The 72,089-nt window shown below is 44.3% G+C and overlaps 1 protein-coding gene across 4 annotated transcripts; it reads left to right on the forward strand.

The window, feature by feature from the left end:
• Positions 1–3,910: 3,910 nt before the first annotated feature.
• Positions 3,911–52,160, forward strand: LOC143805312 (uncharacterized). Of its 4 annotated transcripts, XM_077284498.1 has the most exons (6): positions 3,911–4,947; positions 5,437–5,556; positions 17,232–17,684; positions 21,025–21,080; positions 21,156–21,221; positions 21,606–28,618. In XM_077284498.1, the coding sequence occupies exons 1-6, from the start codon at positions 4,284–4,286 to the stop codon at positions 21,828–21,830; spliced, it is 1,584 nt and encodes a 527-aa protein (XP_077140613.1). In that variant the 5' UTR covers positions 3,911–4,283; the 3' UTR covers positions 21,831–28,618. The 4 variants fall into 4 exon arrangements, with proteins under 4 accessions (XP_077140613.1, XP_077140614.1, XP_077140615.1 ...); XM_077284499.1 differs by lacking the exons at positions 21,025–21,080; positions 21,156–21,221; positions 21,606–28,618 and adding exons at positions 43,762–43,784; positions 43,862–44,798 and having other exon boundaries at positions 3,917–4,947; XM_077284500.1 differs by lacking the exons at positions 21,025–21,080; positions 21,156–21,221; positions 21,606–28,618 and adding exons at positions 43,762–43,813; positions 51,604–52,160 and having other exon boundaries at positions 3,919–4,947.
• Positions 52,161–72,089: the final 19,929 nt, after the last annotated feature.

Consider the following 72,089-nt stretch of genomic DNA (forward strand, 5'->3'; position numbering starts at 1 on the left):
CGGTTTTCAGTCCTTTTTCTACTGCGGATTCCACTGCGGGTTTCCAACTGCACTTTCCTATTGGTGCTGTTGGAAAACAGGAGCGGAATCCGCAGAAAGAATAGACATGGTACTTCTTTTTTTCCGCAGAAAATCAGCGCGGATTTTCATGCCGAAAAAAGGATAGTGGGCACAGCGGTTTTTGTTTTCCATAGGGTAACATTGTACTGTACCCTGCATGGAAAAAGGATGCGGATCCGCAGCCTCAAAACCGCTGCGGATCCGTAGCAAAAACTGCAGCGTGTGAACATAGCCTAAGGCCGGCGTCACACTTGGCGTAAGACAATACGGAACGTATTATACGTCCGTACTAGGGCCGTAACACGGAGAAATGTTCCCAAAATATTGATCCGTAGTCAGGGTGTGTCAGCGTATTTTGCGCATGGCATCCTCCGTATGTAATCCGTATGGCATCCGTACTGCGAGATTTTCTCGCAGGCTTGCAAAACCGACATCTAATGGATTTATGTGCTCAAATGTTCGGGAAAACATATATACAGTATATATATATATATATATGTCATTGAGATACATATATATATATATATATTCTGTATTTATATTTACTTCAGCGCGATATCTGTGAAAAGCCGGTAATTCAATTGCCGGCTTTTAATTTCTCCTTCCCAAACCCGACAGGATATGAGACATGGTTTACATACAGTAAACCATCTCATATCCCCATTTTTTTTGCATATTCCACACTACTAATGTTAGTAGTGTGTGTATGCAAAATTTGGGCACTGTAGCTGCTAAAATAAAGGGTTAAATGGCGGAAAAAATTGGCGTGGGCTCCCGCGCAATTTTCTCCGCCAGAGTGGTAAAGCCAGTGACTGAGGGCAGATATTAATAGCCTAGAGAGGGTCCATGGTTATTGGCCCCCCCGTGGCTACAAACATCTGCCCCCAGCCACCCCAGAAAAGGCACATCTGGAAGATGCGCCTATTCTGGCACTTGGCCACTCTCTTCCCACTCCCTGTAGCGGTGGGATATGGGGTAATGAAGGGTTAATGCCACCTTGCTATTGTAAGGTGACATTAAGCCAGATTAATAATGGAGAGGCGTCAATTATGACACCTATCCATTATTAATCCAATTGTTTGAAAGGGTTAAAAAACACACACACGTGATTTAAAAGTATTTTAATGAAATAAACACAGCGGTTGTTTTAATATTTTATTGCTCTCTCAATCCATTTGCAGACCCTCGCTTGGCAAAATAATAAATGCACAAGATACATACCCTCTGTTGAACCGTCACGTCCCACGAAGTAATCCATCTGAAGGGGTTAAAATAATTTACAAGCAGGAGCCCTGCTAATGCAGCTGTGCTCGTGCTTGTAATTCCCCGGCGAATGAAGGAAAAATAGGTCATTGACCTACATTTCCTTCAGTCGCGGTGATGCGCCCCCTGGTGGATGTCCTCATATGACCTGGAGCGTGGGAAAAAGTTCCCAGGCTGCAGTTCATGAGAACATCCAGCAGGGGCGCATCACCGCGACTGAATGTAAGTATAGATCACTCCGCTTTCCTTTCAGCACCCGGGGATTACAGGCACGAGCGAGTGGTTTAGCACAGCTCATGCCTGTAATATTAGTTAACCCCTTCAGATGGATTACCTCGTGGGACGTGATAGGACATCAGAAGGTATGTATATTGTGTGTTTATTATTTTGCCAAGCGAGGGTGTTGCTGATGGATTGAGAGAGCAATAAATTATTAAAACAACCTGTTTGTTTCTTTCATTAAAATACTTTTTAATCATGTGTGTTTTTTTTAACCCTTTCAGACAAATGGATTAATAATGGATAGGTGTCATAATTGACGCCTCTCCTTTATTAATCTGGCTTAATGTCACCTTACAATAGCAAGGTGGCATTAACCCTTCATTACCCCATATCCCACCGCTACAGGGAGTGGGAAGAGAGTGGCCAAGTGCCAGAATAGGCGCATCTTCCAGATGTGCCTTTTCTGGGGTGGCTGGGGGCAGATGTTTTTAGCCACGGGGGGGCCAATAACCATGGACCCTCTCCTGGCTATTAATATCTGCCCTCAGTCACTGGCTTTACCACTCTGGCGGAGAAAATTGCGCGGGAACCCACGCCAATTGTTTCCGCCATTTAACCCTTTATTTTAGCAGCTACAGCGCCCAAATTTTGCATACACACACTACTAACATTAGTAGTGTGGAATATGCAAAAAAAATGGGGATATGAGATGGTTTACTGTATGTAAACCATGTCCCATATCCTGTTGGGTTTAGGCAGGAGAAATGAAAAGCCGGCAATTGAATTACCGACTTTTCACTAACACCGCTGCGTATTTCTCGCAAGTCACACTGCTGGTCCGTGTGTAATCCGTATTTTTCTCGCCCCCATAGACTTTCATTGGCGTATTATTTGCGCAATACGCTGACAAACGCAGCATGCTGCGATTTTGTACGGCCGTAGAACGCCGTATATTACGGATCCGTAATATACGGCTGATAGGACTAGACCCATTGAGAATCATTGTGCCGTATGTAATGCGAGTTTTACGGACGTAGTTTTTGCGCTCTTAATTCCGTAAAACACGCATGTGTGACGCCGGCCTAATGCTGCAGTCTAACAAGGTGGCTCTTTTAGTTTTTGATTCAGTTATTCCCTCAATAAAGCGTTTTAAAATTTGTACAAAATAACCTGTCCTTAGACCTGGAGGCGGTCCGAAGCTTCCTCGGTGAATCTCCCAACGGCTGTCACTCTTCTCTTCTGGGGATGTGGTCGCCGCCCCCTGCGCGCTGTTTCTTCTTAAATCCGGCGCCTGCGCTGTGCGTGCCTGCCTGGGGCAGGCACAGTCTTCATTGTCCGTCATAGGTCAGATGCAGGGTGCCTGACTGCGCCTGTGCCGGCAGTGCGGCCACCCTGTTGCTGAATCCCCGCCCCGCACTGTGTTATTCATTATGCACAGTGCGGGGCTGGGGTTCCTGGGCAAGGCAAAAGGGCCAACAAGTGCTAAGCATCTCTGGGAACTCCTTCAAGATTGTTGGAAGACCATTTCCGGTGACTACCTCTTGAAGCTCATCAAGAGAATGCCAAGAGTGTGCAAAGCAGTAATCAAAGCAAAAGGTGGCTACTTTGAAGAACCTAGAATATAAGACATATTTTCAGTTGTTTCACACTTTTTTGTTAAGTATATAATTCCACATGTGTTAATTCATAGTTTTGATGCCTTCAGTGTGAATTTACAAATTTCATAGTCAGGAAAATACAGAAAAATCTTTAAATGAGGTGTGTCCAAAGTTTTAGTCTGTACTGTACACGATCACACACGGTTTCGGGCGGGCGAGTGTGCCGTATGATTAAAAATGGGAACACGACTGATTTATACGCTCGTCTGCATGAGCCCTAAGGCTGTGTGCCCGCGTTGCGTTTTTTAAGCATTTCCGACGCGTTTTTCCGCTGTGGAAACGCTTAAAAAACCCCGCCAGCAAAACGCATCCCATTAATTTTAATTGCATTCTGCAATTGCTGTGCCCATGCTGCGTATTTTTTTTTCCCGCAGTGGAATCACATCGCGGTAAAATACAAAGCATGTTCATTTATTTTGCGGAATTGCGGCGATTCTGCCGCCATAGACTTGTATTGGAAAAAACGCATGAAAAACGTGTCAAAAACGCATGAAAATCCGCATGTGTTTTCCTTGGCAAGGGTGTGCGGTTTTGACGAGGAAAAGTCTGCTTCTATTCTGCAACATGGGCACTTAGCCTAAAGGGTACAGTGTGCACATAGCCATGGAGCAAAAATGCTCAAAATCTCAAAACCTTGCAAAAACATGGAGGTTCTGCTCCAAAAAACAATAGCGTCTGTCTATACATAACCATTTCCGCTCCAAAGACTCCTCAAAAAATAATTCCAGGACCTGTTTCTTTAAAAACAAAACAAAAAAAAAAACGCTGCATCTTTTCTTTTGTGATGGGCACAGGCTCCAGCTGCACGACGACGAGAGCTTCTTCTGGCCGTAGCACTGACTGTACAGGAGCCTGAGGAGCGGTGTGGGCGGCATTTACCACACACGATGACATTGTAATCAGCCTTCCCTCACCCTTCAGTCTACATTGCTGATCTCCCCCCCCAGCTTGTAGTGGTGACTGGTTTACTGGGGCATGCTGGGAGGTCGGAGAGGATGAGGAGGAGTCTGGCCTGCACGGAAATAAAATATACATAGAGAGAGAAATGTGTGCACGTTGCTGGGCTGCAGAGATCCAGCCATGTCTGAAGACCTGGAGGAACTGCTAGACAAGGTCCGGGCAGAAGCACTGATGAGGGGTAAGGAGTGGCAAAAAGTGGCAGAAATCCTCACAGATGAAGGAAATGTGACTGACACCCCTGATCTGATGCCATGTACTAAGACAGCTAGACCTCCTGAATGCAGGAGTCCGTCCCCTGTGCCCAGAGCTAAGCGCAGAGTTCAAAGCCCCGATAAGAACCCTCCAAAAGCAGCTCCAGTTGTGACATCTTTTGGGAGCTATGGAAGAGGTTTCACAAATGTGGATTTTAGTGCAGATGACATAGTAGGGATGTGGTCAGACAACAAGCCACCCCAACCTGCAGCATCTACTGCGGTTCCTTCCGCTTCCGTAAAGGAACAGAGGTCCAGAGATGGTCAACGGGAGCAGCATTACTATAGATCGGACTCTCCGAAAGCCAAGGTCTCCGTGGCCGCAAAAGGGAATGTCCGGAGAAATGACAACAGTACTGAATACCGTGCAGAAGGTCCCGTTCCGGCCCGTTCCAGCAGCACAGCTGAGGAGTCCATTGAGTTACGTATAGACCGGTTACTCCACGCTTGTTCTGCTGCAACAGGTTTGCCTCTACAGCATGCACTGTCTGCAGCGGCACAAGATGGCATCCCTCGTGAACGTCCCAAAAAGGGTTTGTATTTGGCAAACTTTTCTACATTTCCAAATTGTGCGGTTGGTGGGGGGAAGTGACAAGTCTTAGGCTATATGTACACGGTGCAGATTCGTGTGTGGATTTTTCCGCACCGTTTTTGCAAAATCCGCGGGTAAAACACACTGTGGATTTCCTGCAGATTTCACCTGGAGTTTTACACCTGCGGATTCCTAGTGAGGAACAGGTGTAAACCGCTGCGGAATCCGCACAAAGAATTGACATGCTACAGATAATACAACACGGCGTTTCCGCGCGGTATTTTCCACAGCATGTGCACTGCAGATTTGGTTTTCCACAGGTTTATATGGTACTGTAAACCGCATGGAAAACAGCGGCCAATCCGCTGCCAAATCCGCACAGTGTGCACATAGTCTTAAAGGGAATCTGTCAACTACTTTTTCGTTTATAAGCTGCGGCCACCGCCATTAGGGGCTTATCTACAGCATTACTTTACTCTGCCCTCAACAGGGCAAATCAGTACGCCTGCACAGGAGCCGCGACAGGAAGCAAGGAAGAGGACGTCATTGCGTGAAGATGGGAGGCGCTGGACCTGCAACACCCATCGGACCGCACCGGTCCGCCCCCCAGGTATGTATAATCTAACTTGTTTTTCTTATCTTTCAGGTTACATCTGGGCTTATCTACAGCATTACAGAGTTCTGTAGATAAGCCCCTAATGGCATTGGCAGCATCTTATATGCGAAAATTTTCGTTTTTCGCTCCCCTCCTTCCCAGAGCCATAACTTTTTTTATTTTTCCATCAATATGGCCATGTGAGGGCTTATTTTTGCAAAAAAAGTGCAATCCCACACTAGTTTCTTGTTTGGCTTTTTTGATAGGTTCACCAAATGCTAAAACTGATATTATGATTCTCCAGATCATTACGAGTTCATAGACACCAAACATTTCTAGGTTATTTTTTATCTAAGTGGTGAAATTTTTTTTCCAAACTTTGCTAAAAAAAAAAAAAATTGCGCCATTTTCCGATACCCGTAGCGTCTCCATTTTTCGTGATCTGGGGTCAGGTGAGGGCTTATTTTTTGCATGCCGAGCTGACGTTTTTAATGATACCACTTTTGTGCAGATACGTTCTTTTGATCGCCCGTTATTGTATTTAAATGCAATATCGTGGCGACCAAAAAAACGTAATTCTGGCGTTTTGAATTTTTTTTGTCGCTACGCCGTTTAGCGATCAGGTTAATCCCTTTTTTTTTTTCAGTTTTATTATGGGGCAAAAGGGGGGGTGATTTAAAATTTTATATTTTTTTCATATTTTTTAAAAATTTTTTTTTTTTTTTTTTTTTTTACTTTTGCCATGCTTTAATAGCCATCGGAGGCTAGAAGCTGGCACAACTGGATCGGCTCTGCCCCATAGCAGCTATCATCAGATTAATTACAGGCTTGCTATGAGCGCCGACCACAGGGTGGCGCTCACAGCAAGCCGGCATCAACAACCATAGCGGTCTCAAGGAGACCTCTGGTTGTCATGCCGACGCATGTGAGCGCGGCCGGAAGCGGTAGTTAAATACCGCTGTCAGCGTTTGACAGCGGCATTTAACTAGTTAATAGTGGCAGGTGGATCGCGATTCCACCTGCCGCTATTGCGCCGACATGTCGCGACTTTGATGTGGGCTCACCGCCGGAGCCCACATCAAAGTGGAGACACGACATGCGCTGTACTAGTATGGCACATGTCGTGAAGGGGTTTAAAGATTCAGAAGCAAAGGGAGCCAAAAAAATGGTTAGGTCAATAGGTAACGATTCGTGATGAGCGAGTACACTCGTTGCTCAGGTTTTCCCAAGCATGCTCGGGTGGTCTCCGAGTATTTTGGCATGCTCTGAGATCTAGTTTCCGTTGCCTCAGCTGCTTGATTTGTGACTGCTAGATAATCTAAACACATGCAGGGGTTGCCTGTTTGTTAAGGAATTCCCACATGTATTCAGGCTGTCTAGCAGTCGCAAATCATGCATCTGAGGCGACAAAAACTAAATCTCCGAGCATGCCAAAGTATACTTGCTCATCACTAGTAATGATGTATACAGGAGCTAAACATTCCGATGCAGTTTTAATGGGAATTGCCATTTTATGGATTTATTATTATAATAATTAATAAAAAAAAAAATATTATTATTATTATTATTGTCGTGTTTATGAACATATATTTTATTGTTTCATTGCATCACAAATTGTGGCATCAAATAACTCTCGACGGTAGCCATTAATCACGCTGATCTCTTGTGGTTTTATAGGCTGATTTGACAGGCCAACCACACTTCACATGTGCACAGAACAATCAGTAATTGTTCAGTGCGCATAGACTGTCACTGTTGTCGACAGCACATTTAAACAGGACAATGTGCTGCCAAGAACGATGACTTCTTAAGCAAGTTTAAAAATAATTTCACCCAACAAGCAATTGTTTTGCTCACTTGTTGGGTGTTTGGCAGCCTGTTACCATACCTCCCAACTTCTGAAGAAGGTAAAGTGGGACAAAGGTTGCGGCGCGTGCACGCGCTGCAAATTTTAGGCTACACCCTCGCCACACCCATTTCACAACTAGTTACACCCATATCAATGCCCCAACCAAACCCATTTAGCACTGCTGATCACACTGTCATAAACAATAATTATAAACAGAAAAAAATATGGCCACACAGTGCTCCATACTGTATAATGACCACACATGATGCTCAATACCGTATAATGGAATCAATGGTGCTATATAAAAATAATGTCTGCACAGTGCTCCATACTGTTTAATGGCCCCACATGATGCTCAATACTGTATAATGCCCATACATGACGATGCCAGTGTACAGTCGGGGCTGTAGTTGTGTCCCAGCAACTCTGCTTACAATGCAAGCAAAGATTTCACCACCTGTTGCTGTCCTGCACATTTCAATGTAGCCCAGCTCCGCGAACTCTGCATGCACTCAGACAACACCACTATCTACTGGCTCCACTCCATAAATGCTGTAGTCTATAAAGGATAGATAGATAGATATACAGTGCAGACCAAAAGTTTGGACACACCTCAGTCAAAGATTTTTCTGTATTTTCATGACTATGAAAATTGTACATTCACACTGAAGGCATCAAAACTATGAATTAACACATGTGGAATTATATACTTTAAAAAGTGTGAAACAACTGAAAATATGTCTTGTATTCTAGGTTCTTCAAAGTAGCCACCTTTTGCTTTGATTACTGCTTTGCACACTCTTGGATTCTCTTGATGAGCTTCAAGAGGTAGTCACCGGTAATGGTCTTCCAACAGCCTTGAAGGAGTTCCCAGAGATGCTTAGCACTTGTTGGCCCTTTTGCCCTCACTCTGCGGTCCAGCTCACCCCAAACCATCTCGATTGGGTTGAGGTCTGGTGACTGTGGAGCCAGGTCATCTGGTGTAGCACCCCATCACTCTCCTTCTTGGTCAAATAGCCATTACACAGCCTGGAGGTGTGTTTGGGCTCATTGTCCTGTTGAAAAATAAATGATGGTCCAACTAAATGCAAACCGGATGGAATAGCATGCCGCTGCAAGATGCTGTGGTAGCCATGCTGGTTCAGTATGACTTCAATTTTGAATAAATCCCCAACAGTGTCACCAGCAAAGCACCCCCCACACCATCACACCTCCTCCATGCTTCACGGTGGGAACCAGGCATGTAGAGTCCATCCATTCACCTTTTCTGCGACGCACAAAGACACGGTGGTTGGAACCAAAGACCTGAATTAACGTTCCTCCATCTCGCATATCTTCCCTACCTGATCTATCTATCTATCAAAATAAATGAAATCACACTTTCCCCTGTCCCCAAAATCCGCTGCCTCGGAGTAACCTTGGACTCTGCCCTGTCCTTCAAACCGCACATCCAAGCTCTCGCCACCTCCTGTCGCCTCCAGCTCAAAAATATTTTCAGAATCCGTCCTTTCCTCAACCCTCACTCTACCAAAATGCTTGTGCATGCCCTAATCATCTCCCGCCTCGACTACTGCAACATCCTCCTCTGTGGCCTACCTTCTAACACTCTCGCACCCCTCCAGTCCTTCCTTAACTCTGCTGCCTGACTAATTAATCTCTCCTCCTTTCCAAACTAATCTCTCAATATCTTCCCTCACGTAATCTTTGGTCCTCCCAAGACCTCCTTCTCTCCTCCAGGCTTATTCGCTCCTCACCCAATCGCCTCCAAGACTTCTCCCAAATATCACCCATCCTCTGGAATTCTGTGCCCCAATACATCCGGTTATCCACCACATTTGGATCCTTTAAAAGAAAACCGAAAACCCACCTCTTCAAAGAAGCTTACAGCCTGTAATGACCATACGGCCACCTCAACACCATCGGAGCTACTGCAACCCTCGACCTACTGTCTCCTTCCCCATAATCCTGTAGAATGTAACCCCCCGCCCCCCAAGGGCAGGGTCCTCTTCCCTCTGTATCAGTCTGTCATTGCTAGTTTTGTTTACTGTAAGTGATATTTGTATTTTGATGTAACACCTTCTCATATACAGCACCATGGAATTAATGGTGCTATATAAATAATAATAATAATCTCAAACTTGGACTCATCAGACCAAAGCACAGATTTCCACTGGTCTAATGTCCATTCCTTGTGTTCTTTAGCCCAAACAAGTCTCTTCTGCTTGTTGCCTGTCCTTAGCAGTGGTTTCCTATTTTACCATGAAAACCTGCTGCACAAAGTCTCCTCTTAGGCCTCTTTCACACTTCTGTTTTTTGCCATCCGTCGCAATCCGTCGTTTTGGCAAAAAAACGGATCCTGCAAATGTGCCCGCAGGATGTTTTTTTTTTGCTATTGACTTTAGTTGACGGATTGCGACGGATGGCCACACGTCGCATCCGTCGTGCAATGGATGTGTCGTGTTTTTGCGGTCCGTCGTGACAAAAAAAACGTTCAAGGGAACGTTTTTTTGTCTGTCGGATCCGCCATTTCCGACCGCACATGCGCAGCCGGAACTCCGCCCCCTCCTCCCCGGACTTCATTATGGGCAGCGGATGCGTCAGAAAACTTCATCCGCTGCGCACGTTGTGCACTATTTGCACAACGTCCGTCGGGCCGACGGTTTGCGACGGCCCCGTACCGACGGAAATGTGAAAGAGGCCTTAACAGTTGTTGTAGAGATCTGTCTGCTGCTAGAACTCTGTGTGGCATTGACCTGGTCTCTAATCTGAGCTGCTATTAACCTGCGATTTCTGAGGCTGGTGACTCGGATAAACTTATCCTCAGAAGCAGAGGTGACTCTTGGTCTTCCTTTCCTGGGGCGGTCCTCATGTGAGCCAGTTTCTTTGTAGCGCTTGATGGTTTTTGCAACTGCACTTGGGGACACTTTCAAAGTTTTCCTAATTTTTCAGACTGACTGACCTTCATTTCTTAAAGTAATGATGGCCACTCATTTTTCTTTACTTGGCTGCTTTTTTCTTGCCATAATACAAATTCTAACAGTCTGTTCAGTAGGACTATCAGCTGTGTATCCACCAGACTTCTGCTCAACACAACTGATGGTCCCAACACCATTTATAAGGCAAGAAATCTCACTTATTAAATAAGCTGACGAAGCCCCTTAAGGCGAAACGTACGTCGAGGTCTCTTCCTGCCCACACCACGCCGGTGCCCGGTTGCCACCATGTCTCAAGGTAATGTCCTCTACCATCTTTAGCATGCATACATTTTCCCTCAGACTTGGAGGTACCGGTGCTAGTTACATCTTTATGCCCTGTCTTTGACCTGGCGCAGTGACTTTGTCATTTAACACTACACATATGGTTGTATACCATTCTTAATGGATCTATTCCATGGATTTATGGGTTATTTCAACCTGAACTATTTTCACTTTATCCATTTGGAGGTCTGAACTATTTAGGTATATCACTGCTTGCCATTGGTCTCATTCTTGGGCATTCCCCAGCGTGGTTGTGGAGTCAGGGTGCCTGAACGTGTTGTGTCCGCCTCCAGCAACCCATCAACATCTCTTTTTGCTGGTGGTATTAGTGGCATGTCCTCCCTTTCACCATTTTTGTCCATATTTAGTATTGCATTATTATGTATATGTCATCTTAATAAAATCATTTGTTCTTTGTTACCTCTTCTGTGTGGTTGTGAATTTTCATTCACATCTGGGTTCTTGATTTTGCAACCTAGCAGGTTTTTTATAGGTTTATAAGAAATCTCACTTATTAAACCTGACAGGGCACACCTGTGAGGTGAAAACCATTTCCGGTGACTACCTCTTGAAGCTCATCAAGAGAATGCCAAGAGTGTGCAAAGCAGTCATCAAAGCAAAAGGTGACTACTTTGAAGAACCTAGAATATAAGACATAATTTCAGTTGTTTCACACTTTTTGTTAAGGATATAATTCCACATGTGTTAATTAATAGTTTTGATGCCTTCAGTGTGAATGTACATTTTTCATAGTCATGAAAATACAGAAAAATCTTTGAATGAGAAGGTGTGTCCAAACTTTTGGTCTGTAATATGTGTGTGTGTGTGTGTGTATATATCTCTATCCAAAAATCAGAGGCAGCACACCATTGTAGGATAAAGTTTTTGAAGGTGCTTAAATTTAATAGCCCATAACGGTGGGTTGCCACTCACTTTGAAAATGTGAGGGCTTCCGGTGGGCGTTTACATGTTTTCCAGTAACCAAGATGGCGTCGGCTCTAGGAATTGTCTTCCGCACATGCGCGGGTTGACGTGTATTTCCTGCAGAACAACTTTTTTTTTTTCTTCCTTTCGGACATGCGCTCTTTGTGCAACAGGACGCCGGACACTGCGTGCACATGTGATTACAGAATGGGGTGAGCCATGAAATGATTTATGAAATTCAGCTGTGTATAAATTGCCAATTAATATTGGATCAGTTATTGTATGATGTTTTTTATGTATATGTTATTGCACTGCATTTTGTTACACTTGTACCTGTAGTGGTTATTATATGCACTTTATGTATATCTTCTCTTAGGAGTTGTTATACCCTCTTTTGTACAAATAATAAGTATGTTTAATTGTTTGTATAACATAAATACCTTGTCTGTACACTGTCATGTTGCTTGAGAAAGGCTCTCCATGGGCCGAAACATTGCCGCTATGGGCTATTAAATTTAAGCACCTTCAAAAACTTTAACCTACAATGGTGCGCTGCCTCTGATTTTTGGACTCCTATGACAAGGTTTGGTACATGCCTGAGGGGGCTCTGCACCCTAATTTTGCCGTTTTTTTTTTTTGTGTGCTGCTCTTAACTCTTTTTGCAATATTAATTACCGTATATACTCGAGTATAAGCCGAGACCTCTAATTTTGCCACAAAAAACTGGGAAAGCTTAATGACTCGAGTATAAGCCTAGGGTGGAAAATACAGCAGCTACCGGTAAATGTCAGTAGGTAAAGTGTTTTTGAATATCCATATTGAATCAGGAGCCCCATATAACGCTCCATACAGTTCATGATGGGCCCCATAAGATGCTCCATATTAAAATATGCCCCATATACTGCTGCACAAATGTTGATTATGACTCCATGAGATGTTCCATACAGACATTTGCCCCATATAATGCTGGACAAATGCTGATTATGGCCCCATAAGATGTTCCATACAGACATTTGCCCCATATAATGCTGCACAAATGCAGTTCATGATGGGCCCCATAAGATGCTCCATTTTAAAATATGCCCCATATAATGCTGCACAAATGTTGATTATGGCCCCATAAGATGTTCCATACAGACATTTGCCCCATACACATCATCACGCCCGCGGAGTGGTGATGGAACGCGGACAGGTGAATATCGCGCAATGCCCCCGTTATACTTACCTGCTCCTGGCGCGGTCCCTGCACGTCCCTGGTTCTCTGGGCGCCGTCAGCATCCTGTAGTGAGCGGTCACATGGTACCGCTCATTACAGTAATGACTATGCGACTCCACCCCTATGGGAGTGGAGTCCGGTCCATATTCATTACTGTAATGAGCGGTACCATGTGACCGCTCAACGCTGGAAGAAGCTGCCGGCGCCAGGAAGACCAGGGACGTGCAGGGACCGCGCCAGGTGAGTATTATTAGACAGCTGCCACTCCCCCCTCCCCTGCCGACCCCTGGGAATGACTCGAGAGGGGCAATTTCAGCCTGAAAAAATGGGCAGAAATTCTCGGCTTATATGCATTGGATTGCTCTAACTGGTGCCACTACTCCTGGTTATAATGCCTTGCACTGTAATCACAGCAGGGCAGGGCCATCTGCATGTATGTGTGTGTGTGTATACACACATATACAGTTACGTCCATATATATTTGGACAGAGATAACATTTTTCTAATTTTGGTTATAGACATTACCACAATGAATTTTAAACAAAACAATTCAGATGCAGTTGAAGTTCAGACTTTCAGCTTTCATGAGGGTATCCACATTAAAATTGGATGAAAGGTTTAGGAGTTTCAGCTCCTTAACATTTGCCACCCTTTTTTTTAAAGGGACCAAAAGTAATTAGACAGATTCAATAGTTTTAAATAAAATGTTCATTTCTGGTACTTGGTTGAAAACCCTTTGTTGGCAATGACTGCCTGAAGTCTTGAACTCATGGACATCACCAGACGCTGTTTCCTCCTTTTTGATGCTCTGCCAGGCCTTCACTGCGGTGGTTTTCAGTTGCTGTTTGTTTGTGGGCCTTTCTGTCTGAAGCTTAGTCTTTAACAAGTGAAATGCATGCTCAATTGGGTTGAGATCAGGTGACTGACTTGGCCATTCAAGAATATTCCACTTGTTTGCACTAATAAACTCCTGGGTTGCTTTGGCTTTATGTTTTGGGTCATTGTCCATCTGGTCGTCGTTTCATACTACAATCAGTTTGGCTGCATTTGGCTGGATCTGAGCACACAGTGTGGCTCTGAATACCTCAGAATTAATTCGGTTGCTTCTGTCCTGTGTCACATCATCAATAAATACTAGTGACCCAGTGCCACTGGCAGCCATGCATGCCCAAGCCATCACACTGCCTCCGCCGTGTTTTACAGATGATGTGGTATGCTTTGGATCATGAGCTGTACCACGCCTTCGCCATACTTTTCTCTTTCCATCATTCTGGTAGAGGTTGATCTTGGTTTCATCTGTCCAAAGAATGTTCTTCCAGAACTGTGCTGGCTTTTTTAGATGTTTTATAGCAAAGTCCAGTCTAGCCTTTGTATTCTTGATGCTTATGAGTGGCTTGCACCGTGCAGTGAACCCTTTTATATTTACTTTCATGCAGTCTTCTCTTTATGGTAGATTTGGATATTGATACGCCTACCTCCTGGAGAGTGTTGTTCACTTGGTTGGCTGTTGTGAAGGGGTTTCTCTTCACCATGGAGATTATTCTGCGATCATCCAACACTGTTGTCTTCCGTGGGCGCCCAGGTCTTTTTGCATTGATGAGTTCACTAGTGCTTTCTTTCTTTATCAGGATGTACCAAACTGTAGATTTTGCCACTCTGAATATTGTAGTATTTTCTCGGATGGGTTTTTTCTGTTTTCGCAGCTTAAGGATGGCTTGTTTCACCTGCATAGAGAGCACCTTTGATCGCATGTTTACTTCAAAGCAAAACCTTCCAAATGCAAGCACCACACCTCAAATCAACTCCAGGCCTTTTATCTGTCTAATTGAGAATGACATAACGAAGGGATTGCCCACACCTGTCCATGAAATAGCCTTGGAGACAATTGTCCAATTACTTATGGCCCCATTAAAAACAGGGTGGCACATGTTAAGGAGCTGAAACTCCTAAACCCTTCATCTAATTTTAATGTGGATACTCTCAAATGAAAGCTGAAAGCCTGAACTTCAACTGCATCTGAATTGTTTTGTTTAAAATACACACACACACACACACACACACACACACACACACACACACACACACACACACACACACACACACACACACACACACACACACACACACACACACACACACACCCTACCTCTCTAAACCACTGCTACAGAAGAAGATGATGTGGAGGGGGTGTGGCCTAATACAAGGGGCGTGTCGGCTGCTGGCTCTGCAGGAGAAGTAGAGCCCCATGCTGGGCACAGCCTCAATTGGGAAACAAACATTCCTAATAATGCTCGTTCCTAATAGCCTAAGGCCATGTGCACACGTTCAGTATTTTTTGCGTTTTTTTCGCTATAAAAACGCTTACATATGCCTCCCATTATTTTAAGTGTATTCCGCATTTCTTGTGCAATTGTTGCATTTTTTTTCCGCTAAAAAATCGCATCGCGGAAAAAAAAGCAACATGTTCATTAAATATGCAGAATTGCGGGGATTCCGCACACCTAGGAGTGCATTGATCTGCTTACTTCCCGCACGGGGCTGTGCACACCATGCGGGAAGTAAGCGGATCATGTGCGGTTGGTACCCAGGGTGGAGGAGAGGAGACTCTCCTCCACGGACTGGGCACCGTATAATTGGTAAAAAAAAAAAAAGAATTAAAATAAAAAATAGTCATATACTCACCTTCGATGGCCCCCGGAGTGTTCCCGCCTCTCTGCGCTGCATGCTGCCGCTTCCGTTCCTATAGATGGTGTGGTGAAGGACCTGAGATGACGTCGCTGTCTTGATTGGTCGCGTGACCGGTCATGTGACCGCTCACGTGACCGCAACGTCATCGAAGGTCCTGCACACACCATCTATAGGAACGGACACCGCTGAGATCGGCTGTCTGCAGAGGGTGAGTTAACCATTTTTTTTATTTTTTTATTATTTTTATCATGATATCTTTTTACTATTGATGCTGCATAAGCAGCATCTATTGTAAAAAGTTGGTCACACTTGTCAAACAGTATGTTTTGCAAGTGTGACCAACCTGTCAGTTTCCCAAGCGATGCTACAGATCGCTTGGAAAACTTTTTAGCATTCTGCAAGCTAATTACGCTTGCAAAATGCTAAAAAAACGCGAAAAACCGGGGAAAACACACACCCCCCCCCCAAAAAAAAAAAAAAAAAAATGCGGATTTCTTGCAGAAAACTTCCGGTTTTCTTCAGGAAATTTCTGCAAGAAATCCTGACGTGTGCACATACCCTAAAAGTTAGACTGGTCAGTTATGTGCCCATGTGTCAGGAAAGTGCAGAATTTTCCTGAGCAAATCCGGACTACTTTCGCAGGAAATCCGCACACGTATTTCTTGCGTTCTTCTCGCGTTTCTTGTGTGGTTTTTTTTTTGCAGATTTGTCGTGTTTTTTTTTTTTTTTTTTCTGGAGCTTCCCAATGCAATAATATAGCGGTAAAACCGCAAAATTAATGAACATTCTGCGGTTTTTTTTCCGCGATGCGTTTTTATCATGGAAACAAAATGCAACATGTGCACAAAAAATGTGGAATACATTAAAAATGATGGTATGCTTAATGTAAAAGTTTTTGCAGCGGAAAACCGCCGAAAAAACGCTGAAAATCTGGAACGTGTGTGCATAGCCTTAAGGCCCCAGTTCACATTACTGTTGTCTGAACCCATTGATATCAGCTCTAATTCTTATAGGGAGCTGGCCAACTGATCGTCGGAGGAGATGTTGGTTGGGAATGTCTATTTTCGGTCTACCAATTTATTTGTTCTACCAGTGATAAGCTGTTGGCAGAGATGTCTGCTGGTGGCTTTCTCGAAGAATATACCGGTGCGCTCAGCTGAATGAGCACTCATGTATATGGCAGAGACAGTCGAGATGCCTGTCGGACAAATGATCGGCCAACAGCCACCTACAGTAATATGTATGGAGTGCTTTAGGAAAGGTCCTAAACAAGATGGCATTGAAGTGAGTGAATATGAGCAGTGTCAGCAGGGGTTAGTGGATAATTTTGCAGAAGAAAAGTCAGTGGAAGCTACCGTCACTGCTGGGTGACGAATCCATGGGTGCGGGAATTATAAAGGAGAAGACGACTGAGGGGCATGTTGGTGTAATTTCAGTTATAACTTGTGGCTCTTTATCATAAAAATTTATGGAGAATATCAAGGACTTGTTGCCACAAAACCGCCACAAAAAACTACAAAAAAAGATGACGAAGTCGCTTCATGAAAAAAAACAAAAAAAAACAAAACACCTGCGTCTTTCACTTCAAAGCTTATATGGGTACATAGGTGGCTATAAAATGCAATGTGAACATATTGTTAGAGACTTCCATGCACAGAAATGATGTGAATTATTCCCCAAGGTCACCAAAGTGCAGGGTGAGGCTTGTTTTTTTTTTTTTTTTTAGATGTTGACCTAATGTGCTTTGTGTTCACAGTTGTAAAGACTATCTGGATTATGGGAGACTCATTTGTTCATTTGGCGGAAGAGAGGGCTACCAGATGTTCCTACGGCACGTGGCTCGGTTTGCCAAGGGACAAATGCAAAGTTTTTTGGTTTGGCAGAACAGGACTTCATTGGGATGAAATGCAAACACTTGTAGAGAAAGCTGCCAGACAATCTCCGTCACCGGATATTCTCGTTATTCATGCAGGAGCAAAAGACTTAACAAGTACGGAATCCTTAGATTTAATATCTAAAGTCACCGGGGGCATTAGAAGTTGGTTGACAAGGTGGCCAGGGCTTAAGGTAATCTGGTCACAAATTATACAGCAAGGAGATTGGTGTAATACCAACTATGTGGCAAAGAGCAGGAAAAAGGTGAACAAGGGTGTTGAGAAGTTTCTGAAAGCCAACGGGGGCTCAGTCGTACGCCATGAAGGAATCGATGGTAAATATACTAAGCTGTATAAGAGTGATGGAATACACCTGTCTATTATGGGGTTGGATGTTTTTAACCATTCTTTGCAGGATAAACTGGAAAGGTACATTTGAGGGTTACATTGACTAAAGGGTGGCGGAAAAGTAGGGGCAAGTTTGAGGGGGGTGAAATTACTGTTCAATTGTGTCCTGAAGGCCGGATGGGTATGTGTTGCGTAGAAAGTCAACTACCAGAAGAAGAGGACACAGCTGGCCAGTCAGTTCATCCATTGTAGGTTGATAAACCTGATGTGTTTGAAAACTTGACACACACAGCGTGAATGCAGTGAAAAGTTTAATAAGCTTCAGTACATACAGTAGACGTTTGTGTCACAACCACCTTCATCAATGTACCTAACTTATGTACTTGAAGATATAAGGGTCACCTTAATAGAGTCCCCATAATAAATGGGAGTTCTAGATCAGGAATATGCCAAGTATGACTGAACCTGATAATGGCGTACAGGAAAGGGACGCGGTATCCACCACTAGTCGCTGTGTGTGCCATGTTTTCATATAACTATACCGCTTGGGATCCTACTTGAGCACCACGGTTTCTTTTCGTAGATCAGCAGATGTGGGCTGCGGATGATACAGGGGATCCACAGTCCGGTAGATGAGTTCCACTTCCAGACACTGGATTCACCTATAAACATAGCTTGGCTGAAGTGCTGAATATTAGGACCACTTTCCCTTAAGAAGTGCAGTATATAGTTGCATGTTTATTAATAAAATTGCTTTCTCCACTACCTTGCTACCGAATCTTGGTTTTGTAAAATTGTTATGTTTGTAAAGATGTGTTCATGGAGTAAGGAGGGGATTAAACAAGATGAAGTTGGAGCTAGTAATTGTGGACAGGAATGTCTGCAGAGAACAATGGATAATTTGGGAGTGGAAAATGTACTTGTCGGTAGGGAATGGTTGGAGCCAGAATATACAGCCATGGCCAAAATTGTTGGCACCCTTGAAATTGTTCTAGAAAATGAAGTATTTCTCCAAGAAATTTATTGCAATTGCACATGATTTGTTATATACATGTTTATTTCTTTTATGTGTATTGGAACAACACAAAAAAAAAACCAGAAAAAAAAATGAAAATTGGACATAATTAAACACAAAATCCTCCTGGGTCTCCTGCATAGTGTTTTTCATTCCAGTGTTGATGGATAGTTTGCACTGACACACCCTGCAGTACAACGTGAATATCTTTGTAACTTGATTGGGACTGCTTATCCACCATCCTGACTATCCTGTGTTGCAACCTTTCATAAATTTTTCTCTGCCGTCCACATCCAGGCAGAATAGCTGTAGTACCATGGGTTGTAAACGTCTTGCTTATGTTGCACACCATGGATAAAGTAACATCAGGATCTCAGGAGATGGACTTCTAACCTTGAGGTTGTTGATATTGTTAAACAATTTTGGTTCTCCAATTTTGGTTCTCCAGTCCTCAGACAGTTCTCTTCTCCTCTTTCTGTTCTCCATGTTTAGTGTGGCACACACAGACACATAATGCAATGATTCAGTCAACTGCTCCCCTTTTATCTGGTTTCAGGTGTGACTGTCATATTGCCCACACCTGTTACTTGCCACAGTTGAGTTTGAACGAGCATCACATGCTTGAAACAAAGTTGTTTGCCCACAACTTTGCAAAGGTGCCAACAATTTTGCCGGACCATTTTTGGAGGTATTTGTGTGAAGTTATATCCAATTTACCTTTTCTCTGTTTGTGTAGTTCCAATACAGAAAATAAAATAAACATGTGTATAACAAAACGTGTAATTGCAATAATTTTCTGGGAGAAATACTTCAGGTTTTTGGAACAATTTCATGGGTTCTAACTCTTTGGGCCATGACTGTATAAGAAAGGAGATTAAGGAGGATGGTGTAGTCTGTACAACTATGGGAATTAGCTCACTTGCTCATGTTATTTATTAAGGTGCTGCCGAAAGAGGAAAGATTTGTATAGGTGTGTTGTTCAGATTGTTTCTATCTTAAGTTGGAATCGCGGTGCTTCGACCTTCAAGATGGTACCATATATGAGAAATTGTGGCCTCACGTTGAAATGGGCAAGTACTGCCATCTAAGCCAGCCACTGGATGGAGGAAGGTAATATGTCTGGATGGCTTATCACTCACCATGGGTCCAGGATTGGCAGATGGCCAGCAATGTATCTGTTGAAGGAACTGGCTATGCCTGCTGGCTCTGGCTGCCGGGGTAGTCAGGTCGACATGCCGCGATTTCAGCCCGGCTTTCGTGAAATGTATTTACTTGTACATATAAATAAAATGTTTTTTGCCAATACCCTTTTCAAAATGTGTTACGGTGTCTTTCTGTCAGGCTTGCTCCTGAGTTGAGGGTCTTATGTGAAGTGCGCTTCTTATAAAGGGGCTGTATAGCTCAACTTCAGTGTCCGATGGTTCCTTTTGCTGATTGTAAAGGAGGCACTGTTAGGGTATGTGCACACGTAGGTGGGATCTCTGCGGATTTTTCCACACCTGTTTTGGTAAATCCGCAGGTAAAGCGCACTGCTGATTTACCGCAGTTTTTGTGCGGATTACACCTGCGGTTTTACACCTGCGGATTCCTATTATGGAGCAGGTGTAAGCCGCAGCGGAATCCGCACAAAGGATTGACATGCTGCGGAATAAACAATGCTGCGTTTCCGCGCATCTTTTTCCGCTGCATGTGCACTGCGGATTTTGTTTTCCATAGGTTTACATGGTACTGTAAACTCATGGAAAACCGCTGCGGATCCGCAGCAAAATCCACAGCCTATGCACCTACCCTAAGGCTGGTTTCACATTTGCAGTTGTGTCCGCAGCGTTTGGGACACATACAACAGCATGCGTCTTGATTTCCTATCTTTTACATTGTAGACGCAGGTGCATGCGTTAGCCCGTGTTTGCTTACACATGCGTATTTTCGCTGTGTGCGGCTGATGCACCATGTTAGAATTTTTGTGGCAGCAAATTTCCTCCGCCATACTCATGCGGACGCTTGCAGAAAGAGTGCATCAAATAAACAAATTAGTCTATGGGAACGCATGCGTACGCAATGACTTGCATTTGCGTACATATGCGTCCTTCTGAGTAAACATGTCTAGGAACTTGTTTTAAGCCACCCCCTCCAAACAAACCTTATAAAAGAAGGTGTGGGCAGTGAAAGTCCATTACTCTCAAGACTCTGGAAGCGATACAAGCATTGCAGCACATCAAGTTTGGAAGACTCTATCAAAATGTAAGTATACAAGCTATGTCTGCCTGTCTGTTTCTCCTTGCAGTCTGTAATCATTTCTATCTTTCTTGCAGCATTCCTCATCATGTCCTCCACTGAACAGAGCTCACACAGTGGACAGGAGACTGAAGTGAGTAAATTTGATACTGATTGGTAGATATTCACTATCACTATTACACATGTGACAAAATATTTATTTTTACAGAACCCTTCTGGTGCAGATGAACAGGAGCAGCAGACTCAGGCCCAAGCTCCGGTGGCAAGACGGCGTGTAAGTATTCTTGACTGTTTTTATTTATTCTTGACTGTTGTTGGTACTCTTGCCTTTTTTTAATTTATTCTTGACTGTTTTTGGGAAGCTTGACTTTTTTTTCTTTTTTTTTTTTTTTTAAGGGCTGAGACTCACTGCCGTATTCCTCGTGCGATAATCTCATCGCACTGCACGGACTGGCTGGCCGGCACCTCTCCTGACCCAAGCATGACAGCATGATGTATTACTATGCAGCTGTCAAGCTCCGGTCAGGAGAGCCGACAGCCAGTACGAGTTTTACAATGCAATTCTCTCACGAGAAATACGGCAGTGTGTCTCTGCCCTAGTGTTTTATATTTCCAACATTAATGTCGTTTTTTTTTTTTGTTTTTTTTTCATTTCTAGGTTCCACAACGAGAGGAGGAATTTATTGATAACTACCTCCTCATCACCCTGGTGCAGGAGCGAGTTGCATTGTGGGACACCTGCATACCACTGTACGGCCACCACCATGATCAGTCCTGCCGCACAACACTACACCGCCACCACCATGCCGAGTGCTGCTGCGATCCACTCCACCACCATGCCGAGTCCTGCTCCTGCACGGCTGACCACTGCCACCATCAGTAGGCCGCCAGAAGTACCAGCACGGCTGTCCTTCACCACTAGGCCACCAGAAGAACCTGCACTGCGGTCCACCGCCACCACCAGGCCGGGTTGAGTAAATACACGCCCTGCTGACCCCACCACTCCCACCCTCCCAAGGAGACACAAAAAAAGGAGGATGTAACAGAAAACTGGACAGAGAATAAAAATGACTAAAGGCAGCAGAAGTGTCGTACTACCTCCACCCTCACCTCCTAATGTGCCTGTGTTGTCCAGTTTTTCTCTCCCTTCCAATGTGTCTCTCCCGTCCCATGCTTCCACTCCTATTGTGTCTACTTCCATCCTTGACCTCCCAGACCCCACAAGTTTTGTTACCACTTCGTCCACCCGTAGCCGTAGCCACACCCCCCCAGGTCCATAACATTTCCCCCTCATCGGTTCGTTTTCTTTTTTTTTAAATTTGTGTTTTCCCCCAATCACTGCTTGATCTTTGTCTCTTTCATCGCTGGCAACACACACCCCATGTGCCATCAACACACAAGTCGCCATATACACACACTGTGTTTTTGCCACCTCATAGCTCCATGACACACAATCTACTGCTCCTCTTTTTTTTATTTGCTTTACACAGCAGCATTGCTTCTTGTGTGTGTAATGGAGCTATGAGGTGGCAAAAAACAGAGGACTGAAAATCATCCAAAAATATATATTAATACAGTTAGAAAGGTCAGGGGTCAACAATGCTCACCTGCCCGGGTGTCAGCACTAGTGCACCCAGAATGCTGTGTTTTCTACATCCTGAGTGCACTAGTTCTGACACACCGGCAGGTAAGTAAAGATATGAGGTGGGTTAGCTCCATCATCTCTTCAGTCTGCAGTAATATATAGAAATAGAGAAAAGCAGACTGAAGAGACGATGGAGCTAATCCAATGTCGCCTACCATAGCACTGACCTCAGAGAGAAGAGGTGTAGTGTAAATCATGGGTTAAATAACCCAATTTGGTTATAATCCAATCCCTGTCTCATGCAATCTGCATGATACAGCGAGTGAACTATATAAAAACTGTAGTTGTGAAGCGGTGATCACCTTATTAACCTCTTAAAATTATTATTCTAATAGCACACATCAAATAATTACAGGTACATAATATTACAAGAACACTAAACCATGTCATCTTGCCAGGACAGACATCCACTCTCAGAAACAAAGTAGGACGCAAATGTATCCCTCATTTGGGCAACTTCAACTGTTGTCCTGAGAGGGTGATGATGGTAATCTGGCAATGTGTTAAAAACAGGTTCATCAAATTCAATGTTGGGTCGCTCTTTGGCCATTATGTAGTTGTGCAGAAGCACACACGCCTTGACCACCTCATCGACTGAGGCAAGGATACCAAAGGCACAATCAACTGTTCTTCGTGCCCTGGTCAGTCTGTAATCAAAAATCCTTTTTGTGTGGTTCAAGGCCCGACTGGAGAATGGTTTCAGGAGGTTTCCACACATCTAAAAGGCCTCATCCCCGACCACAAGAAATGGCATTGGCATGCCTTCAGTGTTGGGAAGAGGTCGTGGCAGGGGGAAATTAAAATGATTCCTATACAACCGTTGGCCCATGTCTGATTCTCCTAATGTCTGGGAGTCATTACCTCGGCCAAAAGATCCAATGTCCATGGCGACAAACCTACAGTCCGCAGCTGCAATCACCATGAGCACTATGGAAAAATATTTTTTATAGTTAAAGTACTTGGATCCAGTTCCAGCCGGTTGGTAATCCGGATATGTTTTCCATCCACTGCTCCCAAACAGTTGGGGAAATCACAAACTTCAAAAAATTGGTCTGCAGATTGCTGCCAGATTTCCGTGGTGGGTAGGGGGATAAATTCCACACAGAGAACATCCCACAAAGCCCGGCAGGTGTCTGGGATAATCCCAGAGAGTGTGGAAATTCCTATCCGGAGCTGGAAATAGAGCGATGATAGGCTTTCTCCAATAGCCAGGAATCTGCCGAAAAGAGAGCGAAAAAATAAATTGGAACAATAATTTTTATGACTTGGGGTTTGGCAAAAAGAGAAAGAAAGGAGAAAGAACATGGCTTTTATAACAATATTTAGGGCAGTATTTAAGCAAAACAAAAAAAGGGAAAAATATTAAGTACATAGCAGAACAATAATTATGACAGGCGTTAATGTTTAAATATTACGTACTTTAGTGTCACCAGCAGACGTTCTTCAGCAGGAATTGCTCTACGGAGCTGGATTTCCTGCCTGCTGATGGCTCCTTGTACATGGTGCTGCAATTCCATAAGGGTATGTGCACACGTTGTGGATTTTGCTGCAGATTCGCAGCAGTTTTCCATGAGTTTACAGTACCATGTAAACCTATGGAAAATAAAATCCGCAGCGCATATGCTGCGGAAAAAAAGTGCGGAAACGCAGCGTTGTTTATTCCACAGCATGTCAATTCTTTGTGCGGATTCCGCAGCGGTTTACACCTACTCCATAATAGAAATCCGTAGGTGGAATCCGCACAAAATCCGCAAAAAAATAACGGTAATGCTGCAGGAAATCCGCAGTGTGGTTTACCTGTGGATTTACCAAAGTCAGTCCAGAAAAATCCGCACCAATTTACGCAACGTGTGCACGTGGCCTAAAGCTGTCTTGAGACATCCTGCTTTACTCCAAATATTTCTGTGGGTTTTCACAGAGCTCACTGAATAAGGAGTGGTAGGCTCCACTGCTCTGTCGTAGTTCAAGAATCGGGTGCTGCCAAAAGCGTCGACGCCGTCTTCTCTGTTATTCTCTTTTCCGTTCTTGCTCACAAGCAAATGCAAAGGAAAGAAACAAGTTGACATCCAGATTCTGATAGAAACTCTCCATGCGAAGATCCATCTTGACACAGTATACAGGAGCAAAATGTGAGTATTTCATCTGTACAAGGGTCTATATATACAGAAATCCCATAAGCCACGCCCATTGCATTATTTCAAGGAAATTCTTCTTGAAGCAAAAAATGCGAACGCATGCAAAAATGCATACAAACATTGCTTTTTATATCCTTCATGCATAAGTTGATGCGGATAAAAAAAGGCGTTTGCTTGCGTTTTGCGTTGCGGACAAGACGTTGCGGACTCAACCGCAAATGTGAACCTAGCCTTAGACCCACAAAGACAACAGGGTAGTTTCACGCATGCCAGAATTGGGCTGAAATATAATGTTAAGTATATGGTGATGGGAGAATGGCACAGAAGGGAATTAATGGCTCTGGCAAGGATGTTGAGTTCATGATGTTCATGTGAGCCATCCACTGCAGTATGGTACAAGTGTGAGATCTTCAGAGACTCGTGGATGGTGTTAAGGTGCAGAAAGGGAAGTTCACACTATCCGCAGCCCTGTTTGTGTTTTATTGAAATTCTTCTTTTGTTATAGGTCCGTCTATTATTGGGAAATTGCTATTTAAGGAATTTTAAGGTGGATTCCCAGATTTGTTGCAAAAATGTTTGCACCTGATTCGATTGAATACGGTTTACTGGCAGAACAACCCATTTAGATGAAAGAAAACCGATGCAGAAATTTATACCATAAAATCTGTCATGTGAATTTACGCCAAAGCAAAATTTCCCAATGGCGAGAGAAACACTGACACCGTATGGTCCACACTCCTGTATCTTCAATATGTTGCTCTCCAGCTCTTGGAAAGGCTACAACTCCCAGTATGCTTGGAGAACCACAGCTTGGAAACCACTGCTGTACAGAAAAAAGATTCTCAGGGTGCAGAGCTCTTTGTTAGTGATGAGCCAACGTGTTTGGATAATGTGTATACGAGCATGCTCGTGTGTTATCTGAGTATTTTGGGCGCGCTCGAATAATATGTTTGAGTCCTTTCAGCTGCATGTTTCGTTGCTGTTAGACAGCTGCAACACTTGTGGGGTTAATGTAATAAGCGTGCAATCCCCACATGTGTTGCACCTGTCTAACAGCTGCGAATCATGCAGCCAATGCAAGGACTCGAATGTATTATTCGAGAACGCCGAAGACACTCGGATAACACCTGAGCATTCTCAGATAACACCTTATCTGAGCACATTCGCTCATCACTACTCTTTATACAAGAATCTAATATGTTGTGTGTGTTCTTATAAACTTCATATGTGGCTAATGGATCTTTGAAAGGGAATTTGTAGGGGCATTTAGTGTAACTAAGCAGAAAATACATGTTCACCTCTGGAAGGGAAAGATGCAACTAAAATTGGAGGCTCCTCCTCACTTCTGAACAACAGTTTTTAGCTATAGTTCAATCTACATACCTCGTAAGAAAAATTAGTGGGTCCTCCCAACAAGACAAAGGTGTTTTATGATAAATTTTTGCATTGACGTGGTTAGAAGAGTTCCTTGTATAGTTAGAAGTGATACTAGACTATTAAGGCCGGCGTCACACTCAGCGTAGGGAAATACGGTCCGTATTTTACGGCCGTAATACGCAGAAAAAATCCAGAAATCGTGATCCGTATGTAATCCGTTGGCAAGGTGTGGTCGCATGTTTTGCGCATGTAACGTTGCGTATGTAATCCATATGACATCCGTAATGCGTTTTTTCCATGCAACCTGACAAAATGGACATTTAACGGTTTTGGAGGCTGAAATTAATTTAAATCGGCATCAGCAACCCTATTTAAGGCCTCTACAACAGGTGGAACCCTCCCATATGGCCATTTTGTGGTTGTGCATCTGTTGGTGTGTTGTGGTAACGTTTGCACCATGTCTGACCTACTGCACTTCACCCGAACTCAGCGGGTTTTGTTTAACTGGGTCTTGTCGCGTCGGTTTGGGCAGCCATACCCTGTGATTGTAGATCCGCGAAGGAGGAGAAGAAAAATATGGGTGCATCCTCTTTTGACCCAACGCCTCACTAAAGGCCATTTTCAGAGGCTCTATACAGCTCTGCGTGCACATCCTGATAAGTTTTACCTATACTGTCGAATGACAATACCAACATTTGATATCTTGTTGGAGACAGTACGTCCAGGACTCGCGTATCAGGATGCCAGGATACGGAAAAGCATATCCGCAGAGTAGCGTCTTCTCCTTACCTTACGGTATGTATTCAACATTTTCACATACTGTATGATGATGATGTGTTTTTTTCTGGGTTGTTTGCTATCAGCTATTTTATAATAAATCTGTTACTTAGGAGAAAACCACAAGAAAAATATATATTTTTAATGTTCTACTTATGTACACTAGGTAAATATCGATTAATTTCATTGATATTCCTGTGTTTTTTAGTCAACATCATACTTGCGCTTTATCATGTTTTCTCTAAACTATTGTTACCTAACTAATACAGTTATATGAAAGTTTGGGCACCCCTATTAATCTTAAGCTTAATGTTTTCTAAAAACTGTTGTTTTTTTTTTGCAACAGCTATTTCAGTTTCATATATCTAATAACTGTTGGACACACTAATGTTTCTGCCTTGAAATGAGGTTTATTGTACTAACAGAAAATGTGCAATCTGCATTCAAACAAAATTTGACAGGTGCATAAGTATGGGCACCTCACCAGAAAAGTGACATTAATATTTAGTAGATCCTCCTTTTGCAAAAATAACAGCCTCTAGTCGCTTCCTGTAGCTTTTAATGAGTTCCTGGATCCTGGATGAAGGTATTTTTGACAATTCCTCTTTACAAAACAATTCCAGTTCAGTTAAGTTTGATGGTCGCCGAGCATGGACAGCCCTCTTCAAATGATCCCACAGATGTTCAATGATATTCAGGTCTGGGGACTGGGATGGCCATTCCAGAACAGTGTAATTATTCCTCTGCATTAATGCCTGAGTAGATTTGGAGCGGTGTTTTGGATCATTGTCTTGCTGAAAGATCCATCCCCTGCGCAACTTCAACTTTGTCTCTGATTCATGAACATTATTGTCAAGAATCTGCTGATACTGAGAGGAATCCATGCGTCCCTCAACTTTAACAAGATTCCCGGTGCCGGCATTGGCCACACAGCCCCAAAGCATGATGGAACCTCCACCAAATTTTACTGTGGATAGCAAGTGTTTTTCTTGGAATGCTTTGTTTTTTTGCCGCCATGCATAACGCCTTTTTGTATGACAAAACAACTCAATCTTGGTTTCATCAGTCCACAGGACCTTCTTCCAAAAATAAATTGGCTTCTCCAAATGTGCTTTTGCATACCTCAGCCGACTCTGTTTGTGGCGTGCCTGCAGAAACGGCTTCTTTCGCATCACTCTCCCATACAGCTTCTCCTTGTGCAAAGTGCGTTGTATAGTTGACCGATGCACAGTGACACCATCTGCAGCAAGTTAATGCTGCAGCTCTCTGGAGGTGGTCTGAGGATTGTCCTTGACTGATCTCACCATTCTTCTTCTCTGCCTTTCTGATGTTTTTCTTGGCCTGCCACTTCTGGCCTTAACAAGAACTGTACCTGTGTTCTTCCATTTCCTTACTATGTTCCTCACAGTGGAAATTGACAGGTTAAATCTCTGAGACAGCTTTTTGCATCCTTCCCCTGAACAACTATGTTGAATAATCTTTGTTTTCAGATCATTTGACAGTTGTTTTGAGGAGCCCATGATGCCACTCTTCAGAGGAGATTCTAACAGGAGAACAACTTGCAAGTGGCCACTTTAAGTAGCTTTTCTCATGATTGCATACACCTGGCTATGAAGTTCAAAGCTCAATGAGGTTACAAAACCAAAAAAGTGCTTTAGTAAGTCAGTAAAAAGTAGGTAGGAGTATTTAAAACAAGAAAATAAGGGTGCCCATACTTATGCACCTGTCAAATCTTGTTTGAATGCAGATTGCACAGTTTCTGTTAGTACAATAAACCTCATTTCAAGGCAGAAACATTACTGTGTCCAACAGTTATTAGATATATGAAACTGAAATAGCTGTTGCAAAAAAAAACAATTTTTATAAAACATTAAGCTTAAGATTAGGGGTAGGGGTGCCCAAACTTTTTCATATAACTGTATGTTTTTTTGTGTCCTTTCAGCTTCCTGTCAACTGGCTTGTCTTATGCCTGACTACACCTGGAGTTTCTGATTGGTTGCTCCACGATTTCTGGCATTGTGCGCTCAACATGCATTGAAATATGGGAGAAACTACATGAACTGGTCATGCCTGAGCCAAAAATGGCAGATTGGCTAAAAATAGCCTGTGGGTTCAAGGACACTTGTGACTTCCCACACTGCATTGGAGCCCTGGATGGGAAACATATCAGGGTGCGTAAGCCGCCGAACTCTGGGTCCCAATTCTTCAATTATAAGCAGTTTTTCTCTGTAGTTCTGTTAGCTGTAGTTGACAGTAACTACAGGTTTATAATTGTAGACATTGGGGCCTATGGGCAAACAGGAGACTCAAGGGTCTTCAATTCGTCCATTATGGGTCGGCGGCTACGTGAAAACCAGTTAGACTTCCCACCACCACAACAACTCCCAAGCTCCAATGCTGAAGCAGTGCAATATGTTCTTGTGGGAGATGAGGCCTTCCAATTGACAAGGAATGTCATGAGGCCTTATCCCAGGCGCAACCTGGATCACCGGTGGCGTGTCTTTAATTTGAGGCTTTCCAGGGCACGTAGACTGGTGGAGTGTGCCATTGGGATTCTGTGTGCCAAATGGTATCTCCTCCAGTCTGCCATTCAGCTGAGTGAGGCTACTATTAATGAAGTTTTTAAAGTGTGTGTTGTTTTACACAATTTTACTAGACTTCATGATTGCCCGTCATCTGTTCTTGGTGAAGAAATGTTGCCCAGTGTGGCCCTCCTCCGCGCCATCCCCTTTTTGAAATCAAAGTGAGAGATATTTTCACAAATTATTTTGTTTGTTTCTCCTCAGGGTTCTACTCCCTGGCAAGATTATGCCGTTTCTCAGTTGTGATTTCCTTATTTTCAAAATATATTATCACCATAAAATATTTTATGTCTACAGAAACTGTACTGTGTGGTGTATTTTAATTACCAGATGCTTATGAACAGAGCATATGTGTGTGATGTAAGAATGATTGTCCCACAAACGTCAATTGGCTTTTGACAACATTTTTTACTTAGAGCAAAAGCCTTTTGTTGTAAACTTTAAACCATATTTTTTTCATATGGTTTTTTTTTTTTTTTTTTTTTTTTTTTTTTTTTGGTAAACCACAACAGAACAAACTGCAATTACAGCACAAAGTTGGTTACGCGTAACAAATATAACCAAGAATAACTTTGGGTTACAGATTTCTGTAAGTTGGTAGAGGTGATGGCGGCAGCTCAGGGTCCTGCTCAGGTGGCCTTTGTTAGGCCAATGTCCTTCACCCTGTGTGGATGCTGTGTGTGGCGGATCCAAATACAGGCCTTGATCATATTGGCCAGTTGGGTATTGGCCATAAGGGATTTGTCTCTGTCCCTCATGCTGATGAACATATTGGCTGGACTCCTAGCCACCCCCAAAATGGCCATGTCGTCCAAAACCAGGTTGGGGCCAGCCTATAGCACTGGGTCTGGAAAAGTGGGCATATTGGGAAGGTTGGTTGTAGGCTGCCATATGGTACGGTGCTGGCCTTGGTTGATTTTGGGTTGGGAGGGGTTGAGGTGTAGGCACACGTGGAGGAGGTGCTTCAAATCCTGATTGACCATGCACCTGTTGAGTTCGTGGAAGGCGCAAGAGGTTATGTGGTGAAAGCTGCCTTCTCTCAATAAATTCAAAAACCTCATAGGGGTCATTTGGGGAGGTGCTTAAATCAATCAGGATTTGAATACACCCTCTCACACGTAGCCTCACCTCACGGGGAAGGGGACGAAGGTACCAGGCCAGGCTGCGAGCAAAGGCCTCCTCACCATCATCTGTGGCTGCCCTGGCCAAATAATTGAGGACCCCAGCGTCCACATCCCTCCTAGTGGCTTGCAGCTCTCTCCTTCTGCGGCCTCTGGGTAAAGGCCCAGATGCCGTTGGGGAGAACACCAGTGGAACAGTAGGGCTGCTGCTGTGTCCATGCTCTTCCTGGCTTACAGGATCAGGTGCTGCTGAGGGTGGTGGTGCTGCATCTTGGAAACTTGTTGCTGTCTCTTGTGATGCAGAAGCCGATGGTCCAGGAAGGATGGAGCTAGAAGAGGCCAGAGATGGGCCTGCCACCTCTTCTTCAACAGCAACCAGCTCTATGACAACCTCCAAGTTTGTGTGAGCACGGCCAAAAGTCCTTTTTTCTGACCACAAATTTTTTTTTATTTTTTTTTTTAACAGTGGCCAAAGTCAAAACAGGTTGGCGTTCGATGAAGGACCGCTTCAACAAGGACCTGCGTCAAGAGAGCCGTGTTCCCAGTGGTTCAGGAGCAAGGATCAGAAGATACAAATACCATCGAGTTCTGGCATTTTTAAGACCGGTCCTTGCCCAGAGAACGTAAGTATTTATCACGTGCATTAGGTTGTATTGTATTGCCATAATCTGTATTTTTATATTCCACAGGATTTTGTGTCTGGTTAATATTTGGTATTAATTTTCTTTTTTCTTTCTTCACAGCACATACAGCACTACTGTTGGCCCAGGTTCTGGAGCGGTCCTTCATCCGACAGCCACGGACCCATCCCAGCCATCCAGCAGCGCAGCAGCAAGTGGGCCTTCCACACTAACTGGAGACCAGGGAGCTGGTCCATCAGGTCTTCCCCTATCGCAGTCCTCTTCCACTGCCCCTTTTTTTTTTTTTTCTTTGGGCTCCTCCCGGCAGCGGCAGAGGGCTTCGTACAGGTCACTCATGCCCAAGTTTTTGTACTTGAGCTCGGTTTTACACGAAGCAATCAAGGCTTTGGGTGACCGAATGGATGTTTCACATAGCCTCTTGAATGCACGTATCCAGGAGGTCAGCAAAAGCCTTGACCAAGTGAAAGCCGACCTCCAGAGGCCAGCACATCATTTTTTTTAACCAAATTGAGCAGGGCATGTCAGAACACCTTACTCCTGATCTCCAGCTGAGTGTCATGCAGGCCTGCAATGCTGCTTACGTGCAGGCTATGCAGCAGAGTCTGTATTTCCAGCAGACAGTGTCGGCATATCCACCTGTGCCTTCACTGTCACGATTGTCCTCAATGCCGACCTCTGCTGCATACCACTGCATGGCCACCTCAATTCCTTCCACAGCCAGACACCACTACAGCACCACCACCATGCCGAGTGCAGTTGGACATCCCACCGCCACGACCATAACAACCGCTGCTCCTGCTTGGACCTCCTCCACTGACACCATGATGCAGCAGGACCCTGGCATGGCCTTCCGCTCTACAAGCGCTATGGACTCTGGCATGGCTGCACGCTCTACGAGCGCTATGGACTCTGGCATGGCTGCACGCTCTACGAGCACTATGGACTCTGGCATGGCTGCACGATCTACGAGCACTATGGACTCTGACACAGTGCAGCCGGACCCTGACAGGTCACCCACCGCCACGCCACGCCATATGAGCCCACCAAGACCTCCCACAACCAGGCAAACCAAAAAAAAACACACAAAAAAAAACAGAGGACTCTTAGCATTCCCCCCCTTCACCTCCCAATGTTTCTGTAATGTCAGGTTTGTCTCACCCTTCCAGTGCGTCTCAAGCCTCCCATATGTCAAGCCCAATCCCCGAACTACCAGACCCCAGTAGTTTCATTGCCCCTTCTCCTGCCACCTCTGCGTCGTCCACGGTTAGCCAGGCCTCAGTGCTTCACACTCCACGTTTACATCACTCTACCCCAAGCCGGCGCAGTTACATAAAGTTTTTTGGTTGTAAAAAAATAAATACAATTTGATTTGCCCAAATTAGGTTTGGTTTATTGTGTCTATCGCCGCCGGCAACACACACCGTGCGCCAACTAAGAAACTTCGCCACACACTTACTTTCTGGGCCACATCATATCTCCAGTAGTTATAAAAAAAAAAAAAAAAAGACTGCAGCTTTGTGTGTCTTTACTATACAGATATGAGGTGGGCCCAAAAATATTAGATGTATTATCTCCATAATCTCTTCTTTCTGCTTAGTCTGTGACTAGTGTGGCAGTCTGAAGAGAAAATGGTGGAAATACAGTGCCCGCCTCTACTGAACAGGTCAGGTGTCAAAAAACTCATTAGTTGGGACACCTGACCTGGTGAGTAGAGAACTGACTTGTATAACCTCCATTTTCTCTTCTTTATACATAATCTATTACACACAAATTGAGGGACAATGGTGATCACACACTGCATATCTATGCTCACCTGCACAGGTGTCAGAAATAGTGAATTCATGAGGCTGTAATATGTGCATTCATTATTTCTGACACCTGACTTGATGAGTATAGATCTCTTTAGTGTGACAGTCATTGTCTCTTCAGTCTGTGTCCAATGGATAAAGCAGAACAGAATCAGGACGCAATGACATCAACAAGCTTACCAATAAAGCAACATGGCTGCCACACTAGCAGTATGTGGCCACTGTTTTATATCAGTATTTGTAAGCCAAAACAAGGAGTGGAACAATTAGAAGTAAATTATGATATTAATATAACTATCACCTCTGCCTTTATCACCCACTCCTGGTTTTGGATTACAAATACTGATATTACATACAGACCAAATACTGCCAGTTTTAGGACCACCTTGGTTTGTAGAGGAAAAACATAGGAGACACGGTCAACACAACCAAAAATAAAGTTTATTAATGAGAAATATTATCATTGCAGAAAATTACTGGTACAGATCGAATTACAACAGGACATTTACACAACACTGTCCTGCTATGACACACGTCCAATATCTGAATCAAAAAAGGCAGCAAATTGGTCCCGCATGTGACCAACTGCTGCAGTTGACCGCAGCGGGTGATGCTGGAAATCAGGCAGTGGGTGTGCAACTGGTTCATCCAGTTCAAAGTTGGGTTGCTCCTTACCCATTATATAATTGTGTAGATCCACACAGGCTTTGACCACCTCATCGACTGTTTCCACTTTTAGATTTATGGCTGATGCAAGAATGCGCCATTTAGAGACCAGAATGCCAAAGGTACACTCTACTGTTCTTCGGGCCCTGGTCAGTCTGTAGTTAGAGATCCTTCTAGTGTGGTTCAAGTCCCGACTGGAATAGGGCTTCAGTAGGTTTTCACACATCTGGAAGGCCTCATCCCCAACCATAACAAATGGCATCGGTGGACGTTGAGTGTTAGTGAGAGGTTGTGGCGGTGGAAAATTGAAATTTTTGCCATACACACGGTGGCCCATATCCGAGTTCTTGAAAGTCTGGGAATCGTTGCCACGGCCAAAAGCTCCAATGACCACGGCGATGAAGCGACAGTTCGCATCGGCTATTGCCATGAGCACAACAGAAAAATATTTTTTGTAATTGTACTCCGATCCTGTTCTGGCAGGTTTGATAATGCGGATGTGCTTTCCATCCACCGCTCCTAAACAGTTGGGGAAATCACACACACTCCAGAATTTTTCCGCAATTTCAAGCCACATGTCCAAGGTGGATAGGGGTATAAACTCATCCCGGAGTACATTCCACAAAGCCCGGCAGGTGTCCGCAACTATTCCGGACAGGGTGGATATTCCAAGCCGGTATTGGAAATGGAGGGATGATAAACTCTCTCCGGTTGCCAGAAATCTGTAAGAAAAACAAGCCCCCCAAAAATTACAATCTATTCTATTTATGCTGTGGTTACGCTAAAGAAAGAAAGGAAAATACCAAAAACATACATGTCAGAAAACACAAAATTTGGACTGTCATTGGTTTAGATTTGGAACGTACCTTAATGTAACCAGCAGACGTTCCTCCGATGGAATCGCTCTACGGAGCTGGGTGTCCTGTCTCCGTATGGCTCCTTGGACACGAGCACGCAAATCCCAGAACGAGTCTTGCGACATCCTTGTATATTCATGGAATTTCTCCGGGTTGGCATTAAAGGGAACCTGTCACCCCGTTTTTTGAAGATGAGCTAAAAATACCGTTAAATAGGGGCAGAGCTGGGCGTTACATTAGTGTCTTTGTGTGCCTTTATAACCTACCTAAGCTGCCGAAATACCTTTGTAAAGTCGCCGTTTTCTGCTGTCACGCTGGTCTGGTCATATGGGTGTGGTGACAGCGCTGTTTCTCCCCCAGAAACCTGCTCATCATTACGTTGGTGGCGTAGTGGTGTGCGCATGTCCAAAGCGAAGATCCACTGCCCAGGAGATTCAAAACAGCGCGGTCTTCGCTATTCGCAGGTTACCGGTGGGCGCGGCCATCTTTCCTGTGGCCGCGCGTGCGCAGATGGAGCGCTCTGCTGCCCGGGGCTTCAGGAAAATGGCCGCCGCGATCTCCATCTGCGCACGCGCGGAATCCCGCGGCCATTTTCCTGAAGCCCCGGGCAGCAGAGCGCTCCATCTGCGCACGCGCGGCCACAGGAAAGATGGCCGCGCCCACCGGTAAACGGCTGAATAGCGAAGATCGCGCTGTTTTGAATCTCCTGGGCAGTGGATATTCTCTTTGGACATGCGCACACCACTACGCCACCAACGTAATGATGAGCAGGTTTCTGGGGGAGAAACAGCGCTGTCACCACGCCCATATGACCAGACCAGCGTGAGTGACAGCAGAAAACGGCGACTTTACAAAGGTATTTCGTCAGCTTAGGTAGGTTATAAAGGCACACAAAGACACTAATGTAACGCCCAGCTCTGCCCCTATTTAACGGTATTTTTAGCTCATCTTCAAAAAACGGGGTGACAGGTGCCCTTTAAGCTCGGCATACAGCGTGTGATAGTCTCCACGGCTCTCACGTAGTTCGATAATGGGGTGTCTCCAAAAACGCCTACGTTGTCTCCTCCATCTTTCGCGATTTCTGTCTTGCTCCCAAGCAAACACACAGGCAAGAAACAGCTTGATGCTTAAATCCAGGTTGAAATAAAAGCTCTCCATGCGAAGATCCATTATGACACCGCATACAGGAGCAAAATCTGAACATTTCAGCTGTTCAAGGGTCTATATATAGAGATTCCATAATACACGCCCTCTGTAGTCTCATTGGCGGTGTCTGGTTCTCTAGATTTTTCTCTTGTGAAATTTCACATCATGCGCACCAAAAACGCAAACGCTGGAAAAACGCATATAAACGCATACAAGCGCGGCGTTTTTTTTAACCGCATGCGATACCGCATGCGTCTAAAAAACGCCGCGTTTGTACACGTTTATATGCGTTTTTTCCACCACTTGCGGATGCGTCTTAAACGCTGCGGATTTAAACGCAAATGTGAAACTAGCCTTAACGATGCTAATAAAATGCCTTCTTAAATGAGTTTAAATTGCTTAAAAGAACAAATACATTATACACAATAAAATGAAACAACACAAGGACAGGGTCCACTCCTCTCTGTGCCAGTCTGGCGTTAACAAAAATAGTACCCAACGCAACATCTATATTATCTATGTACGTAAACCCTTTCTCATGTTCATCATCTTTGTTTTTGGACAAAAATTCAAAAAAAATAAACCAGACAAAGCCAAAAAATAATCTGCCTGAAATCATGTAGGTAAAGCAATTTTCAAGGTTAATTAATGTCGCAACATGAGTGTACTTACAAAGTTGTGTCTGCTCCGCACGTGTGCATTGGGCATAATCTGGGAATAGGATCTCACAGATGGTCCTCCAAGCTGCCTCTTTCCTGTCCCGGTTAGAATAGTTTGGAGCCCGCTGGTCCCAGATTTCAGGCCTTTCTTGGACCAGGATGAGGAGCATATCAACATTGATGATGCTTGCCATGCTGCTTGCAACTCCGTGGAGGCGAGCGCCAGACTTCCGGGATGTCTGTCTGGCTTTTTCAGCTAATTAGCATGTCTGAGCTTCCTGATTGAGGGCTTGGTACATTTCCTGGCACCTGGAGATGTCTGGCGTATTTCTCGCAAGTCACACTGCTGGTCCGTGTGTAATCCGTATTTTTCTCGCCCCCATAGACTTTCATTGGCGTATCTTTTGTGCAATATGCTGACAAATGCAGCATGCTGCGATTTTCTACGGCCGTACAAGACCGTATAATACGGATACGTAAAATAGGGCAGATAGGAGCTGGGCCATAGAGAATCATTGTACCGTGTGCAATCCGTATTTTCTGTGCCTCTCATAAGTCTGTAAAACTCGCTAGTGTGACGCCGGCCTAATGGTTAGGTTGGGAAGTCGTTTTCAAGTACTACAAATTTGTGATTGCTTGTCTGAGGGCGCTTCCACATATCCATTTTTTGGCACCTGTGCTATCCGTTATTCTTACAGATAGACCACAGACTCGCTGCAATAAAAAAATGAGACTTTGTTTTTTTTATCTGTGTTGCAAATCAAAAAGGCCATCATTCATTGGTTAGCTTTTTATTTCCTGATTTGGAATTGTGTAAGGCCCCTTTCACACATCAGTTTTTTGCTATCAGTCGCAATCCGTCGAATTTTGAGAAAAAACGGATCCGGCGACTGATGCCGCCGGATCTGTTTTCTTCTCATAGACTTGTATTAGCGAAGGATGGCCTCACCTTTCTTCTTTCGTTCGCCGGATCTGTCGACAATTGTTCGTCCGGCGGCCTGTATAGTCAGTCATAAATGGCCAAGAGGAAATTTCTAGAAGGCAGTTGAGAAAGCTTGGATCAATGTGAACAAATGCATGTCTGGGGTATCACAACCATAACAAGTGATTGGATCCTGCTAAATAGTTTTAATGACATGAGACCAATGCTCTCATGGGGCAGAAAAATTCAAAGGAATCATCTGTACTTTTGTAATTTCTCACTTGTTTAGATTTTTTTTTCAGACTTTTTCAGATTTATTATGAGCTGTGACGCTCTGATCTATCGAAGCAATTACACTCAAAATGCTATAAATATGAAAAGTTGCTACATTTTTGCATAAGGTGGAGTTGCACAAAACTTTTGTGACTTTTGCCGTTTTCACCCCAGTTTTGGCTACCTTTTACCAAAAGGAGTGGGGCAAGATGTGGTGATGCCCCCAATAGTCTGTTATGACGAGCTGTGTCATACCACCACTTTTAAGATGTGCCTGATTTAATTAAGAATCAGGTGCATGTTGCTCCAGTATTCCCTTTTACTCACTTATATAGCGCCATTATTTCCACAGCGCTTTACAGACATTATTTGCACTGTCCCCATTGGGGCTCACATTCTAAATTCCCTATCAGTATTTCTTTGGAATGTGGGAGGAAACTGGACGAAACCCACGCACACACGGGGAGAACATACAAACTCCTTGCAGATGTTGTCCTTGGTGCGATTTGAACCCAGGACCCCAGTGCTGGAAAGCTGCAGTGCTAACCACTGAGCCACTGTTCTACCCTAAAGTGCATTGACCAATGATGTCAGCATGGTTGGTTCTAGTCATGAGCAAGTATATTCGTTGCTCGGGTGGTCTCCGAGTATTTCTGACTGCTTGGAGATTTAGTTTTTGTTGACATAGCTGAATGATTTGCAGCTTCTAGCCAGCCTGAGGAGTACATGTGGGGGTTGCCTGATTGCTAGGGAATTCCCACATGTAATCAAGCTGTATAGTAGCCACAAATCATGCAGCTGCTGCAAGGAATACTAAATCTCTGAGCAGTCACAAATACTCGGAGACCATCCGCGCAATGACTACACTCGCTCATGACTATTGGTTTCGAATTGGCAAGTTGGAGGTCATCATGAGGTCTTCAGTGGGATTATGTTGCAGATGGAGCTACACAGGAAACTACAAAAACCATGGGCAAGTATCTTCCAGTAGTAATAATAATAATTTTTATTTCTATAGTGCCAACATATTCCACAGCACTTTACATTTCAGAGTATTTCAGTAATACATCAAAATCAAAACCTTGGTAGCTCAAGTCGTCAACCCTAAGGCAAAGTGACGTAATGGGATCTATACAAATGCCATGTAATCTAGCAAAATATACCGTTTTATAGATTTTATTCAAGCTGATCTCTGGATTTCACTGATTTAAAAAATGCTGAAAATAAAGCATATTTATATTGAAACTAACACCTAAGCCTGCTCCTTCCTGCCTTTCCATCCATCCATACAGATTCTCCCAGAACTCCTAAATCAATGGAGAACCCACCCCAGACCTGCTAAAAGAATACCAAACCACCCAAAAAAAATGACAGTCCCCGGACAAAACATAAACGAAGCAAATGCCAAAATAAAACTCTCCGTTAATAAATTTCTCAAACCTCCCCTTCTCCAGACATTCAGAAACTCCTTGGTGTTGCCAATATCTGCTTTGTGTCAGGACATTTTCTACGGTGGTGCCCAGGAGCGTAATGAGTCAATGAAATCAGGGATGGGAGATTGGCTCCAAGGTTTTCACGATGAGCCTTCTGGACATTTGGGGTAAGTTGACAAGCATGTTATATAGGCTGGAACATTATTCATAGTGGAACCGATGGCCACCATGTCAACACCATTTTAGCCCACTGAACCGATTGCCACCAGGTCAACACCATTTTAGCCTACTGAACCGATGGCCACCAGGTCAACACCATTTTAACCTTCTGACTACAAAATGTTCTCATTGTCACCTATTCAGTATCAACACCACAAGGTTCTATTGTAACTACAATATGGTGTTCTTTTGCTGAAGTTTGTCCCTCCTAATGTAATTGTAGTGGCATCTGGGGGTTGTACCTTCTGAGGCTTTCCACACTGAAATATCCCCAGTACCCCTTTTTCTGCACTCCAATCTAATCTTGGAGTGACTTTTGTGTGTTGGGGGGGCTCAGCACACTGATGCAGAACAGATGCAGGCTACAGGTCAGAAGGGCATACATTAGACATGGGGGGAAGGGAGTTTTATTATCACCTTAGGCTACCCTTGCAGAATTGCTGCAGATTTGCTGTCCAGATTTGCACTTGGAAAATCTATAGCAGAATACACTGCTGCAAAGTTCTTGTGATTATAGCAAATTTCATACACAAGCTGGAAAAACATATCCACGTGTAAATTGACATGCACTGAGCATTTTAAGTCCACATCATTAATGTCCATTCTTTCTGCAGATTTATTTTTCACCCTTTGCAATGCATAGTGAAATCAGTGGCAATTAGGTGTCAAGACCATGCAGATTTTGTGGCGTATGTAATGCAAAAACTCACAATGCCACTGTGAATGTACCCAAATACACTATGTTCCAAATTATTATGCAAATGACATTTTTCTCTGATTTTCAGAAATGGTTGGTGCAAATGTCAGTCAAATAAAAGTAATCACCCGTTAAGAGTATACATAGAATTTTATTGAATAAACCTCCCAATGATAACAGTATAATCTCCAAAATGAATAAAAACTTAAAATGCCCTGTTCCAAATTATTAGGCACAGTAGAATTTCTAAACATTTGATATGTTTTAAAGAACTGAAAATGCTCATTTGTGGAATTTGCAGCATTAGGAGGTCACATTCACTGAACAAAAAAGCTATTTAACTCCAAAACCTCCTAACAGGCCAAGTTACATGTTAACATAGGACCCTTCTTTGATATCAGCTTCACATTTCTTGCATCCATTGAACTTGTGAGTTTTTGGAGAGTTTCTGCTTGTGTTTCTTTGTATGAAGTCAGAATAGCCTCCCAGAGCTGCTGTTTTGATGTGGACTGCCTCCCACCGTCATAGATCTTTTGCTTGATGATACTCCAAAGGTTCTCTATAGGATTGAGGTCAGGGGAAGATGGTGGCCACACCATGAGTTTATCTCCTTTATGCCCATAGCAGCCAATGACTCAGAGGTTTTCTTTGCAGCATGAGATGGTGCATTGTCAGCATGAAGATGATTTTGCTCCTCAAGGCATGTTTCTGCTTATTATACCATGGAGGAAAGTTGTCAGTCAGAAACTATATATACTTTGCAGAGGTCATTTTCACACCTTCAGGAACCTTAAAGGGCCCTACCAGATGTTTCTCCATGATTCTGGCCCAAAACATGACTCCTCCACCTCCTTGCTGACGTCGCAGCCTTGTTGGGACATGGTGGCCATCCACTACTCCATCCATTTGGACTTATAAGTAAACAAGAATGTTTGGAAATTAGTCATGTATGTCTGGGCCCAATGCAACCATTTCTGCTTGTGAACACTGTTTAAGGGTGGCCGAATAGTAGGTTTATGCACCACAACATGCCTTTGAAGGAGCCTACACCTTGAGGTTCAAGGGACTCCAGAGGCACCAGCAGCTTCAAATATCTGTTTGCTGCTTTGTAATGGCTTTTTAGCAGCTGCTCTCTTAATCCGATGAACTTGCCTGGCAGAAATCTTCCTCATTATGCCTTTATCAGCACAAACACATCTGTGCTCAGATACAGCCACAAATTTCTTAACAGTACGATGATCATGCTTAAGTTTTCGGGAAATTTCTAATGTTTTCATCCCTTCACCAAGGCATTGTACTATGTGATGCTTTTCAGCAGCAGAGTGATCCTTTTTCTTTCCCATGTTACTTGAAAACTGTGACCTGCTTAATAATGTGGAACATAATTTTTAAGTAGTTTTCCTTTAACTAGAATCACCTGGAAAACTAATTATCCCATGTGTTTAAGATTGATTTCAGTGATCCATTGAGCCCTGAGACACAATACCATCCACGAGTTTATTTGAAAAACAAAACAATTAAATCTTTATGACCCTTAAATCCAATTTGCATAATAATTTGGAACAAAGTGTAGTTTACAGCAATGGGAGACAAATATCACCAAGAGAAGACCAGTAGATTGCACTTAGATTGCTTCCTTGCGCCTCCATTGTGTGGGTGTGTTGTAATCTGTATGTAGATTGTGTATAAGGCTACTTTCACACTCACTATACTCACCCAGGGGTGGTCCTGCTACGGTCCGGATCTGATGGGCGTCGTGGTCCAGTCCAGCGCCTCCTATCTTCATACGATGATGTCCTCTTCTTGTCTTCTTGCCGCGGCTGTGGCGCAGTAGTACTTTATCTGCCCTGTTGAGGGCAGAGCAAAGTACTGCAGTGCGCAGGCGCAGAGAAAGGTTAGAGAGGCTTGGCACCTGCGCACTGCAGTACTTTGCTCTGCCCTCAACAGGGCAAAGTACGCCTGCGCAGGAGCCGCGGCAAGAAGACAAGAGGAGGACGTCATCGTATGAAGATAGGCGCTGCACCGGACTACGACGCCCATCTGACCCGGACCTCAGCGGGACCGCCCTGGGTGAGTATAATATAACCTTTATTTCTCACCTTTCAGGTTACATCGGGGGCTTATCTACAGCATTACAGAATGCTGTAGATAAGCCCCTGATACCGGTGGCCGCAGCTCATATACGATTTTGGGGGTGACAGATTTCCTTTATGGGTCACTGGCCTGTAATTTCCTGGCTCCATCTTCTTTCATTTTTTGAAGATAGGGACAACATTTGCCCTTCTCCAATCTTCTGAGACTTCTCCTGTTTTCCAGGATCTTTCAAAGCTAGTAGTTCTGCCATTTCCTCTGCTAACTCTTTCAGTACCCTAAAATGGAATTCATCTGGACCAGAATATTTAAATTAATTTAAATTAACTAAGAGTTTCTTCACCATCTCTCTGTTTACAGATTTTGTGGACTATTGTATACCTTCAATAGCACCGTCAAGCTCAATTGATGTTATAATTGTTTACTTAGAGAACACAGATGCAAAATAGGAATTTAAAAGTTTGGCTTTCTCAACATCATTTTTGACAACTTCAACCTTTTCATTCTCTAAAAGTCCTATATCATCTTTGACTTTGCTTTTGACATGCCCACAAATGATATTTAATTGCTTTTGGCCTCCCTTGTAAGCCTCACTTCATTACTCGCTTTAGCCCTTCTAACACTTGCCCTGCAATCTCTGCATACAGCATTATATTCAGCGTCAGACAGGAGCACCTTGAGCCCACCACAGAAAATCGTTCTTGGGGCCCACTATGTAGCTACGTAGATACAAGACCACTAATTGTGTGGTAAAACACGCTAATATCAGGGTATAATATAAGGTAGTACATGTCTTAATTATGTAGCAAGGGTTGTGGTAGCCCCCTCATAGAATATAAAGTAGTCCCCTCATGGAATATAATGTAGCCCCTCATAGAATATGAAGTAGCCCCCTCATGGAATATATTATAGGTTCCCTCATGAAATATAATGCAGCCCCCCTCATAGAATATAATGTAGCCCTCCACATAGAATATAATGCAGCCTCCCTCATAGAATATAATGCAGCCCCCTCATAGGTAATAGTGCAGCCCCCCACAAAACATAATACAACCCCCTCATCAGGTATAATGCATCCCCCCATAGAATACAATGTAGCCCCCTCATATATTATAATGCAGCCCCTCCACAGAATATAATGTAGCCCCCTCATAGTATAATGCAGCCCCCTCATAGAATAATGTAGCCCCCCAAAAAAATATAATGTAGCCCCTTGAGAGAATAATGCGGCCCCCACACAGAATATAATGCAGCCACCCCACAGAATATAATGTCCCCTCATAAAGTATAATGCAGCCCCTTCATATAGTATAATGCAGCGCCCCTCATAGTTTATAATGCTTCCCCCCATAGGGTATAATGTAGCCCCCACCTCCATTATTGTTCTTCCCTTCCACCCCCCTGATCACCACCTGCATCATTGCCTTCTCACCCACCACCCCTATCATTGCTCTTTCCACCACCTCCATAATTGCTTTCTCCCCCACCACTCCCATCATTGCTCATTGCACCACCTCCATCATTGCATCTTCCCCCACCATTGTCCTTTCCACCACTACCATCATTGTCCTTTCCACCACAGCCATCATTGAATTCTCTCCCACCACCCCATCATTGCCTTCTCCCCCACCAACCCCCATCATTGCCCTTTCTACCACCTCTATCATTGCCTCAGTGTGTTGCAGATGAATTTGATCATCTTTACCCATCACACAGTATTCAGCTTTAACGTTAATGTGAGTACAAATGTTTCTTTTCTCTACAGAAATGATACATGATTATGAAGAGGTGGGCTGGGCCATAAATTACAGATATATGTGAGTACAAGTTTTTATATTTTTCTTTGACTAACCTTATTCTTGCAGATCTTATCTTCATCCTTGCTTGGTGTGGATACTTGGAAATTCATTTGTTACTTCGGGCATTGGAAACAGTATCACTTGTTCCAGATGGACGCCAGTTGGGTTTTCCTCTTTCAAAGGCCATTATTCGGTGGCTAGGATTTAACAATCTGACTTGGGATTCTATTACATCTATAGTTACTCGTTACTCACGTTTAGAATGGCCCCCTGATATTCTGCCGGGGGGTGGTGTTTATTGCGGTGCTTCGATGTCGTATCTGATTAAAAACATAAGATTTGATATGTTGAGGTTGAAGTCTCTTTTTCCAGGAGTAGTTGTTGTATGGTCAGATACTGTGAACACACATAGATGTCCACCGGGAAGGAACCAAAAATCAGTTAACCGTGCTTGCAAGAAAGTAAACAAAAATGCTCTCAAATTATCTAGCATGTAATAGGGTGGTGGTAGTTTGCCATATGGGTCTGGAAGGTGACACCGCTCACTTGTTTGAGGAAGATGGTACTCGCCTCAATTCAGCAGGTAACGACATTTGGTGCGCCAATATTCAGGAAGGGTTCAACAAAGCAATTCAACATCGGCACCACATATTCTAACACCTAACCATGTCATGGAAGGCAATTCTCAAGGTTGACTGTTGCCATTTGTGGTCGATGTCCAGCTAACAATCCCTGGATCCACGGAAATGTTTGGCCCTGACGAGCCAAAGTTCTCACGGCTATTGGGCAGCGTAATCTCATTGTTCTTCATCTCCAAATGTTTATATGGTGTTTATTTTGATCTGCTTACTTTTTTATGGTTTTATAAAGTTTTGTCAAACTTAATAAATTTGTTATATTTTTGGCAATGTATGGAAATTTTGTGTGCTCTTTGTAAGACAGAATAATAATAATAATAATAATAATAATAATAATAATGATTTTATTTATATAGCACCAACATATTCCGCAGCGCTTTACAAATTATAGAGGGGATTTGTACAGACAATAGACATTACAGCATAACAAAAATCGCAGTTCAAAACAGATACCAAGAAGAGTGAGGGCCCTGCTCGCAAGCTTACAAACTATTAGGAAAAAGGGGAGACACAGGAGGTGGATGGTAACAATTGCTTTTGTTGTTCAGACCAGCCATAGTGTAAGGATCGAGTGTTCATGTAAAGCTGCATGAACCAGTTAACAGCCTAAGTATGTAGCAGTACTGACAAAGAGGGCTATTGATTGCATAAATTGTATGAGAACATGATGCAAGGAACCTGATTTTGGTTTAACTTATATGAATGGGCCACACAGGGATAATTGAGTTAAAGCGTTGAAGCGGTAGGCCAGTCTGAACAAATGCGTTTTTAGGGCACGCTTAAAACTGTGGGGATTGGGGATTAATCGTATTAACCTGGGTAGTGCATTCCAAAGAATTGGCGAAGCATATGAAAAGTCTTGGAGACGGGAGTGGGAGGTTCTGATTGAGGATGCTAACCTCAGGTCATTAGCAGAACGGAGAGCACGGTTAGGGTGGTAGGCTGAGACCAGGGAGGAGATGGAGGGTGGGGCTGAGCCATGGAGTGCTTTGTGAATGAGGTTAATAGTTTTGTACTGGATTCTGGAGCGGATGGGTTACCAGTGTAATGACAGGCACAGGGTAGAGGCATCGGTGTAACGGTAGGTGAGGAATATGATCCTGGCTTCAGCATTCAGGACAGATTGGAGAGGTGAGAGTTTGGTAACACGGAGGCCGTTTAGGAGAGAGTTACAATAGTCCAGATGAGAATGAATGAGTGAAACAGTAAGAGTTTTTGCAGATTCGAAAGTAAGAAAAGGGCGAATTCTAGAATTGTTTTTGAGATGTAGATAAGAAGAGCGAGCCAATGATCAGATGTGGGAGGTGAAGGAAAGCTCCGAATTAAGTATGACCCCAAGGCAGCGGGTATGTTGCTTGGGAGTAATGGTGTGTGAAGAGCGGAACAAAAATGGTTACCTCAATGAACCAAAAAGAATTTGTGATCAATATTGACCTGTCCATTCAAGGACATTTTAGCTATAGTGTGAAATCCTATTTTTTGTTTGTGAAACTGCCACTTAGGCGAAACTGTACTGTTTTGTTTGTTGTGAAACTATCACATAGCCGAAACTGTTTTTTTGTCTTCTCTTTTTCTCTCTTTGTTTAAACAAGCAAAACTTGTATAACCACTGAAACTACCTGTACAACTATATAAAGAGGGGATAGCACCTTGAAGGCAGGCGTGCTTCAGAGGCTTCCCAGTGATATACTATACGAGACGTGTCTTGTGTATTATTTCTGGTGATTCCCCACTTCCAAAGGATGCTCCGACTGAGTGTGGTCCCGACATTTCCTGGCGCCTGAACGGGGACCCGAGGTCTGTGTACTCCTTCAAGAACACCGGCAGAATACGAACGAAAAGAGAATCTGGGATAATGGACGGCAGATGAATAAAAACCTGGCCAGGTAAGAGACACTGTTAGATCTCTTATATCTGCCCTGCACTGTCCGTAAGATTTTCTGTGTCGTGTCCTTTAGCGGGTAGTTCTAGTAGAGGAGGATACCTATAGCTCGGGTTCTTGAACTACTTAGGAATTGACCACCTCACGGAGTACGGCATTGAATGAGAGTGAATGTGAATAGAAGGTGTGTGGAAGTTGGGAATAGCCCTATAAGCCGCCCAGGGTGTTGAAACAGAAGAAGTGACTGTCCCACTGGGCAACGTGGTTGCGTCCTTTCGGGGAGACCTCCGCGCCTATGTTCAATCTCTGATCCTGTCTTTGACGAAAACCTGGTGACGGATAAGTGTATGATAGTATGAGCCCAGGACAGATAAATTAGCCTGGGACAAGATACGTTGTATTTTGATCCTCTGTCTGGTTGCATTTGTGTTGTTTGCTATAGGTGTAGGAATCAGGATTTTCTTACATCAACACGGTACGCAGAAGCCGTTAAACATCCTAGCTCCTTAGGAAGAAGGTAACGAGGTATTCTCATACCCAAACGCCACCTAGGGCAAGAAAAGAAAAACAGCTCAGGATAAGAAAATGGGGAATAAGCAAACAAAGTCAGAACCAGAAGAATTAGATATCTATACTATCATAAAGGAGAGAAGTGGTGAAGATGCCACTAAGGGGCTGAGAAAGATTTTTAGTAAGTTTGGAGTTACTAAGGCAGAAGCCTTTAGTAGAAAAAAATGGGAAGGAATTCAGGAAAAAAAAAAGGCATAATCAGAGACAAGAAATGGATAGATCAGATCCAAGCGTTGATTGATGTCTCTAGGGTAGCAGAAAAAGAGGGATGGACATATAATCAACAGAATAAAAAGTGGTGTATTAGACCCGCAGGCTATGGAGAAAAACAAAATGTGGAATATAAGAACACCCCACCCCCATACCTTAACCCACATGCCCCATCTTTTCTCCAAACACCACCTCAAAGTTTAGCCGGACCAGGAGGATGGGTATGTCCGCACTGTGGACAACAAAATCCAGACTGGAGAAATGATTGCCTAGCCTGTGGTACACCTAGACATGGCGCTGTACTTGCCCCTGTTAGGGTAGTACCAAGACCCTTTAGGGAACCTGGTGCTGACGGAGTAATGGGAACTAGATATCACCAAACTCGACAATATTTCCCTTGGTCCCCCCGCTGAAGGCATGTCTCTCTTGCATAACGCACCAGATCCCACCCAGTGTCCAGTTAGATTTGCACAATATATACAGCAAATTATGCAGACTCACGCTGGAGTTTGGGCAGATGGAGAAGAATTATGTAGAATGAAAATGACTCCTGGACTCTTCCAGGAGCTATTAGCAAATCTACAGGTACATAGGCCCCAGGCAGGAGATGGTGCCTTACAAACGATAGAATCAGGTACGCAATTTGTAGATCACTTAATGGTTTTCATGAGGGAAAAACAGAGGCAGAGAGGAACAACGGGAGTGGGTGGCTCAGAAATCTGGACAATCAGTAGACGAATATTATCTAAGTGTAGAAAATAATTTCAGAGATGAAGGCATGGATCTAACCACTTCAGGAATGATGAGGTTAGTTACAAAAACCTTTATAGATGGATTGTCTCCAAAAGTGAAGGAAAAGCTTAAGGCCGCAACCCCTGATTGGAGAACCTTGGAAGACCCACACCTGGCTAGACAGAAAGCTGTAGGGATAGAAATGGACTTAAGAGAAAATTCTAAGCCAGTAAGAATTGCACAGGCTAATACTGGCTCTGCTAATCAAAAGTTTACTTGTCATTACTGTAAGAAGCCAGGACATTTCCAAAGGGAATGTAGGAAGAGAAAAGCAGATATAGATTCAGGAACCTTTGTACCCAAAAATAGGATAAATAACCCAGCGCCTGATCAAACAGACAGCTCAGAATGACTGAAGGTTATGCAGGTCTCTCTTCCTTCTAGAAGACCAATAATACAAGTTGAGGTTGAGGGTAAAAATGTACCTTTTCTGATAGATACGGGAGCAACATCCTCCATTTTAAATCAAGACTTTTTACCATATCCTGACAATATATCCTCAAAGGTAACATATGCAGAAGGGTATGACGGTAAAATTCAGGCGTTGCCCTTTACAAAACCTTTAAATGTGAGCTTTGGCCCTAAAACCTTTGTATCCAAATTTTTATTTGCTAAAGGTGCACCTACCTGCTTGCTGGGTACTGATGTCTTAAGTAAAATGCACGCAAACATCCATTTTAGAGAAAATGGCACAGTTATGCTGACCATCCCTGAAGATGCAGAAACTCTGGAACAATATGTTAGAATACAGGCAATGGAGGATTTTCCCGAAATTTACACTCAACAAGCAAAAATTGACTTGTCTCGGGTTCCTGACAGCCTATGGGCAAAAGGAGACACTGATGTAGGATTCTTATCAGTAGCTCCTATACTGTTAGAAACTGCCCCGGGAACCATTTTACCTCAGCTTAGGCAATACCCCATCAGCGCCCAGCAAGAACTGGCGATTTCTCAACAAATTCAGGATTATGTGTTACAAGGTGTTTTGGTAGAAATCAGGTCACCCGCCAATACACCCTTATATCCTGTTAAAAAGAAAGTTTCCTCCAAAGAAACTATGGTGAAATATCGCATGGTGCACGACCTACGGGAAATCAATAAGGTTTTGGCACCGGTCACCCCTGTGGTACCGAATCCTCATACCTTACTGTCTCAAATTCCCAGCACTGCTGCATATTTTACGGTAATTGACTTATCAAACCCATTTTTTTCTGTGCCACTACATAAGAACTGTTGGCATTTGTTTGCCTTTACATTCAAGGGTAAACAATTAGCATGGACAAGATTGCCACAAGGTATGGTACACTCACCAACTTTGTACTCTAAAGCAATGCAGACCGTGCTGAAAAATTTCACCCCAGAACCAGGAGTAGTCATTCTACAGTATGTAGATGACTTACTTATTTGTTGCCCTGATGAGCAGACGGCAGTTACCTCAACTGTTAATTTCTTAATTTTCCTAGCGCAAGAAGGCTGTAAAGTAAATAGACAGAAACTCCAGGCTTGTCAACAAACAGTCGTGTTCTTAGGTCACTGCATATCACAGGGCATCAGACACCTCACACCTCAACGTACGGAAGCCATACGTAACATGCTTGAACCCAGGAATCACAAACAGCTGCGTGCTTTCCTGGGTATTGTTTCACACTGTAGACAGTGGATCATACATGCAAGTCAACTCATGCAGTCTTTATATGACTGTATTGCCAACACGCCATATTCACTCAGTGAAGAGGCTAAACAGTCATTTTCCTCTTTGAAAACAGCACTGGTATCAGCTCCGGCTTTGGGACTCCCAGACTACACTAAACCTTTTCAATTGATGGCAGCTGAGATATCCTCACATGCTACAGGGGTGCTCACACAAAAACATGGAAACAAACAGAGACCTGTGGCATACATATCAGCTCATCTGGACCCTGTAGCTAGAGCCGCACCTTCTTGTGTAAGAGTAGTAGCCGCAATTTCACTGTTATTAGATAAAGCTTCTGAGATTGTTCTTGATCACCCACTTCTAGTTCAGACCACTCATGATGTACATGGCATTCTTAACCAGGTCCAACCTAAACATATTTCAATGGCCAGACACCTCCGTCTCCAATGTTCCCTACTACTGCCGCCCAACATTTCCTTTGCCAGGGTTCATACTCTTAATCTCGCGTCTTTGCTCCCTTTAGAGTCTGAGGGGGGTACCATACCTGAGGAAACTGCACTCTCCAACTCCTTTGACCCATCAGAGTCAATGCATGATTGTGTACAATTAATGGAACAAGAGACTCAGGGCTTACGTAATGTACGTGACAAGCCACTCTGTAATGCTACATTTGAACTTTTCATAGATGGCAGTAGATATGCAGATATGAATGGACAATTTCATACAGGTTATGCGGTAGTAACTCAGCATGAAGTGCTGAAAGCAGAACCTCTCCCTGCTAATCAGTCTGCACAAGAAGCAGAACTTACGGCATTAGTTGAAGCTCTAAAAATAGCCAAAGATCAGACAGCAAACATATACACTGATTCTAGATATGCACATGGCATTATTTTCGATTTTGGCGTAATATGGAGAGCCAGAGGTTATATGACTGCTTCAGGCCAACCTGTTAAACATGCCTCCCTCATTAGACAGATTCTGGAGGCAGCACAAGAAACTAAAGAAATAGCGGTGATAAAGGTAGCTGCACATGTGAGACTCGACACCGAGGAAGCCAGGGGTAACGATAAAGCCGACAAAGCAGCAAAACAGGCAGCACGTAAACCCTTACATCATGCCCACACACTAGATAGCTCTGAAGATGATGAGGAGAGATTGAAGGAAGCTCAGAAACAGGTAGACGACGAAGAACGAGGGCAGTGGCAGAAAAAAGGGGCAGAAGATCAGCAAGGATTATGGAAAAAAGGAACTTTGTTGTGTTTACCCAGAGCCTGGTACCCCGCAGTGGCGAGTGACCTCCACCTACCTACGCATGTATCGGCAAACGGTATGACGCTCAAGGTAAAAGAAAGGTGGTTGGCTCCAGGCTTTGGTAATTTCGCTCGGAACATGTGTGCTGCATGCGCTATATGCCTGGCACACAATCCAGGTCAGACCATTAAAACCCCAACCAAGCATCATGTAAGACCACTGTATCCCTTTCAAAGACTCCAGATCGACTACATCCAGCTTCCTAGGTACAATGGATACGAATATGTGCTTGTGTGTGTGGACATGTTCTCAGGGTGGCCAGAGGCTTATCCAGTTCGTAAAGCCTCAGCAAAAACTACTGCCATTAAAATAGCACATGAACTGATACCCCGTTACGGTATGCCTGAGGTGATCGAGTCAGATAGGGGTACCCATTTTACTGGAGAAATATTCCAGAATGTTATGAAAATGTTGGGAGTAGAAAACCAGTTTCACACTCCGTATCACCCACAGAGTTCAGGTAAAGTGGAAAGATTAAATGGAACAATAAAATTAAAAATCCAGAAGGCCATGGCAGAAACAGGAAAGCCTTGGACCGAGTGTCTACCACTTGCCCTGTATTCCATCCGAAACGCCCCAAGGGGGAAGGCTAAGCTGTCACCACATGAGATTCTTTTTGGTAGAGCAGCAAATTTGGGTTGTTATTTTCCACAACAACTGATGTTGAATACTGAGACTTTAACTGCTTATGTACAAGAATTACAAAAACGTTTAACTAAAGTGCATTCGCAAGTTTTTGCTTCCCTTCCAGATCCAGAAAATCTCGAAGGAGGCCACAAGTTGGAACCTGGTGATCAAATCTACGTGAAAAGACACACCAGAAAGACTCTGGAACCGAGATTTGACGGACCTTTCCAAGTCCTGTTAACAACTCCAACAGCAGTCAAGCTTGAAGGAAAGGCATCATGGATACATGCAAGCCATTGCAAAAAAGCAGTATAAGACTCATGATATTGATGTTAATAATGTTAACCTCAACGGAATGCATGTATGTGGGAATCCCGCAGACGGGTACTGTAGCCCCTTGGGACAAAAACCCTCTTGGTGTATGCTTCAGAATGTATCTAGTTTTGTGGATTTGGCTCACAGATTGGTATTGCAGCACTCAGCTTTGTGGGATCTGCCTGAGGGTACATTTTGGATATGCGGAGAAGGAGCATATAAATGGCTTCCCGTAGGTATAAAGGGTACTTGTACATTAGGACGCCTAACCCCGGCTACTTTCATAATTTCGAACAAACAAGTGAATATGCAAGCCGTGCCCAAGCACACACTGTATAAAAGAGCTGCAGATAACTCACCACGTCCCTCGGGGAGGCCACATATAGTACAAATGGGAATTCCCAACAAAATTGCTAGTACCATTTTTATTTATCCTATGTTAACACAGATGTGGGATAAATTAGTTAGAGCCACGGATTATCTAGATGACCAGATTTGGGATATATTGGACATATTAAATACTAGTATAGCTGTACAGAATCAGCTTATAATAGTCACTAACCAACATACCCTGGTATTGGATTACCTAACTGCCTCACAAGGGGGTATGTGTCAAATCATCGGACCCACCTGCTGTCATTATATAGACCCGAATAGTACTATGAGTATGAGATTTAAATTAGAAGACGTACAACGACTCAGGGATCAGTATGACAAAGACAATGACCAAAATAAGGATAGCTGGTGGTCAGATACCTTTTCTTTTCTTAACCCGGCCAATTGGTTCAGGGGGATCGGTGGGTGGGTTACCGGGATTATGCAAAGCCTAATACATACAGTTATAGTTATTGTAATTATATATGTATTATTCAAGGTTGTACTCAAGGGTATCTCGGTATGCACAAATAAATTTTGTGTAATGGATGCGAGAATATAAAGTTTTTTTTTGTAATATCACAAAAAGAATGACTAAAATAATCGTCTATATGACAAGGTTTTGAATGGAATATGTCAAAGGGGGGATTGTGAAGAGCGGAACAAAAATGGTTACCTCAATGAACCAAAAAGAATTTGTGATCAATATTGACCTGTCCATTCAAGGACATTTTAGCTATAGTGTGAAATCCTATTTTTTGTTTGTGAAACTGCCACTTAGGCGAAACTGTACTGTTTTGTTTGTTGTGAAACTATCACATAGCCGAAACTGTTTTTTTGTCTTCTTTTTCTCTCTTTGTTTAAACAAGCAAAACTTGTATAACCACTGAAACTACCTGTACAACTATATAAAGAGGGGATAGCACCTTGAAGGCAGGCGTGCTTCAGAGGCTTCCCAGTGATATACTATACGAGACGTGTCTTGTGTATTATTTCTGGTGATTCCCCACTTCCAAAGGATGCTCCGACTGAGTGTGGTCCCGACAGGTGGAACCACACACGGAGATGGCAATGTCAGGCAAAGATAGGTTAGTAGAGGTAGAGAACAAGAGGAGTTCAGTTTTTGACAGGTTCAGTTTCAGATAGAGGGAGGACATGATGTTAGAGACAGCAGTAAGAGAATCACTGCTGTTTTCTAAAAAGGCAGGCGTGAGATCAGGAGAAGTGTATAATTGGGTGTCATCAGCATAGAGATGGTACTGGAACCCATATCTACTGATTGTTTGTCCAATAGGGGCAGTATACAAAGAGAAGAGGAGGGGGCCTAGGACTGATCCTTGAGGAACCCCAACAGTAAGGGGAAGGTGAGAGGAGGAGGAACCAGAAAAAGATACAGTGAAGGAGCGATCAGAGATATAGGAAGATAACCAGGAGAGAATGGTGTCCTTGAGGCTGATGGAGCGGAGCATAGTGAGGAGGAGCTGATGATCCACAGTATCGAATGCTGCGGAGAGATCCAAGAGAATTAGCATGGAGTAGTGACCAATAGATTTAGTTGTTAGTAGATCATTAGAGACTTTAGTGAGGGCAGTTTCAGTAGAGTGTAAAAAGCGGAAACCAGATTGAAGAGGGTCGAGAAGAGAGTTATCTGAGAGATCGCGGGTAATGCGAGCACTGTATGCTAATATTCTGAACTATATGAAGTTTTTATTTTGGCATTAGACTTTTTAGACTATATTTTAGATATGTCTTGGGTGGATAATTGGGTATATAATTAATAGTGATGAGCGAGTATGCTCGTTACTCGAGTTTCTCCAAGCATGCTCGGGTGGTCTCTGAGTATTTCGGCGTGCTCGGAGATTTAGTTTATGTTGATTAAGCTGCATGATTTGCGGCTGCTAGACAGCTTGAATAAATGTGAGGATTGCCTATTTTTTAGGGAATCCCCACATGTATTCAATGTTGTGAATTCTGCTCTTGGGCTCCCTCCGGTGGTTGTAAGTGGTAGCGCTGCTGTCTCTGAATCGCAGCATTTATCAGGTGTGTTCACTTCTTGCAATTTTGACTGGGCTATTTAGTCTTGCTTCACCCTTTAGTCAGTGCCAGTTGTCCATTGTTCCTGGAGGATTCACATCCCTGCCTGGTCTCTTCTGCTTTGCAGTTCATTTCAACAAAAGATAAGTTCTGGCCTTGATTTTGCTGTCCACATGCTGTGGTCTTATTGTTCAGTTCTTTCCTATGTTTTGTCTTGTCCAGCTAGGTCTGTATAAGGATTTTTTTAGCCAAGCTGGTATCTCTGGAGATGCAGATATACCCTCCATATCTTTAGTTAGCTGTGGAGATTTTGTATTTTCTGTGGTGGATATTTTCTAGTGTTTTAATACTGACCGCATAGTACTCTGTCCTATCCTTTCTATTTAGCTAGAAGTGGCCTCCTTTGCTAAATTCTCATTTTGAGTCTGTGTATGTTTTTTCCCTCTCCTCTCACAGTCAATATTTGTGGGGGGCTGCCTATCCTTTGGGGATTTTCTCTGAGGCAAGATAGTTTTCCCTTTTCTATCTCTAGGGGTAATTAGTCCTCCGGCTGTGTCGAGATGTCTAGGGAGCGCTAGGTACATTCCACGGCTACTTCTAGTTGCGGTGTTAGGTTCAGGGTCTGCGGTCAGTACAGGTACCACCTTCTCCAGAGTACGTCTCATGCTGCTCTTAGGCCACCAGATCATAACAATTCAAGCTGTCTACAGCCGCAAATCATGCAGCTGTGTCGACATAAACTAAATCTCCGAGCACGCCGAAATACGCGCAACCGCGACGTCCTTAGCGCAATGCATCCTTGGGAACGGAGGCCGCCGCTTGCACAGCTGAGATCCGGGGGCCGTCGGAAGGCAAGTATATCCATATTTTTTATTTTTATTCTTTTTTTACATGAATATGGATCCCAGGGCCTGAAGGAGAGTCTCCTCTCCTCCAGACCCTGGGAACCATCCGGACCGCACACGCCGTATAAGACGACACCCGGCGTATAAGATGACCACCGTCTTATACGGCGAGTATATCCCAAACTCCATATTTTATATGGAAAAGTTGATAGTCATCTTATACGCCCAGTCGTCTTGTACACCCCAAAATATGGTAAATATTTTCAAAAATATCTTGTTAAAACCACTCAAAAAACAGCCAAAAAATATTGGGGCTGTGAATTCGCTTAAAAATAACATATTTTGGCAAGTAATAGAGAAAAGATATATCAATGGAAAATTAACTCCTTTTCCCCGACAGTGATGTCCAGAGAAATTAGGATCCAGTGTGTCGAATCTCAGACTGGCAATCCTTTGGGAGGAGTCTGGACAGAGTTCTGCCAGGCAAACAATCATTTGAACCAGTTGACAGTTATGAGGTATGTATGTATGTGAGTTTTCCACCCAGGCATATGCAAATTGCCTTTTCAGAGAGGAAAGGGACTAGAACTCTATAGCACCACCTGTTGGAAGCAGCAATCCTACAAGTCACTATCGACCCTTTAAGCTGCCTTGAAATATGACTTAAGATAAAAGCCAAATGAGAATCTCAATTTGCAGACACAGTGTTTCAGGGCATTGTCCCTTGTCAGTGCAAAGTAAGAGATCTCATTTAGCTAGATGAGAGGCTCTGGACTGAGGTCTAAGGGGTAAAGTTTCTCCTTGTGGAGAGTGAAATGTTCCTCTGGCAAATTTAACATACAAATTGCCTCTTCATAGAGGAAGATGACTAGAACCCAGGTGGCGCTTTACGGTTCTAATTCTCTTCCTCTCTGAAGAGACAATTTGCATATTTAGTTTCCCAGAGGAGCATTGCATGGCGAATAAGTCTCCTTACATTGACTTGGCATGTCAGGACCGGAATGTCACTCTCCACAAGGAGAAATGTTACCCCTTATAACCCACCCAGGCATAGGCAGCAGGTACCCTACACCAGCGATGATCTGTAAACTTTGCTGCACACAATCCTGTACAGACGGATGAGGATATAAGCAAACAATGGAAGGTCAGACACCAACAAGGAAGGATATAACTTTTAGTGAGGACAGGATGCCAAGAATTGCTAAAAGTGAAAATGAGGCACCGGATACTGGGAACAAATATAGCAATGGTTTCATCATAAAGGTCAAAGAGGATGGAGCCCTTGATGAGGAATTAGAAGATCTGTATTTTGAACTGGACAGTCATAGAGATTGTTCTGTAATCGGCCCATAGGTTTGGTAACAAAAGAAGGCTTCCTTTACAATTGGGTGAAATTAGGTAGAACATTTCCATAAACGTTTTTTGTGTTACCCTTAGGACCACAACCAGTCAGCTGAAATGGCTGAACAGCAGTACAAAGAACAGCCATGATAAATCATTTAGTCTTTAGCTGGTAAGGTTTTCTAGGGTCTAACCCCACCAATCACACATTGATAATTCATATAATGTAAATCCAATCACTGGGACTGATCTTGCACTGAGGTGACACTGGGTCCAAATCCTGTAGACATCTCTTCTTTCAAGTAACTAATAGGGTTCCCATTGGTTTGACCTACGTTGGTAATATATCTCTGACGTTGAGTCACTGCTCACGGATAGCCGTGAGTCCGATAGTCAAGGAGTCAGAGGTCAATAGTCAGGAGGGTATGTCATAAACAGAGGAAATAGACAAAGGTGTATTCAGGTAACGGTCTGAGGTCAAAATACCAGGAGGATAGCAGATCAAAGCAAAGGGGTTAAACAAACGGATGGTCAGAATGAGGTCTAAGGTCATGGAGTGGTAGATCAACAAGCCAAGCACTAGCCCCAGAGAAAATAAACCACCCTGAGGTGAAGCTCCAGGTAGCAGCTATTTGGGACTGCCAGCTCCGTTAAGTAGCTGAGTAATCAAGGGAGCATTTGACAGATCTCAGTACCTCACAGTCTCAGACTGCTGAGCTGTCAATCAAAACTGACAGCTCAGCATGCCCCTGCACTAGACTAGACAACTGAGTTGTCAATCACTGTGTCCTTGACATACTTAGGGGTGGAATCCTTACAGTATCCTATTGTTTTCTCATTGATGATTACAAACCTTGAAGTCTTTTAATTTAGTTCTGATCCTTAAAACTCTAAAAAAAAAAGTTTGGACATAATTATTATCCCAAGTTGTCACTCCGGATTTTAGGAAAACCATCTGCCATCAACCCTTATGTAAAATGTAAGGATGACCATATCAGTCACTTTTTATAAAAAGCAATACTCCGAGAGCTCACCGCAGGCCAAATACTGTGAGAAAGCCTGAGCACAGTGCTACATTGTAAATAGGCTCGGACTGACCCACCAGGAAATCGGTGGATTCCCTGGTGGGCCCCTGACTCTGGCAGTCTCTCTCTTCTCAGCATACATCACTTACACTGCATGTCAGATTTAAGCTCTGCCCCTCTCCGTCCATCAGAAGAAGGGAAAAAAGCTGAGAATACGCGTATCTTCCACATGAATGCAGGTAAGAGGCTGAGCAGGGTCAGGCTGCAGTATCAGAGAACCTGCACTTGGGGGACGGGTCTCCTCTCTTTCCTTCCCCAGGAGTCTCTGAGTATGATGGGGAAGGGCCAGCACACTCATATTCCCTTCTGCACTGCACTGCACTCCCTACCCTGCTCCTGGAGCCTTAATACTGAACTAGGCCTTGCCCACCAGCACAGACTTGCTGTGGAGTCTGAGGCGGCTTGTAAATGTGATCAGGAGAGCTGTGTAATCAGTGCTGCAGAACGAAGAGAAAGAACTAAAGAGATCGTGTCCCCTCTGTCTCCTACACTGCTGTCAGCCAAGATCTGTAGTCGGCCCTAACAAGAGGTAGAGGGGAGGCTCCAGAATCATAATGCCGGATCGGTAGTGAGTACTGAAGCTCCCTCCTGTATTATGTCTAAAAGCAATACACAAAAAAATGGCCAAAAACATGTACATTTAAAAAAAAAAAAAAAATAGCTGCCATTTTTTATGCAAAATAAACACATAATGTTATGTATAGCAAAAATATAATAGAAAACAAAACAATAAATCCCACCTACCCACCCCTAAGCAAGTTAATAAAAGTAAATCCCATTTCAAAGATTACAGGGCACACAAAAAAACCCACCAACCTGAGGTTTTACTTTCTATGGTCTTTGTCTATTGGCTGCAGCTGTGAAGTTACATGTGCAGCGCTGTAGTCAATCACTAAATTCAGTGTCTGAGATACAGTAGAAGTCACAAGACATTTAGCTCAGTGAGAGATTACTGCGTTATAGACATGAAGTCACTCACCACTGCAGCCAATCAACAAAGGCCAGAAGAGCAACAAGAGGCAGTCTTGGACCCTGGTGACGTGAGAGAGGGAATGTGTGCACACAGTCTTTTTCATGGTTATTTTGCCTGGAAGACACCTGAACAAGTGCAAATTCCCCCCCCCCCCCCCCCCCCAAAAAAAAAAAAAAAAACAATAAAAAAATGAACAACAATGTAAAAATAACGCGTGCGCAACTTCAGTCTTTTTAAGCTGCTTCTAACTGCTTTAGGTTTTCAATGATGAGAAATTGTTAAAAGAAGCCATCAGTCCATTCTTGTGGCGTCTTCTGCTTGGAAGAAGCTCACTATTTTTTTTTTTATCAAATATTATCTTTATTGAAAGATTTTTAACAGTAAAAAAGAAAACAAGGCAAATAAACCCTCAGCCCCAACACTTTCCCGGCCATCTCAGGGCAAAATTTGCATCAAGAATTACAGTATGGACCAATTATTACACATTAAATTGACAGTGATGGATTCAGTTAACATTTAGCCAGTTACCTATTACCTTCAAGAGGTTTCCTGTTATATCTGGTGTCAAATATCTTCATTATGCCATAGCATTAAATATCACGCACCTGTAGGGTTACAGACTCCACTTAAGCATAAATTAGGTTACCAGCTGAAATTGAAAGTATGGACAAAATAGACAAGCCATGGTAAGCTCTACATCTTTCCCAAATTTTTTGATATTTGTGAATGGCTTTTCTTATTTTTTTATATTCTGCCTCTTCTTCTACACACAAGTATCTGCATTTTTTCTATATATTCCTGTAGTCTTGGGGGTGGTCCATCAAGCCAGCTTGTCACTGTAACTTTACTAATTTGTTACAGTGTTATTTTAAGCACCACTCTAAAAACCCCATCATCATAGCCCAAAACACAAATTACAGGTTGCTTAGAAATTTGAAGGTCAAACACATTATTTACATAGCTTATGTAAAAAATTCCCAAGTGAGTTACAAGCCCAAAACATATGTACTATATCAGCGGGTTTACCCCCATATATTCCATATATTGGGCATGAGTCATCTGATCTCACACCTATTTTAAACAAATTCAGGGGTTCTATACACCCGATGCTAGAGGTACAATTGTGAAATCCTTTGGGCCTCGCTAGTGGACAATTGAGGAACCAAGGAGATTATATCTTCCCATTGGTCATGGTCAATTGCCACAATACACTGCTTATATTTTTCTATAATTTTCAAAAGATGTTTGGACACAAATTACTCTAGAAGTAGTTTATAAAACCTAGAAATAGCTTCTGCTGCCCGATTTTGATCTAAAACCATATGAAATAGTAAGTGATTATGCATAGTAATCTGTGTTATTGTGTTTTCTTTGGACTACGCGTGGCACAGTTGGAAATACTGGAGTAAAAATTAATCTCGCAATTGTTGAAAGATTTTAATCACTCCGTCTATCTGAAGTTGGGCAATAAAGGGGACTCCAGCTTTCCTCCAAGAACTAAATCACTCCATCCTTAACATTTCTGGAAGATATTGTTCCTGCCATATAGAAGTAACTGAGGGGTACCCATCTATTTCCAGTAAGCGTTTCACTTTCACCCAGGTTTTGATCATTAGGGTCACTGTTGCAAGTTTAGTTTTGCTCCCCCCTTGATATCCCAGCTCCAAGAAAGAAATAAACAGAATGCCCTCTGTATATTCTTGAAGTATAGCCACCATAGGGCCCTGCAAGATCTTGAGTTGCTGTAGCTGCGAAGTCAGGAAATATAGCCATAGATTTGGGGCAGTCAGACCCCCTTCCTACTTATCTTGTTCTAGCGTGTTATATTTAAAGGGCCACTGTCACCCCCTCCAGCCATTATAAACTAAAAGAGCCACCTTGTGCAGCAGTAATGCTGCAGTCTAACAAGGTGGCTCTTTTAGTTTTTGATTCCGTTATTCCCTCAATAAAGCGTTTTAAAATTTGCCCTAACTACCTGTCTGCAGACCTGGAGGCGGTCCGAAGCCTCCTCTGTGAATCGCCCCCTTCGCGCTGTTTCTTCTTAAATCCGGCGCCTGCGCTGTGCGTGCCTGCCTGTGACAGGCGCAGTCTTCATTGTCCGTCATAGGTCAGATGCAGGGTGCCTGACTGCGCCTGTGCGGGCAGTGCGGCCACCCTGTTGCTGAATCCCCGCCCCGCACTGTGTTATTCATTATGCACAGTGCGGGGCTGGGGTTCCTGGGCATGCGCACTGCGCTGTTCAGAAGCTCCCCCGGTCCCCCGCCTTCCAGCGTTGCCGTAATATACAGGTTTCCTTGCCAGCGTTTGGAATGAAGCAGCCACAAATAACGCTGGAAGGCGGGGGAGCTGGAAAATGGCCGCCGCGATCTCCATCTGCGCACGTGCGGCATCCCGCGGCCATTTTCCTGAAGCCCCGGGCAGCAGAGCGCTCGATCTGCGCACGCGCGGCCACAGGAAGATGGCCGCCCCCACCGATCACCAGGGGAATAGCGCAGATCGCGCTCTTTTCCCTGCCCTGTGCAGTGGATTCTGGACTTGGGCATGCGCACACCACTACGCCACCAACGGAAAACTAAGCAAGATCTGGGGGAAGACACCACGCCCATCTGACCAGACCAGCCTGATTGACAGGCGAAAACGGCTACTTTGGTAACGTACAGTATTTCGGCAGCATAGGTGGGGAATCAGGGTCCACAAAATACACTATTGTAATGCACAGCTCAGGCCCTATTTAACAGTATTTTTATCTCATACGGAAAAAACGGGGTGTCAGGTTCCCTTTAATAGCCTAGCCAGCTCCGTTTCATCCCCCATCTAAGTGCCAAGTCCCCATGATATTTATTTGGGGCGGTGCTAAGATACATATTAAAGTCCCCCCATGACAATAGTAGGGGTAGATGGAAATTCAAGTATAAATGGAAGGATTAGTTGAATAATTTTCATTGAAAAGGGAGGAGGAATGTCTACTACCACTAGACATACAGTTGGTTGTTGCCCCCTTTCTGATTTTATTATTATTATTTATTTATATAGCACCATTAATTCCATGGTGGTGTACATGAGAAAGGGGTTAAATACAGAGTTGTAGATATCGCTTACAGTAAACAAATTTACAATGACAGACTGGTACAGAGGGGAGAGGACCCTGTCCTTGCGGACTTACATTCTATGGGATTTCCTAGTCTTTTGCATTTTTGTCACACTTAAATGTTTCAGATCACCAAACTAATTTAAATGTTAGGCAAATAGAGCACAAATAGTCACAAAATGCAGTTTTTAAATGAAGGTCTTTAATATTAAAGGGGTTGTCCACTACTTTCAATTAACCCCCCAATGTATGTATCCCCCCGGGGCCCCTAACGAATTTTCTAAATACCTTCTGTTTGCCGTTCTTGCCTGTGAGCGACGCTATGCTGATGGCTGAGTCCGGGTTACGTGACCCCCAGTCTGCAGCCGCTTCTAATTTCCGCCGACGTCACGTCAATTTCCAGACTCTGGAAATTGACGTGACGTCATGAGCAGGCGTGACCCAGCCTCACAGTCAGCGGTCACTCATCAAGAGTGACTGGGCTGCGGGCGGGGCTAGGCTGGGCGGGCGCGGGGGGGTCTGCGTGCCGGCGCCGGGATGTGCGGGCGCCAGGGGTCTGCGTGCCGGTGCCGGGGTCTGTGCGCTGGGGGTCTGCGGGCGCCGGGGGTCTGCGTGCTGGTGCCAGGATGTGTGGGCGCCGGGGGTCTGCTTTCCAGCGCCAGGATGTGCAGGCGACAGGGGTCTGCGTGCCAGCCCAGGATGTGCGGGCGCCGGGGGTCTGCGTGCCAGCGCCGGGATGTGCGGGCGGTGTTGGGGTCTGCAGGTGTGTGCGGTGGGTCTGCTGCGGGGGGGTGGTCATTGGTGTGTGTGTGTCTCTGTGTGCAGGCATCATCCGATGGGACTTCAAGTCCCATCGGGCTCTGCCTACTACAGTGACAGTGAGTGACACATTAGCCAGTGATGGGACAGTAGTAGTCCCATCATCCGGCTAATGTGTTGAATGTAAAAAAAAAAACCATACACATGCAACAACATGTGTTAGGTGTTGAGTTCCCGCCTCTGCACAGGGGGAATCTCGAACCATCTCCGCTGTGGTCTCCCATTCTTCTCCAGCCGCAGTGGAGTCTGCTCAGCGCAGACGTCGGTCCCAGCATCTTGCTCAGTCTCACTCTGTTCATAGGGTTACTGCTGCTTTTCCAGCTTCTGCCATTGAAGTCAGTGCTGGGCAGTGGCGAGCAGACGCTTTTGGGACTAAGTCCTGCTTTTCCCCTTCTGAGCATGCCCAGGGCAAGATCTCCCATTGGAGATCGAAGGTCACATGCTCAGATACTGCAGCAGTTCCCATTGGTCTTCCAGGAATGTCCTGAAGGTGCTCAACTTCTGTGGCAGCTTCCCATTGGTCCTTCTGGGAAGGTCCTGTACATGCTGCAGCTATAAAAGGTTCGCATGACCGCACGGCCATGCGCTAGTGTACATTTGTATACTTGTGTGTGTTGATGAGTGCAAGTCGTCCTTAAATATCCCCTCCCTTGTGTATGACTGCTCGCGTAAGGTGGATGCTTGCTGTCTAGCGCCCGACTAAGCTGTCAACATAAAGACACACGATACAGCGTCTATTGCTGTAGCCGCCAGTGCGGCGCCGTGCGATTTCACAGCGCTTTCCTATCCCAAGTCTGGGTGGTTAGTGGCATCCGCCAAAGTGGCACAGCACGCACTCTTGTGCTTTAAGTTATATTTTTCTGTTACTTTGACACCCCAGTTGCGGTGTCGAGCGCAAGTGGTCTGAAAGCACTCTAATCCTGTGTCTTGGGATAGAGTCCTGAGACTCCTTGCTTGCGCTCTTGGTGCGGTACCGCGGCCCTGTGACGCAACAGGGTTTGCTTCCTTCACACAGGGTGAAGTTAACCCATGTGTGTATTCACATTGTACCACCATATAGTCTGTCATTACTCAGCAGCAGGTTCCATCTCTGCACAGTGGACCCCGGGCTGCGAACGCACCTTATACCATCTCTCTTATGATTTGGTGCGTTCCGCTAGCCCTAACATTACACTAGTGCCAGGGTCTGGCTAGTAATGACGGGCAAACAGCAATCCTTGCTGTACATCCAGCAGCTGGAGGGTAGGTTAGCGGCTCTTGAGCGCACAACCTCAGCTGTGCTGTTCAGGCTGCTAGCGTGGCTGCAGCAACCTTGTCCACTGCCACCTCTGTTCTGACTCTATCTCGTCTCCCACTGCCAGAAAAATGTTCTGGTGATAGTAAGTCTTGTAGGGGTTTCGTGAGCCTGTGCTCTATACATCTCTAGCTTCTGGCCACACGTTTCCCCACAGAGCGGGCTAAGGTGGGATTTATTGTGTCCCTCCTGTCGGACAGGGCGTTGGAGTGGGCTACGCCGCTGTGGGAGCGTGGCGATCATGTGGTGCAGAGTGCTTCGTTGTTCCTGAGCACTGTGAAACAGGTCTTTTTGGGACCTCGTGTCACCCATGATACGGCGCTCCAACTGTTGGCATTGACTCAGGGCTCGTCCTTGGTCAGCCATTTTGCCATACACTTTCGCACCCTAGCTTCTGGGCTGGAGTGGTCGGATAAAGCCCTTATTCTGATATTTTGGAGGGGGCTGGCTGACCACGTGAAGGACGCTCTGGCCACTAGGGAGATTCCCACCACACTGGAGGAGTTAATAGCAGTGTCCACTTGTATGACCTCCGTTTTCACGAGCGGAGGTTAGAGCGATCCCAGTGTAGGCAGAGGTTTCGGCTGGCTCCCTGTTATGATCTGGTGGCCTAGGAGCAGCATGGACGAGCTCTGGAGTAGGTGGCCTCTATACTGACCGCAGACCCTGAACTTAACACCGCAACTATAAGTAGCCGTGGGATGTTCCTGTCACTCCCTCGACTGTTATGACCCCAATGGCGAGGGTCTCAGAGGAACGTGGAAGTCTGCAGAATACAAAAATCCAGCTCATAGGGCAGTGGTAACTGGGTTGACCATATATCTACTCCTAACGCCAACACTAGAAGTAGCCGGGGATCATTCCTACGTTGATTCTAGATGACACGCGCCAGCCGGAGAATCTAGCTACCCCTAGTAGAGGAAAACAAAGACCTTTCTTGCCTCCAGAGAAGGGGACCCCAAAGCTGGATAGAAGCCCCCCACAAATAATGACGGTGAGGTAAGAGGAAATGACAAACACAGAAATGAACCAGGTTTAGCACAGAGAGGCCCGCTTACTGATAGCAGAATAAAGAAAGGTAACTTATATGGTCAACAAAAACCCTATCAAAATCCACACTGGAAATTCAAGAACCCCCGAACCGTCTAACGGTCCGGGGGGAGAACACCAGCCCCCTAGAGCTTCCAGCAAAGGTCAGGATATAGATTTGGAACAAGCTGGACAAAAATACAAAACCAAAACAAATAGCAAAAAGCAAAAGGCAGACTTAGCTGATATAACTGGAACCAGGATCAGTAGACAAGAGCACAGCAGACTAGCTCTGATAACTACGTTGCCAGGCATTGAACTGAAGGTCCAGGGAGCTTATATAGCAACACCCCTAACTAACGACCCAGGTGCGGATAAAAGGAATGACAGAAAAACCAGAGTCAAAAAACTAGTAACCACTAGAGGGAGCAAAAAGCAAATTCACAACACTCGACACCTCATCACAGCCGGAGGACTAATTACCCCTAAAGAAAGAAACAGGAAAACTATCTTGCCTCAGAGAAAATCCCCAAAGGAAAGACAGCCCCCCACAAATATTGACTGTGAGAGGAGAGGGAAATTACAAACGCAGACTGAAAACAGAATTTAGCAAAGGAGGCCACGCTACCTAGAAAGAAAAGACAGGACAGAGTACTGTGCGGTCAATAGTAAAATACTACAAAAATCCACCACAGAGAATACAAAAATCTCCACACCTAACTAAAGGCATGGAGGGTAACTCTGCGACTCCAGAGCTTCCAGCTTGGCTGAATAAATCCTTACACAGACAAAGCTGGACAAGAAAAAACATAGCAATTCACTGAACTATAAAGTCCACCGCATGTGGACTGCAAAAACAAAGCCAGGACTTATCTTTGATGATTTGGACAACCCAGCAGGAGAAACCAAGCAGAGATGTGAATCCTCCAAAAAAACAATTGACAACTGGCACTCCCTAAAGGGTGAAGCCAGACTAAATAGCCCCGTCCAAAGTGGAAGCACCTGATGACTGCTGTGAAGGACAAACAGCAGCACTACCGCTTATAACCACCGGAGGGAGCCCAAGAGCAAAACCCACAACAGAATTCACAACAGTACCCCCCCCCCCTTGAGGAGGGGTCACCAAACCCTCACCAGAGCCCCCAGGCCGATCCGGACGAGCCAAATGGAAGGCATGAACCAAATCGTCAGCGTGAACATCGGAGGCAACAACCCAAGAATTATCCTCCTGGCCATAACCCTTCCACTTGACAAGATACTGAAGCCTCCATCTTGAAAAACGAGAATCCAAGATCTTCTCCACAACATACTCCAACTCCCCATCAATCAACACCGGGGCAGGAGGATCAACAGAGGGAACCAAGGGCACCACATATTTCCGCAACAAAGATCTATGAAAAACATTATGGATGGAAAAAGAGTCTGGAAGGGCCAAACGAAAAGACACTGGATTGATAATCTCAGAAATCCTATAAGGACCAATAAACCGAGGCTTGAACTTCGGGGAAGAAACCTTCATAGGAACATGACGAGAAGACAACCAGACCAAATCCCCAACCCGAAGCCGGGAACCCACACGCCGACGACGGTTGGTAAAACGCTGAGCCTCCTCCTGAGACAACACCAAATTGTCCACAACATGAGCCCAAATCTGCTGCAACCTGTCAACCACAGAGTCCACCCCAGGACAATCAGAAGACTCAACCTGCCCTGAAGAAAAACGAGGATGAAACCCAGAATTACAAAAGAATGGTGAAACCAAGGTAGCCGAACTAGCCCGATTATTAAGGGCAAACTCGGCCAATGGCAAGAAAGCCACCCAATCATCCTGATCGGCAGACACAAAGCATCTCAAATAAGTTTCCAAAGTCTGGTTAGTTCGCTCGGTTTGGCCGTTTGTCTGAGGATGAAATGCGGAAGAAAAAGACAAATCAATGCCCAGCTTAGCACAAAAGGACCGCCAAAACCTAGAAACAAACTGGGAACCTCTATCGGACACAATATTCTCCGGAATGCCATGCAAACGAACCACATGCTGAAAAAACAACGGAACCAACTCAGAAGAGGAAGGCAATTTAGGCAAAGGTACCAAATGAACCATCTTAGAAAACCGGTCACAGACCACCCAGATAACAGACATCCTCTGGGAAACAGGAAGATCCGAAATAAAATCCATAGAAATATGTGTCCAAGGCCTCTCAGGGACCGGCAAAGGCAAAAGCAACCCACTGGCGCGGGAGCAGCAAGGTTTGGCCCGCGCACAAGTCCCACAGGACTGCACAAAAGAACGCACATCCCGTGACAAAGAAGGCCACCAAAAGGACCTACTAACCAAATCTCTGGTACCAAAAATCCCAGGATGGCCAGCCAACACAGAACAGTGAACCTCAGAAATCACTTTACTAGTCCATCTATCAGGAACAAACAGTTTCCCCGCTGGACAGCGATCAGGTTTATCAGCCTGAAACTCCTGAAGAACCCGTCGCAAATCAGGGGAGATGGCAGAAAGAATCACCCCCTCCTTCAGAATACCAACCGGCTCAAGAATCCCAGGGGAATCAGGCAAAAAACTCCTAGAGAGGGCATCAGCCTTAACATTCTTAGAACCCGGAAGATACGAGACAACAAAATCAAAACGGGAGAAAAACAGGGACCATCGGGCCTGTCTAGGATTCAGCCGTTTGGCAGACTCGAGGTAAATCAGATTCTTATGATCGGTCAAGACCACAATACGGTGCTTGGCCCCCTCAAGCCAATGTCGCCACTCAAATGCCCACTTCATAGCCAACAACTCACGATTGCCGACATCATAATTGCGTTCCGCAGGCGAAAACTTTCGAGAAAAGAAGGCACACGGTTTCATCAAGGAACCGTCAGAATTCCTCTGAGACAAAACGGCCCCTGCCCCAATCTCAGAAGCGTCAACCTCAACCTGAAAAGGAAGAGAAACATCCGGCTGACGCAACACAGGGGCAGAAGTAAATCATCGCTTAAGCTCCTGAAAGGCAGAAACAGCCTCAGAGGACCAATTAGCTACATCAGCGCCCTTCCTCGTCAAATCAGTCAGGGGTTTAACCACACTGGAGAAGTTGGAAATGAAACGGCAATAAAAATTAGCAAAGCCCAAAAATTTCTGAAGGCTCTTCATGGATGTGGGCTGGATCCGATCATGAATGGCCTGAACCTTAACCGGATCCATTTCTATAGATGATGGAGAAAAAATGAAGCCCAAAAAAGAAACCTTCTGTACTCCAAAGAGGCACTTAGACCCCTTCACAAACAAGGCATTATCACGAAGGACCTGAAATACCATCCTGACTTGTTTCACATGAGACTCCCAATCATCTGAAAAAATCAAAATATCATCCAAATATACAATCATTAATTTATCAAGATAATTCCGAAATATATCATGGATGAAGAGACTGAAATACAGATGGAGCATTAGAGAGTCCGAATGGCATCACAAGGTATTCAAAATGGCCTTCGGACGTATTAAACGCAGTTTTCCATTCGTCACCCTGCTTAATACGAACAAGATTATATGCCCCTCGAAGGTCAATCTTAGTAAACCAACTAGCCCCCTTAATCCTAGCAAACAGATCATAAAGCAAAGGCAAAGGGTATTGGAATTTGACCGTGATCTTATTCAAGAGGCGATAATCAATACAGGGTCTCAAGGAGCCATCCTTCTTGGCAACAAAAAAAAATCTCCCAATGGAGAAGAAGATGGCCGAATATGCCCCTTCTCCAAAGACTCCTTTACATAGCTCCGCATGGCGGCATGTTCAGGCACAGACAGGTTGAAAAGTCGGCCCTTAGGAAACTTAGAGCCTGGAATCAAGTCAATAGCACAATCACAGTCCCTATGCGGTGGAAGGGAACTGGACTTGGGCTCATCAAAAAAAACATCCTGGAAATCTGACAGAAACTCAGGAATTTCAGAAGAGGGAGAGGAGGAAATTGACATCAGAGGAACGTCATCATGAACCCCCTGACAACCCCAACTAGTCACAGACATAGATTTCCAATCCAACACCGGATTATGTACCTGTAACCATGGAAACCCCAGCACAATAGCATCATGCAAATTATGCAACACCAGGAAACGACAATCTTCCTGATGGGCTGGCGCCATGCACATGGTTAACTGTGTCCAAAACTGAGGTTTATTTTTAGCCAATGGAGTAGCATCAATACCCCTCAAAGGGATAGGACTCCGCAAAGGCTGTAAGGGAAAACCACAACATCTGGCAAATTCTAAGTCCATCAAATTTAAAGCGGCGCCTGAATCCACAAATGCCATGACAGAGAATGACAATAATGAGCAGATCAGGGTCACAGATAACAGAAATTTAGGTTGTACAGTACTGATGGTAACGGAATTAGCGATTCTCTTGGCATGCTTAGGGCAATCAGAAATAACATGAGCAGAATCGCCGCAGTAAAAGCACAACCTATTCTGACGTCTGAATCCTTGGCGTTCAGCTCTAGACACAATCCTATCACACTGCATAGGCTCAGGACTCCGCTCGGAAGACAATGCCATAGTGTGCACAACTCTGCGCTCACCCAAGCGCCGATCAATTTGAATGGCCAGAGACATAGAATCACTCAGACCTGCAGGCGTGGGGAAGCCCACCATAACATCTTTAACAGATTCAGAAAGACCCTTTCTGAAAATTGCCGCCAAAGCATCCTCATTCCACTTAGTAAGCACAGACCATTTTCTAAATTTCTGGCAATATGATTCTGCCGCTTCTTGACCCTGACACAGGGCCAACAAGGTTTTCTCAGCATGATCCACAGAATTAGGTTCATCATACAATAACCCAAGCGCCTGAAAAAAGGTGTCTACATTAAGCAAGGCCGGATTCCCAGATTCCAGGGAAAATGCCCAATCCTGCGGGTCGCCACGCAACAGAGAAATGACAATTTTTACCTGCTGGATGGGATCACCAGAGGAATGGGGCTTCAGAGCAAAAAACAGTTTACAGTTATTTTTAAAGCTCAAAAATTTGGACCTGTCCCCAAAAAACAGATCGGGGGTAGGAATTCTAGGCTCTAAAACAGGAGTCTGCACGATATAATCAGAAATACCCTGTACTCTAGCAGCAAGTTGATCCACCCGAGAAGCAAGTCCCTGAACATCCATGTCAGCGCCTAACTCTTGAGCCACCCAGAGGTGAAGAGGGAAAAAAAACCACAACAGAGTACAGAAAAAAAAAATGGCTCAGCACTTTCTTTCCCTTCTTTTGAGATGCGGTTAACTCATTGTTGGCCAGTTGTACTGTTATGATCTGGTGGCCTAGGAGCAGCATGGACGAGCTCTGGAGTAGGTGGCCTCTATACTGACCGCAGACCCTGAACTTAAGGCCATGTGCACACGTTAAGTATTTTTCGCGTTTTTTTCGCGTTTTTTCGCTATAAAAACGTGATAAAAACGCGAAAAAAACGCTTACATATGCCTCCCATTATTTTAAGTGTATTCCGCATTTTTTGTGCAAATGTAGCCTTTTTTTCCGCGAAAAAATCGCATCGCGGAAAAAAAAGCAACATGTTCATTAAAATGCGGAATTGCAGGGGATTCCGCACACCTAGGGGTCCATTGATCTGCTTACTTCCCGCACGGGGCTGTGCCCACCATGCGGGAAGTAAGCAGATTATGTGCGGTTGGTACCCAGGGTGGAGGAGAGGAGACTCTCCTCCACGCACTGGGCACCATATAAGTGGTCAAAAAATAAGAATTAAAATAAAAAATAGCGATATACTCACCCTCGATGTCTTCCCGCCTCCACTGCACGCTGTCGCTTCGGTTCCTGTAGCTGATGTGCGGCGAAGGACCTTGCCGATGACGTCACTGTCCTGTGATTGGTCGTGAGCGGTCATGTGACCGCTCACGTGACCGTGACGTCACGGAAGGTCCTGTGCGCACAGACCAGCTATAGGAAGACGAACGGACGCCGCTGATGAGATGTCTGGGTGAGTATAAGCATTTTTTTATTTTTTTTATTATTTTTAAACATTCTATCTTTTACTATAGATGCTGCATAAGCTGCATCTATAGTAAAAAGTTGGTCACACTTGTCAAACAGTATGTTTGACAAGTGTGACCAACTTGTCAGTCAGTTTTCCAAGCGATGCTACAGATCGCTTGGAAAACTTTAGCATTCTGCAAGCTAATTACGCTTGCAGAATGCTAAAAAAACGGAAAAAAACGCAAAAAAAAAATGCGGATTTCTTGCAGAAAATTTCCGGTTTTCTTCAGGAAATTTCTGCAAGAAATCCGCAACGTGTACACATACCCTAACACCGCAACTATAAGTAGCCGTGGGATGTTCCTGTCACTCCCTCGACACCTCGTCACAGCCGGAGGACTAATTACCCCTAAAGAAAGAAACAGGAAAACTATCTTGCCTCAGAGAAAATCCCCAAAGGAAAGACAGCCCCCCACAAATATTGACTGTGAGAGGAGAGGGAAATTACAAACGCAGACTGAAAACAGAATTTAGCAAAGGAGGCCACGCTACCTAGAAAGAAAAGACAGGACAGAGTACTGTGCGGTCAGTATTAAAATACTACAAAAATCCACCACAGAGAATACAAAAATCTCCACACCTAACTAAAGGCATGGAGGGTAACTCTGCGACTCCAGAGCTTCCAGCTTGTCTGAATAAATCCTTACACAGACAAAGCTGGACAAGAAAAAACATAGCAATTCACTGAACTATAAAGTCCACCGCATGTGGACTGCAAAAACAAAGCCAGGACTTATCTTTGATGATTTGGACAATCCAGCAGGAGAAACCAAGCAGAGATGTGAATCCTCCAGAAAAACAATGGACAACTGGCACTCCCTAAAAGGTGAAGCCAGACTAAATAGCCCCGTCCAAAGTGGAAGCACCTGATGACTGCTGTGAAGGACAAACAGCAGCACTACCACTTATAACCATCGGAGGGAGCCCAAGAGCAGAACCCACAACAGAATTCACAACAGCTCCCACCTTCGCCAAACCTTTGGGATCTCCAGTCCAGGCCTCTGAGTCACATGAAGCCATGGAAGTGTCACGAGTGGGATCTAAGTCCCGGACCACTCGTGCATTCCAGGTTTGTCATGTTTGCCAGCAGTCAGGACATCTTGCCACCAGATGTCCCCAGCGGTCAAGGAAACGTCAGCGTCTAGTGGTAGTAGGTGGAGGTACACTATACACGTTGACGTTTGCCTCCAAACTGTTCTTTAAGGGGACAATTACTATAGGCCCATTTTCCCACTCGGTAGAGCTCTGCGTGGATTCTGGGGCAGAGGGCAATTTTATGTCATCTGCCTTCGCTCAACGTCATGCAATTCCCCTGGTAATGTTAGCTCAACCAGTGACCGTACGAGTGGTAAATGGGTCGACACTGTCCTCACA

This window comes from Ranitomeya variabilis, chromosome 2, assembly GCF_051348905.1.
Source record: "Ranitomeya variabilis isolate aRanVar5 chromosome 2, aRanVar5.hap1, whole genome shotgun sequence".
Classification (NCBI taxonomy): Eukaryota; Metazoa; Chordata; class Amphibia; order Anura; family Dendrobatidae; genus Ranitomeya; species Ranitomeya variabilis.

Coding starts and splice junctions, on each gene's coding strand:
- LOC143805312 (XM_077284498.1), top strand. CDS start 4,284: ATGTCTGAAGACCTGGAGGAACTGCTAGACAAGGTCCGGGCAGAAGCA. Junction 5,557..17,231: donor CGCACCGGTCCGCCCCCCAG/GTATGTATAATC, acceptor TTGTGTTCACAG/TTGTAAAGACTATCTGGATT. Junction 17,685..21,024: donor ACGCCATGAAGGAATCGATG/GTAAATATACTA, acceptor TCTTTCTTGCAG/CATTCCTCATCATGTCCTCC.